At 45.8% G+C, this 72,089-nt stretch overlaps 1 protein-coding gene across 2 annotated transcripts; it reads right to left on the reverse strand.

The window, feature by feature from the left end:
• Nucleotides 1-2,141: 2,141 nt before the first annotated feature.
• Nucleotides 2,142-40,656, reverse strand: LPAR2 (lysophosphatidic acid receptor 2). Of its 2 annotated transcripts, none has more exons than XM_075272668.1 (3): nt 40,202-40,656; nt 20,000-20,752; nt 2,142-4,993 (listed from the first exon to the last, which is right to left on the reverse strand). In XM_075272668.1, exons 1-3 carry the CDS (start codon nt 40,206-40,208, stop codon nt 4,695-4,697), a joined length of 1,059 nt encoding a protein of 352 aa, XP_075128769.1. In that variant the 5' UTR covers nt 40,209-40,656; the 3' UTR covers nt 2,142-4,694. The 2 variants fall into 2 exon arrangements, with proteins under 2 accessions (XP_075128769.1, XP_075128768.1); XM_075272667.1 differs by lacking the exon at nt 40,202-40,656 and adding an exon at nt 24,187-24,267.
• Nucleotides 40,657-72,089: the final 31,433 nt, after the last annotated feature.

Consider the following 72,089-nt stretch of genomic DNA (forward strand, 5'->3'; position numbering starts at 1 on the left):
AGAGTTCTTCCGCTCTCTAACACAAGCTTTGTAGGACTGGCCATACTCCTTACATAGCTATCAGCATCGTTCATCTGACAACTATCTCTTTTGACCCCCCATGTGAAACAGCCATTGCCAGACACCTCTAGTGTCAGCTTATCCGCCCATGAACAAACAGATTGGGCATATGGAAATCCGACTGCCTTATCCTTATCCGTCAACATATGCCATTGGAGAGCGTTGTTCAATCCTGACGAAATGGGGTTCAGTCAACATTTATCATGTGTATGGCCAGATTTAGCTTGTTATGGTTTTCAAGATCTCCATTGTCCTGTCCTCCTGATCTCTGAGGGAGCCGTCTATCTGGCACTTATTCTCCTTCTTGTGGATAGGGGATTAGTGTCCATAATGGAACAACCTCATTAATGGACTACAATGACTACCGACCTGTAGCACTGACATCCCACCTGATGAAGGTCCTAGAGAGACTGGTCCTGACACACCTATGCCCTCTAGTGTGCCCCGCTCTGGACCCCCTCCAGTTTGCCTATCAGCCGGGCATTGGGGTAGATGACGCCATCATCCACCTTCTTCACAGAGCTCTCTCTAACCTGGAGAAACCAGGAAGTCCTCCGATGACTCTGCTATAGTCGGCCTTATCACTGATGGTGACGATAGGGAATACAGAAACTTAAACCGCGACTTTGTTGAATGGTGCCAGCAGAACCACCTCAGGATTAATGCTGGGAAGACCAAGGAGATGGTGGTGGACTTTAGTAAACAGAGAAGTGCTCCGACCCCGGTGGAGATCCAAGGGACATTCATTGAGATAGTCAGGACCTATAAGTACCTGGGTGTGCTCCTCAATAATAAACTATACTGGGCTGATCACCTGGAGGTGCTGCACAGAAAGGGCCACAGCAGGCTCTACCTGCTCAGGAGGCTGAGGGCCTTCGGAGTCCAGGGGACACTTCTTAGGGCCTTTTTCAACTCTGTCGTTGCTTCAGCCATCTTTTTCGGTGTGGCCTGCTGAGGGAGCAGTATATCAACCAGGGACAGAAATAGACTTGACAGGCTGTCCTGGGGCCAGCTCTGTCCTGGGGAGCCCCCTGGATCCAGTACAGGTGGTGGGTGACAGAAGGATACTGTCTGTGGTGATCTCCATGCGGGAGAACAAATCCCACCCCATGTATGAGACCTTGATGGGACTTGGCAGCACCGTAAGTGACCGTCTGCTTCACCCCAAGTGTGAGAAGGAGCGCTATCGCAAGTCCTTCCTTCCAACCGCGACCAGGCTGTATAATCTACATCAGACCAAGCGAAGATCACTCCGCACAGAGAACTAATGATTATGATTATGAAGTCTTCCTTCTTTCTTCTTCTGTTCCTTAGCTGCTATGCACTCTTAGTATATTTTTTCTTCTCAGCATATGTGTGTCTACGTCTGTAATATATTACTGTGTATTATCCTGTATCTGTATTACTATGCTGCTGTAACATGCTGAACATAGTTGTGGTTGCAGGACTTTTTATTCGTTACAAAGGTAAACAAGACGGAAGACAGCGTCTGCCATGTTGTTTACATTAGAGTCTAATGTAAACAACATGTAAAGGGTTTTTTTGGTTTTTTTTTACATTAGAGTCAATAGGAACGGGCAAAGACACAGAGGGCTCCATGGGTGTTCTGGTCTGCTAAAGTAGTGGAGATGAGCGAACACTGTTCGGATCAGCCGATCCGAACAGCACGCTCCCATAGAAATGAATGGAAGCACCTGGCACGTACGCCTTGCCGTCGGCCGGTCGCTTAACCCCCCGCGTGCCGCCCGCTTCCATTCATTTCTATGGGAGCGTGCTGTTTGGAACGGCTGTTCCGAACAGTGTTCGCTCATCTCTAATACAGAGCCAAATGGAGCCTATTGACTATAATTGGGTCCATTGGGTGTCAATTGTTTCTAACTAAAACATCAGACGAAAAAACTTAACTTTTTCGCTCGGCAGTTTTGGCGACACAAATGTAGCCTAAAAAGGAAACGATGATCATCTACTTCAAAGAAGAACAGTAATACACGACAAAATATAAAAAGGGTTTTATTAAAGCAAACATGGCGGCACTGAAAATACAAGCTAGGTATGGGCAACTGAACCATGAGCCTTGTGTATAAAAGACGGTGCTGCCCAATCAGATCACATCTTCAAACTTTCAAAAATAAAAGCTGGAATCTGATTGGATGATAAGAGAACCAGGGTTTCCAGGACTCCAAGACCTCTTACTGTCATGTGACGGTTGCGGTATAATGAATTATGTTGTGGATGCCTTATGGCGATTGCGAGAATTCTGCCCGTGATAGAGAACTGGAGGTCACACACAATGCTCGTGCTACTCGAAAATTGTACGATGACTGACACGAGAGCGAAAGTTGATCAAATTCTGTATTTTTTTACTGTTTGCATAAAAATTTATAAGGGACATTAAATAAGACGATAAAAGCCGAAGAAACAGTAACAAAATTGCATAAAGTCTATTGATAAAATATATGGTTCTATACGTATTCCATATGTCATTTTTACATATAATAAGGACCGGCTTGTGGTGCTGTCCTTCTGGTCATCCTTTATCCTAGTGAATAAAACACAAGGTGCTTAAAAGACTTCTCCAGTTAGTAAAAGTGTCGTCATCCACCCACATACTCACAACAATATATAGCGCCATCTTGTCCAGAGGCTCTGTCTGGTATTGCAATTGGCAGTGGATGGGCTGCAATACCAAACATAGCCAAAGGTGGCGCTGTTCTGTTTCCTAATCTCATAAATCCCTTTAAAACGGATAAGACGCTTATGTTCTCTAAACATACATTGTCCTCCTGACCACTTCCCTTTCATTTTACTGACTTCCCTTTTAATGTAACTTACAGCACATTCATCATACAAAGATTTAAAGGGGTTGTCCAGGACTATGATATTGATTTCTGTGGCCACAGCGCAGTACCATAAATTATATAGTGGTTGTGCTTGGTACTGCACCTCAACCCCATTCAACTCATATGACCAATGGATGTGATGGTGTTGGCCGTGAAGAGAAAGTGAAACGCAATATCAAAATGCAAAACCACTAGGCCCCTATCTCCCGATCACAAACACAGTGAGAACATACAAACCCCTTTCTGATGCTGTCCTTGGCAGGATTCAAACCCAGGACTCCCATGCTGCAATACTAACCACAAAGCCACCGTGCACCCTAAGTGAAACATTTTATTTCCGCAGCATTTGTCACAGAAAGTCCGCAGAGTTTCCTCTGTGGACTTTCATCCCTTATTATACCTATACGGAAAACGCCAGCGCTTTCGCAGGCATAATTGACAAGCGGCGATTGCGGATTTTTTTCTGTAATGTGTGGATAGGACTAGCCAGAATCCCATCCACTTTGCAGGTTACTGTAAAACACAGTGCTTTTTGCAGCGGCCATAATACTGCGTTTTCATAATATGGGGCCCCAGCCTTAAAGGGTCTCTCTGGGACTTAAAAAGGCCATCATTGTTTGATAGGATCTCTGAGACCCCTGTTAGTGTTCACTGGGGACTCCGGGGGCCTATCCTAAAACCTGGAGAACGCCTCTAAGTAGACAGTGTACCAGTCATAACTTCCAGCATGTGCTGCTATACATAAAACTAAGATCTAATAAAAAAATATAAAAAAACTAGTCATTTGTATAGCAACCGTTCACTTCCATGTGATTGGACGCCATAGTTGACAACATTTCGGTTGAGTTGTTTTGCACTACTATTACCATGAGTCCCTTTTTTCACGCCAGACATGGCTTGTTGGGTGGATGTTACATTGACCTATTATTTGTAGGTCTGGTGCACATGTCTAGTGGTCTTCCTAACTATATCTAACCTAAGGTGCTAGGACACTACAGACCATATTGGGCAATTGACCAAATATCATGGTGTATATTGTTCAATGTGACTGGACAACCAAACATAGTCTGATGTGACTATACAAGCGAGCACCAACACAGAAAGGAGACAGACCACCTCAGTTCCATGTATTTTGAGCCTTGCTACCATGACTTTTGCAATTAACCATCAAACTCCACCAAAATTTTGTCTTGCCCATTGATCTTAGTAAGTTCTGAGGCAGACTCTTGACAAGGTGATGAACTACCATGGATTATACCATCTACAAAAGTGTTGGGGAGGTTAAGAAACACACAAAACGGTCAAATTCTGCTAGTTATCATTCATACCATTCATTCTGAACACTGGCTTCTGATAGGTCACATTATATCACCAGAATCTTTTCCGTCCAGATTATTCCCCCAAAATGTGGTCCCTCAAACACTTCAATAGAAATCTTCTTCCTTTAGAATAACTTGTAAACGTAACCACGTCCTTAATTCTGTGTAGGCATCTCAGCATGTTCCTTGAAGGCATCTCAATATGTTCTTTGTAGGCATCTCAGCATGTTCCCTGAAGGCATCTCAATATGTTCTTTGTAGGCATCTCGGTACATTCTTCAGCTTCATAACATCCCAACTTCAGAAGACATCAGTCATTAAGATCTACTCATTTTAATATCACTTTCTCCAACATGGCGTACAAGCTCATTCACACTACTATTAATGGTGCCCGTTGTACCACAGTAGCACATTTCCCATGGGACGCAGTCTTGGTGCCCAAAAAGAGAATAATCCAAGCCTGAACCACAGTGGTTTATAAGGTGGAATCCCTAACCATATGTCCATTATCAGCCAATATTCTCCTCTCGGTGTTTGTTGACTTGACGGAAGCCGAGTACTTGGACCTTCGATTGCAACAGAAGCAAAGGATCTGCTTAAAGGTAGCTCTCATCTCATTGTCCCTGTACGAGTATACGATGGGATTGATGACGGAGTTGATCTCGGCAAGGAGCAGGAAATATTTCTCGACAGCCAGGACGTTGCAGCTTTTGCACCCTAAGCCATCCAGAAGGAGAACGACTTGGCCTGGAGTCCAACAGATAACAAAGGCACCTAGAAAAGAGTAAGACATGGGTGTAAGACTATGAGATAACAGCACTAAAAACATTCAGTAGCCAATGAGCACTCTCTCATCACGCCTGTCTACAGCAGGCCATACACCTCAAATGACCACTTTTTTGGCCGACTACTATCTTTTTCCCTATGCAAGTGCTGAGTGGTACTTATGTCCTGGTGGCGGAGAAAGACGTTGTCAGAACCATCTGACAGCAACTTATCTCCCTGAGAGCAAAAGGATCGGGCAGCTGAAATAAACCGGCCGAGGCTTCACTAGCTTAGAATTCGAGGATCTTTACCCCTTCTGACCAGTCACCAGTCTGAGTCGGAGTCAGACTGTGTAAAAATAGAGGAGTCGATGGTTTAGCTTATGGCCGATATAGAACATCAGATGGAGCTTGTTATGTTGTATTCACGCACAGAAGTTATCTTGGGTTGTTCATACAATTGTTCATTTCTCGCAACAATGATTGGGAATGAACGCTCATCCCAAAAAATTGTCTGGACAAATATTACAAATAAAAGGCCCTTAGTACCCAAGAGTTTGTATAATAGAACCAAGGTGCCAAAGTCGTAGAAAAATGGTGAACCTTGGGTTATGACTTCTATAGCACCTTAGGTCGGGATCTGATCTTCATCTTTTGTGGTCCCATTGATACAATCCAGATGTAAATGAAGACGACGTCTCCTGCATTCACACCTTAAAAGGTCCTTTCATGTCCTCGGACACACGCGGTTTTATATACCACTAGAGAACTGAGAGTGCGCTAAATTCTGTGCACTGTCGGCTTTCCCGTTATGTGCCCCAGGAGAAGAGATATTGGTGCAATTACCTACTGTATAGCTCTTCACTGTCGGAAGGGCGTTGCAGACAGTCTAGCTGGGTACGCCCCTCCTGACAGTCGGTCCGTAGCGCTATACTGTCGGGGGGGGGGAGGCGCGTTTATAACCGCCCAGCCATGACGCTGAGTGGTGAGGAGTGACCAGACCCCTCCTGACAGTACTCACCCATAAATTAGTAGGAGGGGGGCATTCCTTACCACTCAGCATCATAGATGGGTGGTAACAAACGCCCACTCTGACAGCACAGGGCTATGGATGAGTACTGTTAAGAGGGGCGTTCCCAGCCAGACTGTCTGGAATGTCCTTCTGGCAGCGAAGCGTTATTGGTAATTGCCCCGATATCTCTTTTCCAGGGACACATAATGGGAAAGCCGACAGTGCGCTCAATTCAGCGCACTGTCAGCTTTCTAGCAGTGTATAAAACCGCATGTGCCCAAGGACATGAAAGGTCTTCTTTAAGACGTCCGTATACTTTTTAACACTACTTAGCTAAATGCTCATTTAACTCATTTGTCAGCTAGTTGGATGTTTTTGTTCCTAATCCCCACCATCCCTGAGCAATCAATGCTGTTAGTTTTGGTGCCTGATATGCTAATTAGGCTCTGTACTATCAGATGAGTGGGGTTTGACAGGAGCAGGCAAGGGATGTGATTCTAGGCTCTCTGACACTCTCCAATCAGAGGCGAGCAATATCAGGATTCTGAATCACACCCCTCTACTTGCTGCTCCCTGACACCACAGACTTGACAGTATAGAGCCAAGTAGCATATTGGGTGCCCAAACTATCTGCACTGGTTACTCAGGAGTGGTGAGGGCTAGAGAATAAATCCCAACTCTACCAGTATCAGTGGAGCAGCACCTATCGAAGGATGCAAAGAACTGGAGGTGGAGAAGGTAGTAAACAGTAAAATCCCAATACTTCTATAACCCTGGTATAGTACCGAAATATCCTGATGCATCGTCTGTTCCCTTAAAAGCTCATGTATGACTGATCCAGAGGTTATCTTTATTGACAGCTGTGTTCCCATATGGGTCACGCCACAAGTGGGCATTGTTACACCATGTACCGAAAATGTTTTGTGCTAATTAATAATTCGCTATTTTTCCATTGCATAACTCATATGGAAAATATTACAATGGCGGTAAAACGTCTCGAAGACTGCGAGAACTGTCAGGTTGGTATAAATCAAGAGCACTGAGAATGAGCGTGTTTTTCTCCTCTCTGACCCTCGCCCTGCATCTAAACCTGTTTATTGGTTACACCCCAATGACTTAACCTCAGATATCCGACGAGAGCCAGTTCTGGGTGTGTGCCCGAGTCCAGCAAACCAGGAGTTAAAGGTAATTAATCCGCCCTCGGTGTATAAAACGGAAAATCGCCTCCTCCCCGGCACAGACGACGCAGTAATTATAATGTCCTTGATCCTGGGCTGAATGTCCTACATGTTGACTCCAGACTGCCGGCACCAAGAGGTCTATGGACATTGTGTAATGTCATTGTGTGCCCAACTAACTAACCGCCATCTACCTGACTAACTAACACAGTATATGGCTGGGAATCCTCATACTGGTCACTGTTCATTTATGTAGCTTTACCTGCACCATCCTGAACTTTCCAGGAATGAGGTCTCTAACCTGTAGCTCTCCAATTCTTAGAAAACTACGTCTGTCCAGGATAAAATTGACAAAAATGTGAATGTTCCAGGTAATAGTAACAATAGGAACCCCGGAGCTCCCAAAGCTGACCACAGTCCTGAGATGAATGGTGACAAAACCTGACAATTTCTATGGGACTGGCCAACCATGGGCTCACTACTTTCGCCCAGTGACAGATGCAAGGGTTAAATAGGGTCAGGCATCTTAAATTTTACAAACCCAATCATTTTGTTCTAAAGGCTGGGGCTCCACGTTGCGAAAACGCTGTATTTTACAGTACCTGCAAAGTGGATGGCTAATCCCATCTACACATTGCAGAAAAATATCCGCAGCATAAATGCTGTGATATCAAAAACGCGGGGGCAGAAAGGCCGCTGTCTTTTCCACAGCATTTTTTTTACTTTGGCTCGCTAAGTAGTGTCTTAGTCTAAGGGTAGGTTCACACGGGGCCGTATCCGCCTCAAAATCTTAACCAAAAAGACGGCTCCCATTAAAATCAATGGGAGCAGGTCAGTTCTTTTTTCCGGGAGCCGTTTGTTCCGTCTCCTGTAAAAAGAAGCGACATGCTCATTCTTTCAGGCGGAGTCGCCTCGCAACATCCGCCTGAAGACACTCCCTCCCGACTAGGCCCATTCCTTTGGGCCTAATCCGAAGCGGAGCACCGCACCGGCATCTAGTCGCAGCCGAGGCGGTTCCGGTCCAAAAAACCCAGTGTAAATTTACCCTAAGGGAGATATGCGATCACCAGAGGCAGAGCTAAGTATGCATGTGTGTATGGAGGGACTGGGGGGAATAGTCGGTGATCAACAGTTATTTAAAGGGGTTGTCCAGGCTTATTTTTTTGTATGGCCTATCCTCCTTTCCGGCCCCCCCCAGACCCATCCTCTTTACAGAACCACTTCTAGCTGAGCTGCAGTGAAGGTTTCGGGCCTTTAGGCAATGGACAGAGCTTTCTTTGTGATTCCGGATCTGTATTGTTTACTGGATAGGGGTGGGAAGTGACTTTGTACAGATGATCGGCCATAGGGGTGGGTGTTGTCGCCCTATCCATCAGATATTTATGGCCTAATCAGAAAGCCTGGACAACCCTTAAAGTTATGACCACCATGGTGAAGAGTGAATTTAGAGAAAATAGACCCCATAGAGCTCACAATGTACATTTTTCCCTATCAGTATGCCTTTGGAATATGGGATGGAAATCCATGCAAACACGGGGAGAACATACAAACTCCTTGCAGATGGTTTTTTGCCCTTGGTGGGATTTGAACACCAGGACTCCAGCGCTGCAAGGCTGCAGTGCTAACCACTGAGCCACCGTGTGGCCCCCGAAAATAGACCTTCTTGTGTAAGAGGGTATTGTACTATCTTCCATACTCAGAAGTAGACAACTATATCTTAGTTGTATCTTTTAGTGACGGCCTTCTTGTACTTGGTCACCGTAGCCCATCTGCAGGGTATCCACATTGTGATATGGGTTGTCCTTACAACGTATGACTGTATAGAGGTGACCATACATACTAGCTGGACTGACGTCCATAAAAGCTGAGGTAGTTCGACTCCATTCATTTTACCCCTAGATGTGGTGGTCAGTGGCCCCTTCAGCAGGCCGGGTGGGGGTTGCTTTACCCTTTGTTTTAGAAACAGGTGCCCGTCCCAGGGGTCAGATGTAAATATATCCATAATCTATGAGTATGCCATAAATCTCTAAGACAGAATACCACTTTAATACATAAAGCATGGCACCGCTCCATAATCCTAGTGGCTTCCTGCAGTCCTCACACGCAAGAGTACAGTACCAGCTATATAAATCCACATATGTGCCCGTCTTCCTTCATCTTGTCTCCTATGCCCATCAAAAGTATAGAAAGTAATAAAGATCTCCTCCTTTATAAAACAAAGTCTAGCTGTTCGTCCAGTGTCTGCAGCAGGAGCCTCTCCCCCCACCTCTGTCTGCTGCAGATTGGCCTAGATTACGATCACGTTTTTCTTGTTTGGCTTTAATATGTCTGTGTTTGAAATCCTTTAGCTACGCCCAATGTGTAGTGTGCTATAAGTGAGGTGCGGTATCGCTCCCCATGCACTGACCTTACAGCATCTTTATGGTAACACATATGAGCCATCTGCTTTATGATCCTTTTGTGCTGAATATTACATTGCTTTCAGTGGGTGTTAGTTTGTGCAGCGTTGCCCTTTGTTTTCCAGACGTTGACAGTCATGCGTGCCAGGGTTTGTCCCCATGTGTCACTACTAGGTGACGCTGACTCACTCTTATATAAAGGCCATGCTGAGAGGATCCGGTCTCCAGCTGTGCAAACATGTTGGTCATTTATTCCCCTTGATGCAGAACTGTTCCTAAAATCCAGATGTTTCAACTTATTCCATCTTTGCATGCCTGGCGTCCCCTTATAGCAAGCGGCCGCATCAACACAAACTGACTGATACAGCCTGAGCCTTCTTATATACAGCTCACTATACGGAGCAGACATTATTACATCCCTAGGATTTACCTTGTGTCTCTCTATGGCTCCTAGAGCAGCGGCATTCGTCCACCTCCCTATAGAGGCACATGCCTGGCCCAGCATGCATGTGTATAAAGGGGTTGGAAGGAATAGCCAGCGCATCCCCCTCTACTTTCGGCCATCTCCAATGATGGACCAGACGTCATGTGTAGCAGGCCTGCGTCATGACGCATAAGGACACCAGCCTGGCCCGCAGACTGCTGGAGCGCAGGAGAGGTAAGTAGCAGTGTTTTTTATGTTCCCTCACCTCCCCTGGGCCTCTGATCGTTCTACTCCTGGGTCTGAAAATCTGAAAAGTCCCCAGAGTATAATGATAGCAGTGTCTGAGGGGTTTGCGGGCCTGCGGCCTTACTTACCGATCCCTGTGCCTGTCCACAGGGGAAGCACCAGCGTCCGTGAGCCGGAGCGGGGATCAGCAAGTAAATAGGGCCCATTACCATCTGGGGTTAAAAAAAACAACAAAACATCAGGAACCTACCGGGCCCCCTAATGTCTTGGGCCCAGTGTCAGCGAATACTACTACTACTACCTGGTATTTACGCCACTGGGGGCAGTGTTTCTTTTCATTAGTTAAATTGTTGAACCTAGGTGACGGACGCAACACAGACGCAACACAGACGAAAGGGGCAAATGCAAGCAGGGACCTTGTCTAGTGGGGTCACTGTCACAATAAATGCTCTGAGCAGGGACGAGAGACATCTGGAGGAAACAGACGAGGGACAGGCATGAATAGAAGATGAAGGAAAACATCTGTAGAAATAAATAATTCACACAAGCCCAGCTGCCTCCTCACACCACAGTCTGTGACTTCCCGGCCTGTACAAGGAGGATCCTCCATAATCTCCTTTGATAAGGCAAGAATGTGGCTTCAGGGAAAAGTTCAAGCTTTGTCCATTCAGCATTATGTGAAGTTCTGGCTCCGATCTGATGTCTTCTGTGTGAAAGCCTAAGGCCTCGTACACACTGTGGCCAGGATTTATGTGATATGATAATGGCTGCCTATACTTATATACTATATATATTTCCACACGGCATGCTGTATAAGGACCTAAGGACATCTGAATTTCCGCATTATTATCCGACCCAGCCATGTATCACATCCCAGCCATGTATTACAGCATACCTGACAACTTTTATAAGCGAGATTTGAGTATGGAACCCCCCCCCCCCCCCCAAATAAACATCTCTCCTTATTACTGAACACAGCCCCATAGCAGTGAATGGAGCGCCGGTCACACTGGCACTCCATTCACAAGGAGGATTTAAGCTGCACTTCCTCTTCTTGGCCGGTTATAATGGTCATAGGGCCATCCTGCAGCTCAGTCCTATTCGCATGAATGGGGCTGAGCTGCAATACCAGGCACAACCTATGGACAGGTGTGGCGCTGTTTTTGGAAGAATGGCGCTGTTTTTGGCCTGTCCAAGATATTGATTGCTGCGTCCCCTTCATTACTTTCCAAGCATAGCGCTATATTGTATAGTGGTTGTGTTTGGTATTGCAGTTTAACGCCACACAGTCATGTTTTTCCAATTCTGGACAATGGTTTAGAAATAACTGCGGTATATTTCCATGGATGCCGTCTATGTGTTAACCCTTTATTCCCAGGATCCTTTGCGGCTCTGACCGTCAGGGATAACACACCCTCACAAAAAAAACCTTTAATAAATAAGACCCCTCCTCTCTTCACAATGTCCCATTGTACAGCAATTCTGGAGCATCTTTTCTTACAACTCTGTATTATACTGTTCTTCTGTTATTCCTCCTGGAAATTGACAGCTGGGTGTTACTAGTTGGAGGGATGGAGGGGGATATGTCCGTGTACAGTTACCAGCTTGTGCAGTCACACCGCCCTTTTGTAAGGAAAATGGTAGCACCCGGTCAATTTATTCATACACTTCCAAGAGTATTAACAGAGGAACGACTCAATGCAGAGTTCTAAGAAACAATGCTCTAGAATTGCGTTTTCATGGCGAATACAAACCCTGTTTGAAGGGTTTTGTTTTTTTTTGGAAACAGCGCCACTCTTGTTAATAGGCTATGAGTGGTATTGCAGTTCAGTCTCATTCCTGTGAAGAAGGGTGGCGCTGTTTACTAATCTGATACAATCCCTGTTGCTTGTAGTATAATAGGGGCGAGACTACTAAGGTGCGGCCACCTACAGCAAACAGTATTATGCCTTGTAAGCAGATGGTGAGCGGGAAGGAAGGGGAGGCGAGGAACTCACACTTGTGAACTCACACTTCTGTCCAGTATGTAGATGTTCCTGGATGTCCTCGCATTCATCATGGTGGGGGGGAGACACCTATTAATGAATAGTCACCCCCTCACCTGCTGCGGCTGATAACAGAGGACAATAGGTTGCATCTAAGCCATTGTAGAGAAGAAGAAATTCAGGCTTTGTGCTCCTTTAAGCTATTAAGTAAAATGCTGACTACAGAAATCCACCTGCAAACTTTTCATGTGGTGCCAGGAAAGGGAGGGGGTAAGACCTGGATTAGTCGTGCAAGTGCAAAAATAGTAACATCTTGTAATTCTTAGTCACTTCCCTCTTGTTTGCTTTGTGCAAAGAAAATAACAGCATCATGTGTATTCAGCCAGAGCTTGACAATGGACAGTGGCCCGTGCCTGGCAGGGCAGAGCGTGTCGCTCCCCATCCCGCAGTTACTTGATCACTTTCAGTTCTGTAATGCAGAGGTTGCAGCTGCAGATCACATTTCTGCATCAGATACTTAAAGGATAAGTAACCTGCTCTCCCCCTCTTATTACTGTCCATACACCTCTGGGTGCAGTCTATGGCACACTATATACAGGGCACTGAGCACCTTGTCACCTGCACACCCCACCGGTTGTCATAGTGTGCAGCGGTGCAGTAGGTTGAGATCAGATTCACATCTACATATGAGTCTACTTGGGGACGCCATGAACAGAAACCCAATCCACATACAAAAGTGGTTACTATAGGAAACCCGCAGACCCCATAGACTATAATGCGGAGAGAAAAGTGCTGCTTAAAGGACTGGGGAATGAAACGACCCAAACGCAGGCCTTAAGGTAAGTTCACACGGGATTTTTGGATCAGAACCTGAGGAAGAGGCCGCCTCAGGTTCCGATCGAAAAACCGGATAGCCGCGAATGAAAGCTGGTGCACTGCACAGGCATCCAGCCGCGCACTGTGCTCCGGATTAGGCCCAATGAATGGGACTAGTGCAGGGAAGGGAGTGTCTTCAGGCCAAATCGTGAGGCGACTCCACCTATAGAATGAGCATCTCGTTTCTTTTCTCCGGGAGCTGGAAGAAACGGCTCCCAGAAAAACTCCTGAGCGGCTAGCATTGATTTCAATGATAGCCATCTTTTTGGTCAGGGTTTTGAGGTGGACCCTGACCAAAAAACCCTGTGTGAACTTACCCTAAAACTCAGAACTTAGGGTGGGTTCACACTGGTGTTATTCAATGTCCATTTTAGTGTACTGAGAACCGAATTCACCGCTCTCTTCCCGGGATTTTTCTGGGTGGGCTTGGGGCAATCTTATACAGCTCTTAAGGAACAATATACTGTGTCGGGATTGATAAGGGGGCATTATACTGTGGGGAAGGGGGGAACTTTCCCTGCAATAGCCAATCCTGACGTAATCTCCAGAATTTCTACAAGGATGATTGTGTCAGGATCGTGCGGACTGGCAAAGACTGCAGAGAGGAATATCCCATGTCTACTTACATGATTCATTTCTAGGTTTTGTGTTCCTTTAACCCCTTGCCAACACCCAATGTACACCTAATGGCGGAAAAGAGTATGTAGACTCAGTAGCCAAGTCTGTGCAAGCACTGCAGTTACCAGAGGATTAACCCCTCGGATGCTGCAGTCAATACTGACTTCAGTATCTAGGTGGTTAGTCAGAGGGCGGGGCTTGCCTTGCCTCAGCTGAGGCCACATTGTATAAATTGGTTGCCATGGCAGCCTGAAGTTTCATGAAGACTCCTAGGCCGGCCATGGTAATGTTCCTATTAAGCTCTGCTTCAGAGCTTAATAGGGAGACACTGCAAACATAATACACCGCAACCCCACGGGACTGCGTAGAGCGGTAGAGTCTCCAACTTGGCCACAGAAGTAAGAAAGTATTAAAACTTCACAAAACCGACTAAATATAATTTATACCATGTCTAAAAATAAACTATTAAAATATAAAAGTATTCACAATGAAAGCCATAATGAAAAAAAAAATAAATCACATGGCATGACTTGCTGGCTCCAAAAATGTCACCCTCTCCCTCCCCCCAAAAATTGGTGCCAATGAAAACTACAGATCACTTTGCAAATATCAAGCCCTCATACAGCTGTGTCAAAATATGGCAACACAAAAGTTTTTTCTTCTAATGCCGTAAAGCGTAACAAAACCTGGCATCGATGTCATTGTTCTAACCCGCAGAATACTGATAACAGGTCGTTTATAGTGCGCGTCGAGCTCTGCAAAACACGAAACCCGTACAATTATGACAGAACTGTGTTTTCTTTTTTTACATTCCACCCCAAAATATTTTTTTTAGTTTCTTATTACAGTATATGGAATATTAAATGGTGTTAATTGAAAATACAACTTGCCCTGCAAAAAATAAGCCCTCATATGAATGGAAAACTTTAAGAGTTAAGGTAAGCTCATACGAGGTTTTTTGGTCTGGAACCTGAGGCGGAGGCCACCTCAGGTTCTGGACCAAAAACCGGGTAGCCACAACTGAAAGCCGATGCACTGCACTGGCGTCCAGTCGCGCGCTCCGCTCCGGATTAGGATCGAGGCAAACGGCCTGAAGAATAAGCATCTCGCTTCTTCTTTCGGAAAATAGACCTGAGCGGCTCCCATTGATTTCAATGGGAACCATCTCTTTGGTCAAAATTTTGAGGCGGATACGGCCTCTAAATACTCCACGTGAACTTACCCTAAGAGTTATGGGTTTTGAAAGGTGGGGAGTGGCAAGTGGCTGTCAGGAAGGGGTTAAAGAGTACTGTTACCCTATTCTAAGGTCTTATATAACGTCTACCCTGTCATGATGACGGTGAGCAGGGCATGCTAAGACTTATAGTTCCATAAAAGCGGGCGCGTTGCTAGAAGTGTGAGCTGCAATGAAGGAGATGACCTAGAGGATGACACAGGAATGTAGGAGGAATTACACCCCATAAATGCCTGGGCTCGTGTAAAAGCATTTTATGAGATGATTAACTTCCCCGTGTATTATTCTTCTGCAGTTTATATGCTCACCGCATTTAAAGGGAACCTGTCATGGGCCATTTCACCCCTTCCCGTTCTGCGCCATACTATTATGTCGTGCTGAGCATGTGCTTATTGTTCTACGCCATTATAGTATGGCGCTGTGATACGTATTGCACTGGGGATCAGCAGGTCCCACGTTCAACTTCCCTTTATAGGACAGGGAAAAAGTTGACAAAGTTAAAAATAAATTTTCAAAAATAAACAAAACATAAAAAGTTCATGTAAAAATAAAGTAAATAAACATGTTAGGTATCCCCATGTGTGAAGGAGTCTGCACTATCCAAAAATAGTGGATGGAGTTCCTGTACAGCAAACACCATAAAAGAAAAGGATATACAAATAAATAAAGGAAAAAAAATACCACAAAGCAGAGATTAATTTATTTTGGCCACCTCGTTAACCCCCAAAAATAGCAATAAAAGGTGATCAAAAAGTCGTACAAACCAAACATGGGGGCCAATAAAAACTACAACTTGCCCCGCAAGTAAAGAGCCCTGACATGTCTATCAGCAAAAGAGTAAAAAACTTATAGGTGACCCTTAGGGTTGAGTGATCAGGAAAGATTAGATCCCGATCGGCGATCGAGCAAATTTCACGATCGGGATCGGCTGGAAAATGATCGAAAATCGGATTTTAAAATCGATCCTGAAATCTCAAGATCGGCTCAACCCCTGTGACCCTGGGAAAATCGGTCATTTTTTAAAAATTAAGTTTTATTATAAAAAATGGTAAAATATGATAAAACTGATATAAATCTGGTATCGCCGTGATGGTAATGACCCGCCGGACTAAGCTGCCAGGTCATTTATAATGCAGAGTGAATGCCATAAAAACAAAAAGCAAAAAATTATTCTAGAATTGTGGAATTTTTCACACGGACAACCAAAAACAATAAAAGCTAATGTGACCCAAAATGGTGGCAAAGGAAAGTACAACTCGTCATGCAAAGAATAAGCCCTAGAATAAGCCATAGAAAAATGTTAGGAATTTTGGAAAGCAGAGAAGGAAAATACGAAAAAAGTCACCGACATGACTATACAAACTACCCTTAAAGGGATTGTCCTTAAAGGGATTTTTGAAAGCAGAAAGAAAAGCTGCCCCTCTAGGTCAAAGGTAATGTCTGGCACTGCAGCCAGGCCCTGCTCAACTGACCTTTGCACCCACTAAAGGGACCATAAACATTTGTGATGAAAATAATGTTCCACCGGGGGAACATAGCTATAGCTATAAAGGATTTGGTGGTAGCAGTCACCACCAGGTCCTGGACCCTGAGGAGGCCCCAAGTTTCCCTCTGCCACTTAAAATATACCACTATTGTGTGTATAAGAGAGAGACCCTGGTACAGATTTAGCACCGGGGCTCAGGACCTCCAAGTCACACATCTCCTAATGGTTACATATAATCCTCCCTGAAGTCTTCCAGGCTTTTGCACCGCCCCCAATTACTCAGACAACAAACATAATAAATCCACAAAATGTTTTTAAAAAATTCCATAATCTCCTCTTTTCCTTCGATCCTATTCAGCCTCATATTACAATTAAAACTGAGCAATATATAAAGAAACTTTCTCTGTGTGTCACTAGAGCACGGCCATTTCCCTTCTTAGTGTCCTGTGTCTGGCTGTAAGATAACTGGCTGCAGCAGGAGCCTCTCCCCTCTGTCCTATCTGCAGCAGCAGGCTGAGCCCCAAACTATATTTCATGTATCATGTCCTATTCCTCCTTACTATAGTACTGCTAATAATAACATAGCATTAAAGGGGATGTTTGGGACGGTGACATTGAGCTCCGCTTCTTCTCGGGCCAGTGGCATCACATATCTATCCCATTACAATGAATAGAGTCGAGTTGCAATGCCAAACGCGGCCACTATACAATGTACGGCGCTATGCTTGGTAAGTAGCGAAGAGTCACGGGAATCAATGTCATAGCCCAGGACAATCCCTTTAATGTAATTCCTTAATATCGGGGCTTCAGCATTAGTAGCCGCTGACAGTCCGGATCTTTCCTCCCTCTACATCTCGGCTCGATGACGAATGATTTGCCGCTACAGACTTTTGTGCAATCCGAAACCATAATTAAATAAGTAGATTATCATCTACTTCCCTCTCTCGGAGGATTCAGTTGCCCTGCGGGTACAAAAACAAGTCTTGCCATGCAGAAAAAATACATGTATTCCTCAGTTCCGGAATTTTCTAGGATTAATCTTTTTATTGTATGTTACAAAAGAAAAACATAACCTATATAGCGTCTGGCGAGATCCTGCTCACGCTCGAGCCTAGAGCTGCGTTCTCTACTACATAGAAGTATATAGATGGTTGGTCAGAGCTGAGGACGATGAGGACACGTGAAGACGTCCCGCTACAGACACTTATTGGCTGTCCTCCGTATAGGAAATAAATGTCTGATCACTGGGGGCCCGACCAATGAGAATGGACATGTTCGACTGTCGCTCCATGGAAGACACCGGAACCCTATTTCCTAGATCATGGGGGTCCAATCACCAATGTCCGGAACAGGTGTCTTTGTGGATGACTATGGTAAAAGTCGCACGTGTGTGTTGTGCCCCAATCCCTGTGGTCGGATACTCACCGATCCTGAGGACGGTGGATAAGTGTCTATAGGGGGACAACCCCTGTCTATTTCATTTTTTAGGGCACAGAGATGTAATGGGTGGTAGGGAACGCTCAGAAGGGACTGACGCACTGGCGTAAATATAGGGATACAGTTGTAACCAGACCCAGAAGCCTAGGAAACCCACAGATGGCCCTCACCACAGTAGGGTTGGGTACATGTCTTTGATCCCCTTAGTGATTTTCTTTGATGTCTATGTTTTGTAAATTTATTCCCCCTGCCCTCTGGTGCACTGGAGTGAGAAGATTTATGATACACAGCCTTCCACTGTCAGAAAGGAGAGGTAGGTCAGCAGCGTAAAGTCAAGGAGGGATTCTGTGCGGGAGACCTTGGTGCAGAAGGGGACATGATAACTATGTGGGGGGAACTGACAGGGGACGGGACTGCTGGGAATTTGGTGTACAAAGACATGTTGTGAACAAGTCTTTATAGTGGTCTGGGTCCAGATAGAGAAGGAAAGGGAAAGGGAAACGCTGCTAAGTTATACGGATGGGAAATGGTTGACAGTCATGAGGTAACGTTTTGCATGGGGTCCAAGGCCTGTGAGCCTTTAACTACACGTCTGCTCTGACCCAGCCATGATTTATATGGCCACCATTAAATACTACGGCGCATATAAACCCTTTAACAACACCGGTATCACTGACCATGCCATCATTGAACTGAGACCCCCACCATCTCTACAAAGAAGAGGCCCTCAGTGGTCTCCACCTCAGGGGATTACAGTATCTTGATGATCTTTAGAGCTCTGTCAATGGCCCCTTCACCCTAGGCCATCTTTTGTCATTGTCACATAATGCCATATTGTGTCCCAACACCTGGAATGTGACTCACGTTTATGGGACAATGACAAAAGCCAGAAACTACTGGAAAGAACATTCCTGCTTGACCTCATAAAAGGCGCAAACATTGATGATGTAAATGTGAAAAGAGGAAGTCTGCCGTGATCTAGAAGGTGCGTGTGAAGTGAAAATTTACATAAGGTGCTCTACCATGAGACTATGTGCTGAGCAATGCCCTATATACTACGGGATGATGAACGAACACACCCCAGTGACCTCAGATAATAACAACTCAAGAACCCGCCACACCTTCCATGACTGGAGATGAACATGACAGCTCCTACACACGACCATGTGATCTCATACATTACATCAGGCCCTGTAGATCTTCTTGCATCACCAAAAGACATGAAGCTGACTGTTTATCAAATGCTGTTGTCGGCCAAATTCTTGGTTGGTTCACGGTTATCTTCCCTAAATCCCCCATAAAATTGAATGGCATGGAAGTAGCACCACAACATTGTTTATCTCCATTGGTAAATCTGGCCATACATAGTAGATGAGGTTGTATGAAGACCCAGGTCCATCGAGCCCAACCTATAACCCTATAGTGTATATCCAGAGATAAAATCCTTCCCGTTACATTCTTGGGGTTTCCCGTCCTCTACAGCATGATCACAGGATAGGCCATTAGCATCTGATGGGTGGTAGTCTGCTACTGCTGTGGATGGGTTTGGAAGTAATAAAACAGGGACGGGTCTGCAGCTTTTCGTCTATTATTTGCTTCAGCCCCATCCACAACCAGATCAGGTGATCAATGCAGGACCCAGGTGTTGGACACCCACTAGGGTTGAGCGATCGGGAAAGATCGGATCCCAATCGGTGATCGAGCAAATTGATCGAAAGTCGGATTTTGAAATTTTAAGATCAGCTTAACCCCACTGTGTATATAATATACAATTAGGGTTGAGCGATCGGGATCCAATCTTTCCCGATCGCTCAACCCTAATTGTATGATCGATGGGTGATCGAGCAAATTTCACAATCGAAAAATGATCGGAAATCAGATTTTCAAATCGATCCTGAAATCTCAAGATCGGCTCAACCCTAACACCCACCGATCAGATACTGATAGTCTATCCCGTAGACAGGTTATCAATATAAAATCTCACTGTGGTTGGGATCCCACTGATCCTTTTTTTAAAATGGGGTTTCTAAAGTTGACAATCCCTTTAGAGTCAAATTATCTATACCCCAATAAAGTCCACAACGCATTTCTGAGGTCATGTAGATCTAGCATATTACTTACTCAGAATGATAAACACAGTCTTCATCAAGTTGATCATGGTCTCCCGATACTTGGGGTGGAAAGACGTATGCCTGGACATCCTGGCCATCTTCCTCTTGACATACACAAAAATATGCAGGTATACCACCATCATAATGATGAATGCCACCAAGTTGGATACTGCCCAGAAGATAAGATAACTCCGACTGTACAGAGGGGCCATCCGCGAACAGGTCTCGATACTACAAATACAATGCCACCCAAAAGACGGGATCAGACCCAGCAACAAAGCCGAGAGCCAGATGCAGGCAATGAGGATGCAAACGCGTTGGTTGGACATCTTACTGTGGAGCTGCATAGCGAAGACTGTCTGGTGCCGTTCTACGGCTATGGCCAATAGATTGGCCACTGACGCTGTGAGGCTGGTATCTAGTAAACTTTGTCGGAGAAGCCAGGTCTTCACCGTAAGACTAGCAGTTCGTGGACCAGTATGGAACATGAGATAAGTGTAGGCTACTCCGGCAAATAGATCCGCAGCCGCTAGGTTCCCCAAAAGATAGTAGATGGGATAGTGGAACCTCTTGTTTATTATGATGGCCGTAATAACCAGGATGTTGGTCAGAAGTACAAAGATGCACACAGTAAGTCCCAGACCGACCACCAGACTGTCCTTCGTTCTCCATTCCGTAGTTAGGTCTTTGCCGCTGTTGTTGTAGAAGAAGCCGATGCTTTGGTTAAAGTAACACTGCTTCATTTTAAGGGGGTCGGTGAACCCTGGAAAGAAAAAAATGAATTAGGGAAATTAGAACTGTACGAAAAATAGTAAAAGAGACTCAGAGACATCCAGAAAAAACTCGTAACACGCCATCACACATCACCAATGACACACTAAGAGCAAAATGACCATTACTAGAACCTGTTTTACCTTTACACAAGGACGAAAGTGAGATAATATCACCCAGGCCTCCCTCCCCACCATCTCTGCCCTCCACTACATCCACTCCACAAGAATCAAGTTTTGCAAGTTAATTCAACAAAACATGTCCGAAACAATGGCCAAAAACAGCAAAAAGATAAGAGAACAGACAGATATTAGACTGGACAGATAAACAGTATTAAATACAATACCTAACACCAAACTATCAGAGTCTACGAGCCGTATCTGATGGTAGAGGGTAAGGGTCACATATTAGGGACGTAGGAATGACTTCTTGTTCATGGTTGATCTATGAAGGACGTGTTTAAAGGGATCATATCATTGGATAGCCTTTTTTTCTCCTTAACACATAGGAATAATCTTAATAAAGGCTATTCTTCTCCCACCTTTAGATGTCTTCTACGTGCCACAATGTCTGCACACCAGCGTACTGTGTAAGAGGCCACAAGAAAATGGACGCTTACACCAGCTTACTGTGTAAGCGGCCATTTTCTTGTGGCCCAGGCATGCGCAGTCGGCTCTGCCTGAGGCCTAGAAGATTGAAACCCAGGACGAAAGAAGACACAGGGGGAGGGCGTTCCAGAAGAAGATGGAGGCGGCGCTGGAGATTTCTCTTCCAGCGTTGGGGACGCCCCCCAGTGCTGTTTGGACGATGGGGGCCGCCTCCAGTGCTGCGAGAGAAATCATTTGCATACCGAAGAAAACTGGGATTTCTACTGAACAGCGGTGCGGAGAAGACATCTGAAGGTAGGAGAAGAATAGCCTTTCTTAAGGCTATTCCTACGTGTTATTGAGAAAAAAAGCTTATCCAGTGATAGGATCCCTTTAATGGCAAGAAAAACAACAACCTGAAGAAATCCAGTTTCTGACATAGTGTAAGGCCCGGTTTTGGCTTCCAATGATGTGAAACAGGTTTGATGGACATACCTGACAGTGACCAAAAAACACATTGGATCTACACCGTGACACATATCTGCCATTTGTCAGAACCCATCACACTCATTGGTGTCAGCAATGGTATGTCCACCTCGACATGTAGCCAGTGTCGAACTGAGGTTCCTTGGGGTCACACTCCAACAACCACTTGGAAATAATCCATAGTACCCTTCAAATTTGGGTGTCTTCTGCTGGACCATTATTGTGTTAGAGCCTGGGCCTACTAGAGGATCCTCTGGTACCCTGGTGGCCACTCTGACACTGTATGTAGTCCGTGGTTGTCAGAACATGCTGGGTGTTGTCACTTCCCAATAGTTGGAGAGTCGCAGCTTCAAGACTACTTTTAGGTCCTCCGGAGCCAGTGATGTTCTTTCTAGTAGCTCTGAGCTCAGGCTGATATAATGGGATCCCAAATGAGGGATACCCGTTTTTAGCTGTAAAAAGACATTTAGTAAGGGGGTTACCTAAGATAAAGTACCACTGTACTAGACTGTATGAAGTCCTAAGACCCCCAACTACCAACAGTGAGGAACTTGCTTGATGGGTATCTATGATGATCGCCATCTTTGTACCTCTAGGCACCAGGAGGCCAAAACACTGTACTTATACAGAACCCTCTGCGGACTATTTCTGCCCTGGAGGCATCTGTCATTGTAAACCTACCCCCCCACTTTCGGATCATATTGTCTCCGGAGGACCTTATTTAAAGTTCTGAACCCCTTGCCTGGCCCTAGACGCCCAGCTACCGCCCACACTGTATATTTTCCTTATAATGAGCTTGACGCTTGCTATAAATTACTACAAAGGTGTATATAATCCTGCGAGGTAACATTGCGAGCTAATGAGAGGATGCTGAGCCCGGTGACATCACGGGGATGGGAAGTCAATAGACACAACAGTGGTTTGTACACAAGAGATAAGATTGTAGGTGCCTTATGTCTCCACTGCACATTTATCAGCTCCACATAATCTCCTTCAAGTCAATGAGTTCTTAAGCAAGCCCATACACCTCAGCCCGTACACCTATACATATTCTATAGCTGTCAGACGAACGCCACCTCTCCGAATCTCCCTATCAACATTCATCACAATAAAGGGCTCTGGTTGCAAGAGCTTACAATCTACAAGCTTGGCCAAGCGTGCATGTGTACTGAATAAAGAGAGTGAGTTCCTGAGATCAAAATAATTGGTCGGAGGTTCAAAGGACCCCATACACATTAGATTTTCGGCCAGCTCCACCAAAGTCATTAGGTTTTATCAACCTCAAGTTTGCAGGTGGCCATAAACCTTAAACACCTAGCCACCCTGACCTCGCCATATACACGCACACTTGGTTTGGCTCAGTGTGCATGTACTTACAATAGGGAAACATTTGCTGTGCATTTAAGTGCAAAATGTGCCTTAGTTCATGTAGTTGCTCAATGACTAGAGAAACAGAAACTAGTATGTGAGAACCGCTCTGGTACAATCCTAAGGGACCGAGGAAAGAATTAGGCAACCGGAGCTTCCCATCTGTACAAGCCCTTTCCATAACTTTATGAGGAGAGATGGGGTCAGCCAAGGACTTCTCTTATGAGCCAGAGAACACAGAATCTGGAGGACTCAATACAAGCATGTCTTACACCATCACCCGCAATACTACCTGACAGCCAAAGAATGGGGCGCTCAAATAGGAGCTCCATTGCAACCTAGGGGATGCTGCGACTGCGATTTCTGGGGGAAGGAGTCGATCGGCTCCATGATGTTCTTTGGTCATGCGTGTAGTCCTAGTCTAAATCCCAGACAAGCCCCATCATAAAAATTTCATTCAGACAAGTTCTCTGTTTCTAGAAAAGTTGGGTAACACCTTGGCTGCCTTTACAATTCCCACAGGGGTTTCTGTCCCCCACGGCTCTTACTTACCCGCCAGGTCCTGCAGATATGAGAGATTACAGACAGACTCGTATAACTGGGCAAATCTGACATTTATGAATCTTATTTCCTGGAAATTTAGCTAAAAAAAGAAACCTGCAGCTCTTCACACATTCTCGTATACAGACATGGCGATAGATTACACCTCCACCTCCATTACTGTTGTCTTCCTGTCTTACTACAAGACACCTCCAGAAGACCTCACACCCATCTTTTCTGTATCGTATATGTCTGACGACAGCCATGGTCACCCAAACAACTCAATGTAGACACTTCGAAGTTGGTTTCTCCTTAACCTTTTGTCTCAAAGCCGCTCCCAACCTACTCCTGTGTCATATGCTACATGGTGCAACTTTTCCCCCAGGCTCTGTCCTCTGCCCAGTCCATACCGTGGTCTTCCAAGAGCGTCCAGCCCTACTCTTACCACTGATCAATGTAGTAGTCATCTTGGAGTTGTGTTCAGCTCCTTCAGTCCTTCCATGAGGTCCTGACAAGCAGCATCTCCTCCCCCCTATGAGGCGCACAGCATAACTCCTGATATACAAGCCACTGCCTGCCGGTACAGACCTGACTATTTCCAAATACCAGCTACCTGTAAGGTGTGACGGGGGGAGGACCTTACCTTTCAAGAAGAGCACACCCCTCTGGTCTATGCTCAAGTTACAGTTAACACACTCCTGCCAGGAGAAGACAATATTATAACCTAAGAGACAGCACCATACATGGCCCCTCACCCTGCTTTATGACAAAATCCACCATGTCGTAAAGCAATGGGCTACAAGAATGGACTGTGCATGGTACTTTTTACCTTCTGGGCTATGAGACCACACCATGCAAAGCCCCTCACCCTTCTGCATGGAAAAATCTAACATTTAGCAAAGCAGTTAGCACATGGCAAAATCCACGCAGTAGGCTAAAAAAACTGCACCATTGATGGTCTTGGAACCACCACGCATAGCAAAATCCACCATGTAGAAAAGAAGTGGGCTACAACACTGCACCATGCATGGTCCTTAACACACCAGCATGGCAAATCCACCACATAGCAGTGGGCTATAACACTGCACCATAAAGGGTCCCTCGGCCCACTGCATGACAAATAAACCATGTAGTATAGTAGTGGGATATGAGACTGTTCCATGTATCATCCCATGTATGGCAAACACCACCATGTGCGAAGTGACTGCACCATGTATGGATCACGTTCTGCACCAGTAGATTATGAGAGGTCCCTCAAGCCAATGCATAGTAAGAATCCACAGTGGTGGACTATAAGATTGCGCCCCTCATGGTCCCTTGGCCCACTACATGGCAAAAACCAACATGTGGCACAGCAAGATAAAATCACACATCAAAATTCAGCTCCATTTCTATGCAAGTGGTGAACCAGAGAGCTGCACCTTGAACTCCAGACTCTTGAGATCTTAGTTCTTCTATAATATGGGCACAATCTGCGATTCTTCTTGCCCTGCAGAGAGAATTGTACATTTTCCCATCACCTTGTTCCGAGGCTCTTGCTCTGTGAGTCACATAAGGGTATTATGGTGAGGACGTCCCTTCTATCACTTCCTCTATTACTACATGAATGACTCTCGGTGACACAGTCTCTCCAACGCCGGGGACAATACACCAGGCCTGTGTTTCCTCCAAACGGTCACACAAAAAAATTTGTTGCAACGTGAAGACAATATTAACCCTGTAAAGGTCAAGCCAATGCCATTGATGTTCGATTTCAATATGGCGGATGTTCTCATTCGTTTCCCAAAAACCCTTAGCAGGCATCCCTAGTCCCTGTACACTGCGAGGTAGCCTTTGGGGTTTTACGGCCGGCCCAAAACTGAGTTTTCATACTGATGAGCTATCCACAGGACAGATCATGCCGATCTTAATACTTGAATATTACTTGGCACTCCACCTACTGTGCGTATGATCACATGCTGAAGACCTATCTTATGGATTTGGGTCCAGAAAACCCCTTTAATGAGACATAGTACATATTGTGACCCACTTCACTTCTCAACCAAGCCAAGAGTGCATGTGCACAGGAGGTTAGGGAGTCAGTCGATAGGTATCTCACGTGTATGGACTTTCTTTTGTCATTACTGCGGTCGTGGTGCTCAAAGAGGACTTTTCACCAACCCCAACTCTTTGCATCCCTTAAAGGGGTTGTCCCATCATGGACACTTGTCCTCCATCCACAGGATAGGAAAAAAGTGTCTGACCGCTGGGGCCCCATCACCACGTCTGAAAGTGAATGGAGCTCCAGTGTGCTTGTGCGTTCCATTAACTTCTATGGGGCTGGGACTGGGAAGTGAATGGAGCACCGGTCAGGAAAGAGCACTGTTGCTCTATTCATAAGGAGGCCTTAGGGGGATTTTCGGTCACCTGTCCCTTTGATTACTTGAGGGACCTGGCAATCGGACCCGTAGTGATCAGACACTTATTCCCTATGTCCATAATGAGACAACCCCTTCAATAGACACCCCTCCCCTCTATTTTACTCTAGCCCTCACCATTCTTGAGCAATGAGTACAGTTAGTTTCAGTGCCTGATATGCCAAAATAGACTTTCTACTGTGAAGTGGATGAAGGAGCGGGTATAGGTCCCAATTAGGGCAGACTGTGTCAGATCTCAGAATCACACTTTCTTGCCTGCTTCTCCTTGAGACCACCCACTTGACAGTTACAAAGCTTAACTTACACATCAGGCACCATAAGGAACTATATTAACTGCTCGGGAATGGTGGGGGATAGCGAAAAAATTCCACCTGTGCAGGAATAAGTGAAAAATCACCTATTAAACAATGCTCTTAAAGGTCCTCTTTAAAGGCTATCTATGGTCTCACCCCTGTGACCCCTGGTATCTCACCGATTCTGAAAAATGCAAGTCACTGAGACAATAGGTCACATGCACCTTGTTCCGCTTGTATTTTTAGTTCACTGCGAGCCATAATGTAATATATAATGGGAATGAGATATTATCAGACGAGTTCAGATCATCTATAATTTTATTTCCAGATTCACAAAGACCCTGTACAGACCTCACTGCCACGTGCAGAAGCCCCATGTACATACATTTATCTGAAATCAGGGCCATATGGAAGTACCAAATTTTACCATACTTATAAACTCACCTAACCCCCTGGTGTATGTGTACTCAAAGTGAGCCCCACTTGTATTGGACTCATCGTGAGACTACAGGGAGCATGCTTAGCCAATTTTCCAAGGTCCCTAACCCCATGGGCCTTGGCATCTGTTACCTTTCTATGAATCTGTACATTACATTTAATGTGTCGCATTGTTCCAGGTTCCAGCCTGTATGACACTCCAGAGCTGCGCTCACAATTCTGCAAGCTGCAGAGCTCAAATCTTTGGAGATGCTGGATGTCCCAAAGAAGTGAATGGAGCGATGGACACACTCCATTTGCAGGGGTCGATCCCTTGTGGACTACCATGGTCATACCTGGGGGCCTGAAACGGAGGTCACAGTGTGATAACCAATTTTATTAGTCTCAATGTCTCCAAAATGAAAAGTGAAGTAAACATGGAATAGGTCGGAATTAAAAATCTCTTGAAGTTCTGTTTCTACAGATTCTGTGCAGATCTTTATGTCTACAAGGTAACGGGCATAAAACCTACCCTGTGTTGTCCAATTCTGTCGCCATACTTGCTTCCCCTTCCCCAAAAACAGCACCCAACACGCCTCATAGACTGTAACAGGGTCTGTCGGATTTCCACCAGGACATAACAGAGCAACATGTCTGATTTTTATCGCAATCTACAATGGAAACTCAGATTCATTGAGACAATAAACGAAAAATTCTGCCAAGAGGACTCAGCCTTCAAAGGAGCTCGGCCAAGTTGTTAGGGGTGAGTCTGATAATAAGGTTACTCAATTTATTAAAGTTTCCAAACCAATCTTCTGGCGCAAAAGTGGCATGTTAGGAGCAAATCTGATTGTGACAAAAATGATGGCACTTTTTAAATTTTCTGACCAACCTGCTCTCCGGTTTTCGGAAACGTGGGCAGAAGGGGGCAGGGACACCTCAGCCTGACAGATTTACTATATCTTACACTGGAAATGTGTTCTGGAGATAATATTACTCCCTAAGGGGAAGAGAGATCACCTTCTCAGGCGTATGGAGTCTTACAAAAGCCTTTTTCGCTCCACTGGGGGGATTATGGGAAATATATGCAAATCTGTTTTCCAAGATGTAAATAGGATAACAGTGCCTCTGTTTGCTGCCCTCTAGGGGTAGCCCCCTTAAACATCATGCCCGACTTTTTCAACAAGCCTTTGTTGCTATGATGCGGGGATTGGCCAAATCAATATCCCAGCTGTGGATGGCACTGTTGTGTGAGTTATACCTGAAATCTGCGACCGTCCCTCATTGGTGTAGGATGGCGTCTGTCACTTGGGTTCTCAATATTAAAGGCATTGTCAATACAGAACTAGGGAAGGACCTTCCACCAGTTCAGGTGCTTAATATTTGTTAATAGGCTCCTTCTAGTCACAGTTGGAATTTTCTCTCCAGCCCCCACCGTTCTGAGCAACAAGCACAGGTAGTTTTGGTGCCTGATGTGCTATTTCAAGGGATTGTTCAATTCAATATTCCACAAGGAGGCTGGGGAAGATGAAAAATAAAAACACGTACTAACCTGTCCCTGGTGTCCTGCTGTCCTGTCCCACGGAACCGTGGTGCTTCTTCAGGCAGAAGTCCTCATATCACGTGACCGCTGAGGCCTAAGCAAAGGAACCTGGACGTCACTCACATACATCGCATATGACGTCCCGTGTCCTTTTCTTAGGCTGCTGATTGGGCTTAGTGGTCAAATGAGGCGAGGACTTCTTCCAGAACAAGACCCCAGGAGCAGCAGGACTGGACCGTGGTCGGAGGCACTGAAGCACTAGGGACAGGTGAGTATTCGTTTTTTCTTATTCACCTTCCTTGGTGAAACTGTATATCCTGAACAACCCCTTTAAGTTTTATAATGTTAGGAAGGCGGTGTCAGGCAAGGGGTGTGATTCAGAGCACCAATCAGAGGCATTCCGAATCACACCCCTTGTCTGCTCCTGCCTGACAGCACAGAGACTAAACAGTATATCAGGCACCAAAACTAACAACATTGATTGCTCAGTAATGGTGGGGGCTAGAAAAAAATACAACTGTGCCAATATCACTTGAGCAGAAGCTATCAATTATGTAAGGAACTGGACTTGCAAGGTCCTCCTTAAGGCCAGGGCACTATGTACATAATAATTTCCCCCTAATGTTTCCAAAGATAACCAGCAGAATTGTAAATGCAGCTCTGGAGTATACAGGCTGTAACTCAATACGAAACAGCTCCGAGATGCAGAAACAGAGGCCTAGGAAGCAAATGTTGGTAACTGAGTCTTTTAAGATTCCTCTGACTTTGCAAAATCCTCCGTAAAATAAGGATCGCATTACGGTAAGCCTGGACTGGACCTGCCCCTGGTGTTTATATAGCTGAGCACCCCTGATCTCCAAAATAACAAAGCCGGCCTAGGATAACAGTCTTATCTGATGCTTCTCACACTCATAAGGCCCTTCTTCAAACAGTCCTGACAAAAGGTTGCAGATAACTAGGGGGGTTCAGGCCGGATCCTTTGTATATACAGTGGTTATCGGGCACTGTCCTCTGGGTCAGGGTTACTTGTAAGTCTCCTCATCATGGCTGGAGGGTGCAGACACAATGCCATATACTTATTGCAGTGTCTACCGCCATTCCAGAGAGATAAAGATGAGCACTGACCATCCAGGACCATCATTATAGGAGTCAGCACCTAGAAATCCCGTAAAAAATAACATGATCCAATGATCGCCACCGATCAACAAAATGGCGATCTAGTTACGTCAATCGGCTATCAGGAGCGTGCAATCATAACTTTATCCCTGTGTGCACAGAGCGATGTGCTGCAGCGGTCACATGAGTGATGTATTTCGGGTCATTGATGCAGGACGGGACCGGGTCAGAAGCGCTGATGTGGTGGAGGTTATAATGGATGAATATAGGCTATTTCTTTTACCTTTAGACATGCCTATTCAATACAGAATACAATATAAAGTTATCCCTCTCATCCACAAGGCTCTCCATAATGCCGCACCTCCCTACATTTCCTTCCTCATCTCTGTCTACCGCCAAACCCGTGTTTTCCGTTCACTCAATGACCTAACACTTACATCCTCTATTACCAGAACCTCACATGCTCGTATACAAGACTTCTCCCGAGCTGCACCACTTCTCTGGAATGCTCTACCCCGGACAATCAGATTAACTCCCAATTTCTACAGCTTCAAGTGTAAACTGAAGACACATCTTATCAGACAGGTCGATCACAATTCCTAATGTAAACCCTTTCGCAGTTAGAACCTCTAAAATGAACCCTCCTCTGTTCACGTTCCTACATTACCCCACAGCAGTGATGGTGAACCATTTAGAGACCTAGTGCCCAAACTGCAGCCCAAAACCCACTAATTTATCGCAAAGTGCCAACACGGCAATTTAACCTTAAAGGGGTATTCCCACCTCACATACTCATCAGTCTTTACTGCTGTAAAATCTTCTTCCTGGTTTCTTGCATCATTTGGTGGGCGGGGTTTCACGTGCAACCTGCCATTTAGCTCCGCCCCCAAATTCCCGTGTAGCTCCGCCCACCCATATTGGACTATGAAGTACAGGCAGCAGCAACTCCATTCTGTGTTACATACAGAGACTGCCTGTCTCTGCCATAATGAACACAATTGAATTAGCTAGCCTGATAACTGGGAGAACAGAAGAAATGAAAGCAGCTCCTCTCCCCCATCTGAGAGCAGGAAGCTAGGTCACGTGGTGTAGACACAGGAATAGCTAGAAACACAGGCTCGCTCCCTGCACTTAGCCCCTCCTCCCTCCCCCTGAGAGCAGCAGATACATCACTTGACTCATGAACAGCTAAGTCAGGGCTGTGGACACAAAAAATTGAATAAAGTAAGATAGTGGACAAACAAAGCAGTTTTGCTGAAGCAGTGTATTTAGGAAAAGTCTTACATCCACATTAACCAGCAGTATAGATAGGATCCTTGTGATGGGACAACCCCTTTAATACTTTTCAGATCCACAATTACGGAGCCGCAAAATACAGTCATGTGAATACGGCTTAGGGCTCGTTCACATCTGCGTTGTGCTCTCCGTACTGCAGGTTTCCGTTTCCTGCATAAAACAGAGCAGGATACGGAAACCTGCAGGAGTCTTTCTTACCCATTCATTTGAATGGGTGAGAAAGCTGGCTGGCCGTGAGTGGCGGTGAGCGTTTTGCGCTCTCCGCCACGAAACCGGGACCGGGTTTTTTTAATCCGGACACAGAGTTGGACATGCAGTACTCTGTGTCCGGATTTAAAAATCCGGTTTCGCGGCGAAGAGCATAAAACGCTCACCGCCGCGCACGGCCGGACCCGGTCTGTGGTTTCCGTCTTCTGGCATGCAGAAGACGGAAAGCACAGAACGGAGAGTAGAACGCAGGTGTGAACCTAGCGTTATACAGAGCTTTCGATGATACAAAACAACTTTTTACCAAAAGGTAAAAGTTTGCATTTGGCATAATTTTGAACAAGTAATGTTCACTATTAACATCACACAGGATCTGTTTTATAGTCACCGTGCAATGTTATTACAGTCTGTACTAATATCACTTGTCTGCTATAAAACAGATACTGTGTGATATAAATAATGAGGGGTCCCCACACAGAGGGCCCCAAACAATACAATCTGCTCCAGAGTGGCACCCACACAGTACACTTTGCTCCACAGTGATCCCCACACAGTACACTTTGCTCCACAGTGATCCCCACACAGTACACTTTGCTCCACAGTGATCCCCACACAGTACACTTTGCTCCACAGTGGCCTCCACACAGTACACTTTGCTCCACAGTGGCCTCCACACAGTACACTTTGCTCCACAGTGATCCCCACACAGTACACTTTACTCCACAGTGATCCCCACACAGTACACTTTGCTCCACAGTGGCCTCCACACAGTACACTTTGCTCCACAGTAGCCTCCACACAGTACACTTTGCTCCACAGTGATCCCCACACAGTACACTTTACTCCACAGTGATCCCCACACAGTACACTTTGCTCCACAGTGATCCCCACAGTACACTTTGCTCCACAGTGATGCCCACACAGTACACTTTGCTCCACAGTGATCCCCACACAGTACACTTTGCTCCACAGTGATCCCCAAACAGTACACTTTGCTCCACAGTGATCTCCAAACAGTACACTTTGCTCCACAGTGATCCCCACACAGTACACTTTGCTCCACAGTGATCTCCAAACAGTACACTTTGCTCCACAGTGATCCCCACACAGTACACTTTGCTCCACAGTGATCTCCAAACAGTACACTTTGCTCCACAGTGATCTCCAAACAGTACACTTTGCTCCACAGTGATGCCCACACACTAGTCTGTTCCACAGTGACCCCCACAAATATAATCTGTTCCACAGGTGGGTGCCCACAGAGAGGCCTCTGAGTGCCATCTCTGGCCCTATATAAATAAAATTAATTATTATTATTATTATATTGATGTCCAGTATGTTATCGGGGGAGGTTATATGGATGAGTATAGGATATTTATTTTACTTTCAGTCATATTGATGACCAATATGTTATCGGTGGAGGTCTGACATCCGGGACCCCCAATGATTAGTTGTTTGAAGATGCTCACAGGTGTTACATTCATCGGTCACATGTTACAACGGTGGCTCAGTCTCATTCAAGTGAAAAGAGCTGAGCTACAATACCAAGCAGAGTCCCAACCATATATGAGGCGCTGCGCTTGTTATTCAGTAAGAAGGTCGCAGCGCTTACCCGAACGCTGTGCGCTCTTCAACCTGCTGATAGACACCCACCGATCACATATTGATGGCCTATCCTAAGGACAATGCTACACCCTCGGATTGCCTATGGTCTCCATACAGTGCTTATAATAAGAGTACTATGCCAAACAAAGTAAAGTTCTGGTTTGGGGTTCGACAGTGGTGACCCCATTGTGGGCATTTGGTAGCCATGTGACATTAGGAAGCCTGCTTCTTATATAAATGTAAAGTACTTTCCAGTTCACCCAGCAGGCGTGGTGTCCAAGGAGTCTTTGATCTGAAGACCCCTCACTGTTACTGAGGAGCCATGATAAGAAGTGGTTAACTAGTAAGAAGCCCCCAGGCGCTGAGCTGCGGAGGGTATGGGAATGCCTGCGTGTGTTGTATATCTACAAGGGCTGTACATTGAATCCCTGTTTACATTATTACATTGATCCCGAGCAGATGTTCCTGCAGACGACTATAGGGAGCGACACTATAATAAACTGCAAACATCATGGTGTCACCTAAACAACTGGGACCCGTAAATCTCTCCACTCCAACCTACAGCCGTTGCAAGACGACAACTCCCAGTATCAGTGACTGTCAGACCATGGTGGGAGTTATGGATATGGAGAGCCAGAGGATGGAGTCCATAACTTGCCATAGGCTACGTGCACAGTCCATGGTGGATTTTCTGCAGAATTTGCATTGCAATCCTCATGGCACACCAAATTCCGCACGGATTCCAAAGGATCCGTAAAAATTGCTTCCCCTGAAATACGCTATAGATTATACGCCTGCAAATCCATATGAGAAATTCTCAGTGTATCCGATTCGTTGGCACCAACCGATTACCTAATGTATAAGGCGTCGAGGATGTCGGGAAGAAGAAGGATTGGGCGGGTTGAATTTCATAACTTTTGTTCGTCCTGGGGGGGTTTCCAGGCTACCAAAGCAGAAATAAGGGCTTGTTCACAAGGTATCGTGCTGAATTTGTCAGGCAAAAATTTCAGCTTCAGGAGTTTGGAGCAGATTTTGATGCTGATTCTGAAAATCTACTCCAAAAACAACTCCAAAATCTGCCTCCTATTCGTTCCAATGAGAGTTTGATGCAGATATGGCTTAAAAAAGAGCAGGATTCCCATCAACTAGCAGAAAGTAATCTTCCTCCCATTGAAATGAATGGGATTTCTGCCTCAAAATCAGCTCCAAATTCCTCGGTGTGAATACACCCAGAGCACTGCGGCCTCTCCACAGAATACTAAGTACAGCGCCGTACATGGTGTAGAGGCTGGGTTTGGTATTACAGCTTCGCCGCATAGACTTGAGCTCTGAACATGTGCCTGTGAAGTGGAAGTGAGCCCTGCTACTTCATCAGACTGCTGATCAGTGGGTGTCCGGGTGTTGGACCCCCACTGACTTTCAATTCACGAGCTATCGTAAGGATAGGTCATCAATTGATAAAGCCTGGAATACCCCTTTAAGCAGGCCATACATATTAGATGTGTATTAGTCGACTCTCCCCCGTATCTACTATAAGTATCATGCGGTTGGATTTCATCATGCCGATCCTTTTTATTCCCTCTCCCAGTTTACTACACGTGCACTCCTTGGACTGAGTGTGCATGTGCATTTAGGAGTTGGGAGAGATAGCCCTAAAGTGAAGGGCCAGCTTCATTTCACTCTCCTTACTGAAAACACACACCTGATGAAACCGAGCATGCATGTATATAGGAGAGTTGGGAGGAATAGCTGGTTTACAAAAGAGTGCCTTAAAGGAGATCCCCTTAACAAGACTGTGCAGGGCGATTTCTTGCAGTACTTAAGGACACGGAGAAGGAATGTGAGCCTCTTATCAGCGGTGTGAGGATGTGGCTGCCTCTCGGGTGATATCATGAGCCCCCCTGAAAGTGCTGGGGGATTGTGGCGACAGAATATGTTCTTGGCTGCTCCTCGGCTGATGTCATTGGGTTTTGGTCAAGCACGAATACAGCCTGTTCTCTGGTTATTAAGCAATGTCATGAACTTTACAGCCAAGAGCTCGGGTTAGTAGAGTGAAACAAGACGCCTTCTGAGACCCCCAGATATAGGACCAAGATCCAACCGAGGAAGGAGCCGCTACTTCTCCAAGACGTGCAACCGCCAAACACAAGGCAAATTAACATCTGCAAACCTACCTACCTTTATACTGTGGCCCTACATACATATACAACCATACAGGCAATCCAAGTATAGAAATACAACAGAATAAACAACACAAATACATAAGACGTACATCCAGACAACACTGAGACTGCAACACCAAGGACAAACCGAGGGAGTAGCCGTTGTGGCTAATAATCTGCGAATAGTCATGTTTTAAGCGCCTCGCTCCAATCTGTGACATGTGGGAGGGGCATAAAAGCCAGATTTTTTTTAAGCACATGAAACCACAAAAACCGAGGTGATGTGGGAGGATTGTACAATGTCTCCTGTTTACTAGTTATCACCACATTGAGAGGGACAGAGGCCATGAGCCGGGAGATCCTGGTTTATCACTCCGGCAGATCACTACGAGCCTAGGCCGAGGTGTCGGCAATGTTCAATGCTATGTGTCCTGGTGATTGGGAGAACAACAACTAGGGTTGATAGATCGGATCCCAATCGGCGAGCGAGCAAATTTCACGATCGCGATCGGCTGGAAAATGACCGAAAATCGGATTTTAATAACGATCCTGAGATCTCATGATCGGCTTCACCCTAACAAAAACATATTGGAATGACAGTAAGAGATGCGTGGAGGTGAATCTCTGTACAGGGGGATCATCTGATGTGTAGGGATCCATTATGTACCACAGGTGAAATTGGATGTCTAATCCCGAGTCTACGGCAGCAGTGTCCATACAAATCATTGGAAGGAGTTTACATGACATTGGGCTACGAGCCTGACATCCAGTTGCAGGGGATCCACTGACCTCACGTCACCTAACTAACCGAACTAACCTCATAGTACTAGGCCAAGGCGGGTAAGAGCGGGGATTTTTGTAGATGGGGCTCATACTCAATACTGAATAAATCCAGATGCTTTGACTATTTAGCTTCCATTTGCAGATCATTATCATGTCCATCCATCCTGGGATTTACAGAATTGTAATAAGGGTGCATTCACATGGAGTAATGTGTCGCGTGACCTGGCACGTATACACCGTGTGAGATTTTGAGCGCTGTATACGCTCCCATTGATTTCAATGGGAGTTAGTCTCATATACGCCGCGTTATTTTGCGGCCATGATTTTGCGGTCGTAATTATACGATCCAGGCTCCCATTGAAATCAATGGGAGAGTATACGGCACTCAAAGTCTCACACGCCGAATACGTGCCACATCATGCGGCACGTTACTCCGTGTGAACGCACCCTAAGGGTGCATTCACACGATGTCTTTTGGCTCGTAATGTGGCATGTAGATGCTGCGGGAGCTTTTGCGGGCCGTATACGCTCCCATTGATTTCAATACGCGCAAAATCATGGCCGCAAAATAGCGCCGCGTATACGGTCCCGGCTCCCATTGGAATAATTGGAATCAATGGGAGCGTATACGGCTCACAAAAGCTCCCGCGGCGTCTACGTGCCACATTACGTGCCAAAAGACATTGTGTGAATGCACCCTTAGACTTCTCCCTCTCGATGATGTAATTTCAGTGTTCAGGTGTGTACATACATACATACATACATACATGTGTACACACAAACTTAGGTTACGTGCACACAGCGTTTTCTGCAAATATTTGGAAAAATCTTCAAAAATCAAGTATTTTGCCTGTGGAATCCGCAGCAGAAAAATTGAGGTGGTTTTGCCATAGTTTCTGTTGTGGGTCAATCTCATTCAATGGGGTTAGTCAGTGGGTAGACATGAGATTGGACTGCAGCAGAGATTTCAGCACTGACGCCACTGTTGCGCAAACACAGCTGAACCATGTTACAGAAAAAAAGCAGCAAAAACACTTGGGTTTCCACTGCAGTTTACCGTTTTACCATCATCGTTCCATATAAAGCCTTATTCACGTGTCCACATTTGCAGATGTGCGATGTCTGGGATTATCATGGCCGCCACTCCGCCCGGCTTATTTGTGGACGGTGTATAATCTGTGGTTGATCCGCTCATATCTGGTTTTCAATGGATTCATGGTCCACGGAAAAAATAATGCAAGTCTGAATGAGTACAATGAAATTAATAGATACGTAGGCCTACCATAAAAACGGCATATGGCGCACATATGTGAGCTGCGGATATGTGAATAAGGCCTAAATCTATGGGGAAAAATGCAGAGTTTGCCGTGCTTCTACAGTGTTTCTGCAATATTTGTCAACAACATGTGGCCTTAGCCTTAGATGGATATAAAATAGATGGATAAATAGATAGATAGATAGATAGATAGATAGATAGATAGGAGACAGATAGATAGATAGATAGATAGATAGATAGATAGGATACAGATAGCTAGATAGATAGATAGATAGATAGATAGATAGATAGATAGATAGACAGATAGGAGATAGATGATAGATAGATAGATAGATAGATAGATAGATAGATAGGAGATAGATAGATAGATAGATAGATAGATAGATAGATAGATAGGAGATAGATAGATGATAGATAGAGAGATAGACAGATAGCTAGATAGATAGATAGATATGAGATAGATGATAGATAGGAGATAGATAGATAGATAGATAGATAGATAGATAGATAGATAGATAGATAGATAGATAGATAGGAGATAGATGATAGATAGGAGATAGATAGGAGATAGATAGATCTTTGATATATAGATGGGAGATAGATAGATAGATAGATAGATAGATAGATAGGAGATAGATAGATAGATAGGAGATAGATAGATAGGAGATAGATAGATAGATAGATAGATAGATAGATAGATAGATAGATAGGAGATAGATAGATAGATAGATAGATAGATAGGAGATAGATAGATAGATAGATAGATAGATGATAGATAGATAGATAGATAGATAGATAGATAGATAGATAGGAGATAGATAGATAGATAGATAGATAGGAGATAGATAGATAGATAGATAGATAGGAGATAGATAGATAGATAGATAGATAGATAGATAGATAGATAGATAGATAGATAGATAGATAGATAGATCCCTAAAGTAGGGGCTCTTGAACCCCTGTTCTGTGGGGTCTCGGGCTCAGAGGTGAGGGTGGTAGGGTGCAAACTGTAACCACTGTCTTGGGCGCCAATGCCCCTTGCCATTCAGTTGGCACCTGTATTATGTATTAAGGGTTACCAGCGGCGTGCCCTGACCCCTGTGTCCTCACTCCTAACATGTGGGTGGTTCCGATGAAAGAAAAATCATCCAGGGCCAAAGACCACAAACTTCTCTTCCAAGATTATAAGGAGGAAAAGAAGAATTCCAGAGCACAGCACAAATCCAAGCAAGACACCTCGGGCGCCCAATGAATGAAAACACACCATGTTGTTCTTGGATGTTGTTGTGAGATGCAGGGAGTGCGGCTTCCTGCTACAGCGGGCGAGAGGTCACCAGAGAACCTCACCGTGACTCACACAAGTGCAAAAGAGGTCCAAAGATGGAGACCTGGTCCAATCACTGACAACCATCTCCGACCAACCATAGCCATGAGATGTATCAGATAACATGTAAGCACTGATCAATATCGGGTCTGGAAACTGCAGGCATGTCAGAATGATGTCACAGTGATGACCTGGTGATGTCATAGTGAAGTCTTAGTCTTAAGTCTTATTGAGGTCTTAGTGATATCATAGTCTTAAGTCTTACTGAGGTCTTAGTGATGTCCAATGATATCAAAGTGAAGTCTTAGTGATGACACAGTGATGTCATAATGATGATGTAATGATGCTACAGTGATGTCATACCGCTATAATAGTGACACATCAGAAGGTTTGATCAGGTGCTAACCACAACTCTATAAGGAAAGCTGATCAGCACTTCTGTCCCTTCCTTTCTGTGATCTAGGAATATTTCAGCACCCAGGTCCCACCTATCCAAAGTCCGGAGATGTCACTGTGATATTACACATATACTATAATATAATGTATATAACAATCACATATGGAGCAATACAAGTATCTAGTCATACTGATGGTAGATAGATGCATAGATATGGGATAGATAGATAGATAGATAGATAGATAGATAGATAGATAGACAGATATGGAGATGATAGATAGATAGAGAGAGAGAGAGAGAGAGAGAGAGAGAGATAGATAGATAGATAGATAGATAGATAGATAGATAGATAGATAGATAGATAGATATGGAGATAGATAGATAGATAGATAGAGAGAGAGAGAGAGAGAGAGAGAGAGAGATAGATAGATAGATAGATAGATAGATAGATAGATAGATAGATAGATAGATAGATAGATATGGAGATGATAGATAGATAAATATGAGATAGATGATAGATAGATAGATAGATAGATAGATAGATAGATAGATAGAAGATAGATATAGATAATAGATAGATATAGATAGATAATAAATAGATAGAGATAATAGATAGAGATGATAGATAGATAGATAGATAGATAGACAGATAGATAGATAGATAGATATGGAGATGATAGCTAGATAGATAGATAGATAGATAGGAGATAGATAGATAGATAGATAGATAGATAGATAGATATGGAGATGATAGATAGATAGATAGATAGATAGATAGATAGATAGATGATAGATAGATAGATAGATAGATAGATAGGAGATAGATAAATAGATAGATAGATAGATAGATAGATAGATAGATATGGAGATGATAGATAGATAGATAGATAGATAGATAGATAGATAGATATGGAGATGATAGATAGATAGATAGATAGATATGGAGATGATAGATAGATAGATAGATAGATAGATAGATAGATAGATAGATATGGAGATGATAGATAGATAGATAGATAGATAGATAGATAGATATGGAGATGATAGATAGATAGATAGATAGATAGATATGGAGATGATAGATAGATAGATAGATAGATAGATAGATAGATAGATAGATAGATATGGAGATGATAGATAGATAGATAGATAGATAGATAGGAGATAGATAGATAGATAGATAGATAGATAGGTAGATAGATAGGAGACAGATAGATAGATAAATAGATAGGAAATAGATGATAGATAGATAGATAGATAGATAGATAGATAGATAGATAGATAGATAGATGGATGGATGGATGGATGGATGGATAGATAGATAGATAGATAGATAGGAGATAGATAGATAGATAGATAGATAGATAGATAGATAGATAGATAAATAGATAGGAGATAGATAGATAGATAGATAGATAGATAGATAGATAGAAGATAGATAGATAGATAGATAGATAGATAGAAGATAGATAGATAGATAGATAGATAGATAGGTGATAGATAGATAGATAGATAGATAGATAGATAGATAGATAGGAGATAGATAGATATGGAGATGATAGATAGATAGATAGATAGATAGATAGATAGATAGATAACTCAGGTATAACTCTCTGGTACTCACCGAACATGATGAGCTCCTCCTCAGTGACAGATCCTCAGTACAGTCTATGATATACAGTCCGGGCTCCCGGGTGCAGGGCACTGATACACTGGATGTAGTCGGGGATATGTCGGGCTATAGTGTACAGTAGAGTTAGTATATAGTATATAGTACTTGTGTGTCCTATACCGGTCTATAGTATATAGTACTTGTGTGTCCTATACAGGTCTATAGTATATAGTATATAGTCCTTGCCCTGTGCCCTATGCCGGTGTATAGTATATAGTCCTTGCCCTGTGTCCTATGTCGGTCTATAGTATACAGCAGTGTATCCAGCAGTGTATGTAGTCTGTCCGGGGCTAGTTGTACTCTGCTATGCGGGACGTCAGTGTATTGTACATATACTCATCGCCTATAGAGTGCGGTAGGTGTAGTCGGCCATTCCCGGTATTACAGCCCGGTGTCCCCGTGCCCGGCCGCCGCCTCTCCTCACTCCTGACAGTCTATGCTGTGCCTGATGCTGATAGAGGGGAGGCGGGAGCGCAGGAGGGGGCCCCTGCCGGCACTCAGGTTACATTGGGGGCAGGCGGTGTACTCACTATACACTGCCCTCCCCCAGTCCTGCCCGCTCAGGCCGGTACCACAGGGGATGACATTCTTGGCGCACTGTCACCTCAGAGGCTCCGTGTACCAGGCTGAGGCTTGTTACCTATAGCAACCTATCAGCGTGCAGCTTTCATCTCCGGCACTGCTCCGGGAATATAAAAGCCGCGCTGTGATTGGTTCCTGTGACCACTTGTCTTTTCTATGGCAGTTTTTATACATTGTTCTCCAGTGTCCTTCAGATGTCTAATTAGACTGCTCAGTTAATGTTCTCTTAGCTCTCATCCAGCTTTCCTTGTTTCCTGAACGTCAAAAGTATCCAGTTATGCAAAGATACAACACTGCCGCCCCATCACAGGGTACAGTCCGACATAGTGGGGGACACATTTTACCAAGGGCTATGCCAAAAAGCAATGGGCGCCGTATTGATTTGATAGGTAAATGGTGGCACAATTTACCCTGATACCTATCTTCTTGCTTATGATGCCCACTAGGCCTTCTTCTTGCAGTTTACTCCTCGGCACCAGTGTCAGGCGGTTGTCTGCAGCGACGTCTAGGACTGAAAAAGAGACTGGTCTGGGGTCTGTATTAGTTAGTGGGCATCTGCTGGTCTGGGGTCTGTATTAGTTAGTGGGCATCTGCTGGTCTGGGGTCTGTATGAGTTAGTGGGCATCTTCTGGTCTGGGGTCTGTATTAGTTAGTGGGCATCTGCTGGTCTGGGGTCTGTATGAGTTAGTGGGCATCTGCTGGTCTGGGGTCTGTATTAGTTAGTGGGCATCTGCTGGTCTGGGGTCTGTATTAGTTAGTGGGCATCTGCTGGTCTGGGGTCTGTATGAGTTAGTGAGCATATGCTGGTCTGGAGTCTGTATTAGTTAGTGGGCATCTTCTGGTCTGGGGTCTGTATTAGTGGGCATCTGCTGGTCTGGGGTCTGTATTAGTGGGCATCTGCTGGTCTGGGGTCTGTATTAGTGGGCATCTTCTGGTCTGGGGTCTGTATTAGTTAGTGGGCATCTGCTGCTCTGGGGTCTGTATTAGTGGGCATCTTCTGGTCTGGGGTATGTATTAGTGGGCATCTTCTGGTCTGGGGTCTGTATTAGTGGGCATCTGCTGGTCTGGGGTCTGTATTAGTTAGCAGGCATCTGCTGGTCTGGGGTCTGTATTAGTTAGTGAGCATATGCTGGTCTGGGGTCTGTATTAGTTAGTGGGTATCTTCTGGTCTGGGGTCTGTATTAGTTAGTGGGCATCTGCTGGTCTGGGGTATGTATTAGTTAGCGGGCATCTGCTGGTCTGGGGTCTGTATTAGTTAGCAGGCATCTGCTGGTCTGCTGTCTGTATTAGTGGGCATCTGCTGGTCTGGGGTCTGTATTAGTGGGCATCTGCTGGTCTGGGGTCTGTATTAGTTAGTGGGCATCTGCTGGTCTGGGGTCTGTATTAGTTAGTGGGCATTTGCTGGTCTGGGGTCTGTATTAGTGGCCCTCTGCTGGTCTGGGATCTGTATTAGTTAGTGAGCATCTGCTGGTCTGGGGTCTGTATTAGTTAGTGGCCATCTACTGGTCTGGGGTTAGTATAAGTTAGTAGGCATCTGCTGGTCTGTGGTCTGTATTAGTGGGCATCTGCTGGTCTGGGGTCTGTATTAGTTAGTGGCCATCTGCTGGTCTGGGGTCAGTATAAGTTAGTGGGCATCTGCTGGTCTGGGGTCTGTATTAGGAGGGTCTAGTGTGGGATTTGTATTTGTTCAGGGGATTTGTTCGAGGGTCTGGGCTGTGGCCTGGATTAGTTGGGGGGAGTCTGATCTTGGGTTTGTATTAGTTAGGAGGTGGGTTTGGGAGTCTTGCCTAGGATTTGTGTTTCTTTAGTTACTCTGGTCTGGGGTCTTTTTTTAGTTAGGAGATCTGGTCCGGAGTCTATATTTGGTAGGGGTCCTGGGAGTGGCGTAACTACCGCCATAGCAGTAGAGGCAGCTGCCACAGGGCCCGGGACATTGGGGGCCCGGTGACAGCCGCTACCGCTGCTATCATTATACTCAGGGGTCTTTTCGGACCCCCGAGTATAATGATTGGCAGATCGGGAGAGGTAAGAAACATAAAAAACAGTGTTACTTACCTCTCCACGATCCTGCCAGGCCTCCTTCCTGCCGCCTGCGGTCCATAAATACACCGTTCACTCACTATGCAGCCTGAGGATATGTATGATGTCACATGACTGCAATGAATGATGAAGTTATGGGCGACATTTAGTCGGTTTTGGTCTGCCTTGTGTGCATGTATCCGATGTGGGGTCCTTACATCATCACTATTCTAAATAGTGACATTCTCTGTACAGCGCTGCAGAATAGGTTGGTGCTATATAACAAAAAAATTGTAATAAATATGTTGATATCAGAGTTCACGCTCATGACGTCATATTCCGAATTTTGCAATCCCCATGGAGATTCCGGCTATGTAAGTGACCGTAGATTTACGAGGTTAGAGACCCGCGTGTAGCTGACAGTCTGATGTACAGAAAATAGCTAAAACTTCTGGAAATTCCTGGGAAATCCCATTCGGTAAACAGACCCTCTACCCCTTGTTGGTTTCAAGTGATTTGTGTATACTTGTTTCTGCGCTGTATACCCATATTTTACATGGCTAGTATACAGTGATGACCGATTGTGTAAACAGCCGACGTTAGGCTCCAGAAATCTGGGGTCAGTGTCCAAGTCAGCGCTCCCTGCCCCCTATATACAGACATATGACATATATACTACATAGACTTGTAAGGTTGCACAGATAGGGCCTGAAAATGATCTTATCCTAGGTTGGGCCATAAATGTATCATCGGTGGGAACTTCTTGCAATCCCCGTATCAAAGAGGTCATAACCCTTATTGGGTACCATGCTTCTTTGGCTACCATTGGCCATGATAGACACCAGTGTGGGGCGACCTGGTGAGTCGTAAGCGTTGGACCCACTGATCAGAGGATGCAGTTACACTTGGGCCCAGTAGCCCATGTCGGGTTTTGCTGTCCGCTTGAAAAGTCGGACATCTTTGGGAACAGACACTTAAGGACAGACACGGACTGTAAAAGAACGCACCCGATCTCCATTTAAATCAATGCAAAATGTCACGGACACAGCTAGTGTCCTCTGCTAATGTCCGCACACGATATTTTCAACGGACATTAGCAGCGGACACTAGCTGTCGGACACACTGAATTTTCTGGGATCCGGTTCCTGATTTCTACTATTATTGGGCACCTATGGAGTACTTGTGTTTTATATACATATTTATATATTTGTTGGGACATATTGGTCACATAATATTTGATTGTTGGGCAAAAAAGCAGCTACCTGCAGAAACCCCCAGACTCCATAATGGTTTCCACCAGGGATCGGAATGGGGACGGATTCCCCGAATGGTCACCGAACGCTAGTGTAACCACAGGGTTATTTTACATTGTGAGATATGATTTAACATATGATGCCTTCTTTGTATTTATCATGCATGTGTATATAAAGTGTTAGACTACGTATACTGTGTGTCCATTCGGCCCACTTGCTGTATATATATGTATAATAAATATTGTGGGGGAGGTAGCTTGGTAGAAGCAATGGTGCAGACCCAACCAGTCAGAGACAGGGACACAATATCTGGTGCAAACAGGTTTATTTGGAAAATAGCACAATAAATAAATCTTCATGTCAGGTACAAAATAAGCAAAATAAAGTACAGCCTTAACTTTGGACAAAAAGTACAACAAAACCCTGCTCGTCCGAGCACTAACTAAACAGTATAACGCTAACTATACACTCACCGGCCACTTTATTAGGTACACCTGTCCAACTGCTCGTTAACACTTAATTTCTAATCAGCCAATCACATGGCGGCAACTCAGTGCATTTAGGCATGTAGACATGGTCAAGACAATCTCCTGCAGTTCAAACCGAGCATCAGTATGGGGAATAAAGGTGATTTGCGTGCCTTTGAACGTGGCATGGTTGTTGGTGCCAGAAGGGCTGGTCTGAGTATTTCAGAAACTGCTGATCTACTGGGATTTTCACGCACAACCATCTCTAGGGTTTACAGAGAATGGTCCGAAAAAGAAAAAACATCCAGTGAGCGGCAGTTCTGTGGGTGGAAATGCGTTGTTGATGCCAGAGGTCAGAGGAGAATGGCCAGACTGGTTCGAGCTGATAGAAAGGCAACAGTGACTCAAATAGCCACCTGTTACAACCAAGGTAGCCAGAAGAGCATCTCTGAACGCACAGTACGTCGAACTTTGAGGCAGATGGGCTACAGCAGCAGAAGACCACACCGGGTGCCACTCCTTTCAGCTAAGAACAGGAAACTGAGGCTACAATTTGCACAAGCTCATCGAAATTGGACAATTGAAGATTGGAAAAACGTTGCCTGGTCTGATGAGTCTCGATTTCTGCTGCGACATTCGGATGGTAGGGTCAGAATTTGGCGTCAACAACATGAAAGCATGGATCCATCCTGCCTTGTATCAACGGTTCAGGCTGGTAGTGGTGGTGTCATGGTGTGGGGAATATTTTCTTGGCACTCTTTGGGCCCCTTGGTACCAATTGAGCATCGTTGCAACGCCAAAGCCTACCTGAGTATTGTTGCTGACCATGTCCATCCCTTTATGACCACAATGTACCCAACATCTGATGGCTACTTTCAGCAGGATAATGCAATGCCATGTCATAAAGCTGGAATCATCTCAGACTGGTTTCTTGAACATGACAATGAGTTCACTGTACTCCAATGGCCTCCACAGTCACCAGATCTCAATCCAATAGAGCATCTTTGGGATGTGGTGGAACGGGAGATTCGCATCATGGATGTGCAGCCGACAAATCTGCGGCAACTGTGTGATGCCATCATGTCAATATGGACCAAAATCTCTGAGGAATGCTTCCAGCACCTTGTTGAATCTATGCCACGAAGAATTGAGGCAGTTCTGAAGGCAAAAGGGGGTCCAACCCGTTACTAGCATGGTGTACCTAATAAAGTGGCCGGTGAGTGTAAGTGTGGCTTACTAGCAACCACATGTATATTTCATATACTCCCAGATGAGTGCGAGTGTATATTGTACCTGTGGTGTTGTTTCCTGCATACGATTACCATATGGAGGTGTCTCACCTGCACTTCCTATCCAGGCGTTACAGTGACAAAACCACCACTGCTAACACTCCCACCTCTTACCATAGTAGAGGTGAGATCTGTGTCTGCAGCATCAGAATAGCAGGAATTATACTATATATACACATATATTTACCTATATACAGTCACTTTCAAATAGTCTGGCAGAACCATTGTGAACTGCAAAATAACATGGAAGCTGAAAACGAAGTAGTTGTTAGACCTGCGATTTTCAACAGTGGTGTATTTTTTGCGGGTCCCATAGCAAAACCTGTAGTGCAGCACCACTCTACCATGACCACCTTAGTCTGCGGTCGTACATGGTGGAAACTAGCGAATCCCATCTTCACTTAGTGGTAAAATTTGTGCAGTGGACACAAAGTAATTTCCAAAAGCGATGTGATTTTGGAAATCACAGTGTGCCAATTATACCTACGGAAAATCCTCTGCGAATTTTCTGTACAAAGCGCTGTGGAAGAAACGCAATGCATTGCCGCCAGCTTTTTTGCTGTGGGACACCATATAGGGACTTAGCCTTAAGCAGCAACAGAACTTGAAACATGTATGATTGTTTTGGTCTTCTATACGTGCAGGGATACCGATACAGTAACGATAATGTGCACAGTGATGTCACACTGCAGGAATAACGCTCACAGTGATGTCACAGTACAGGGATAATACACACAGTGATGTCACAGTACAGGATAATACACACAGTGATGTCACAGTACAGGGATAATACACACAGTGATGTCACAGTACAGGGATAATACACACAGTGATGTCACAGTACAGAGATAATACACACAGTGATGTCACAGTACAGGATAATACACACAGTGATGTCACAGTACAGGGATAATACACACAGTGATGTCACAGTACAGGATAATACACACAGTGATGTCACAGTACAGAGATAATACACACAGTGATGTCACAGTACAGAGATAATACACACAGTGATGTCACAGTACAGGGATAATACACACAGTGATGTCACAGTACAGGGATAATACACACAGTGATGTCACAGTACAGAGATAATACACACAGTGATGTCACAGTACAGGGATAATACACACAGTGATGTCACAGTACAGGATAATACACACAGTGATGTCACAGTACAGGGATAATACACACAGTGATGTCACAGTACAGGATAATACACACAGTGATGTCACAGTACAGAGATAATACACACAGTGATGTCACAGTACAGAGATAATACACACAATGATGTCACAGTACAGAGATAATACACACAATGATGTCACAGTACAGGGATAATACACACAGTGATGTCACAGTACAGGGATAATACACACAGTGATGTCACAGTACAGGGATAATACACACAGTTATGTCACAGTACAGGGATAATATACACAGTGATGTCACAGTACAGGATAATACACACAGTGATGTCACAGTACAGGGATAATACACACAGTGATGTCACAGTACAGAGCTAATACACACAGTGATGTCACAGTACAGGATAATACACACAGTGATGTCACAGTACAGGGATAATACACACAGTGATGTCACAGTACAGGATAATACACACAGTGATGTCACAGTACAGGGATAATACACACAGTGATGTCACAGTACAGGGATAATACACACAGTGATGTCACAGTACAGGGATAATACACACAGCTATGTCACAGTATAGGGATAATACACACAGTGATGTCACAGTACAGGGATAGTATACACAGGGTCAGATATTATTTTGCTATTGTGTACGGTCATGTATATTGTTCTCATTTCAATAAATTATATTTATTCTAACATTATTCTCTTTAACTGACCATTGTAAATGATACATTGGAGGTATATATATACAGTCCTATGAAAAAGTTTGGGCACCCCTATTAATCTTAATCATTTTTACTTCTAAATATTTTGGTGTTTGCAGCAGCCATTTCAGTTTGATATATCTAATAACTGATGGACACAGTAATATTTCAGGATTGAAATGAGGTTTATTGTACTAACAGAAAATGCGCAATATGCATTAAACCAAAATTTAACCGGTGCAAAAGTATGGGCACCTCAACAGAAAAGTGACATTAATATTTAGTACATCCTCCTTTTGCAAAGATAACGGCCTCTAGTCGCTTCCTGTAGCTTTTAATCAGTTCCTGGATCCTGGATAAAGGTATTTTGGACCATTTCTTTCTACAAAACAATTCATGTTCAGTTAAGTTTGATGGTGGCCGAGCATGGACAGCCCGCTCTCAAATGATCTGAAAACAAAGATTGTTCAACATAGTTGTTCAGGGGAAGGATACAAAACATTGTCTCAGAGATTTAACCTGTCAGTTTCCACTGTGAGGAACATAGTAAGGAAATGGAAGACCACAGGGACAGTTCTTGTTAAGCCCAGAAGTGGCAGGCCAAGAAAAATATCAGAAAGGCAGAGAAGAAGAATGGTGAGAACAGTCAAGGACAATCCACAGACCACCTCCAAAGAGCTGCAGCATCATCTTGCTGCAGATGGTGTCACTGTGCATCGGTCAACTATACAGCGCACTTTGCACAAATAGAAGCTGTATGGGAGAGTGATGAGAAAGAAGCCGTTTCTGCACGTACGCCACAAATAGAGTTGCCTGAGGTATGAAAAAGCACATTTGGACAAGGCAGCTTCATTTTGGAAACAAAGATTGAGTTGTTTGGTTATAAAAAAAGGCGTTATGCATGGCGTCCAAAAAGAAACAGCATTCCAAGAAAAACACTTGCTACCCACTGTAAAATTTGGTGGAGGTTCCATCATGCTTTGGGGCTGTGTGGCCAATGCCGGCATCGGGAATCTTGTTAAAGTTGAGGGTCGCATGGATTCCACTCAGTATCAGCAGATTCTTGAGAATAATGTTCAAGAATCAGTGACGAAGTTGAAGTTACGCCGGGGATGGATATTTCAGCAAGACAATGATCCAAAACACCGCTCCAAATCCTCAGGCATTCATGCAGAGGAACAATTACAATGTTCTGGAATGGCCATCCCAGTCCCCAGACCTGAATATCATTGAACATCTGTGGGATGATTTGAAGCGGGCTGTCCATGCTCGGCGACCATCTAACTTAACTGAACTTGAATTGTTTGTCCAAAATACCTTTATCCAGGATCCAGGAACTGATTAAAAGCTACAGGAAGCGACTAGAGGCTGTTATCTTTGCAAAAGGAGGATGTACTAAATATTAATGTCACTTTTCTGTTGAGGTGCCCATACTTTTGCACCGGTCAAATTTTGGTTTAATGCATATTGCACATTTTCTGTTAGTACAATAAACCTCATTTCAATCCTGAAATATTACTGTGTCCATCAGTTATTAGATATATCAAACTGAAATGGCTGTTGCAAATACCAAAATATTTAGAACTAAAAATGATTAAGATTAATAGGGGTGCCCAAACTTTTTCATAGGACTGTATATATATATATATATATATATATATATATATATATATATATATATATACTCTCACCATAACTACTGCTACAATAGGTATACAGCATCTGCAGCGGAGACTTATTTCCATGTAATTTACACATCTGATGTTTCTCTGGGGATGTTGTACAGGTGCAGCGATGTTCCCTTGTCTCCATTACTGAACCTCATTACCTAATGAACTATATATTGTAGCATATACACGACCTTGCGCTATTCTCAGTATGCCGCTACCATATCTGTTTACAGTCATAGTTATACCAGATTCATACATGAAAATATTGCAGCAAAAATGTGCTTGTCCCTTGGTAGGGATTACTCGGCAATATAATACCTGAATACAACAAGTGTGCTGTATGCAAAAAAATATGCAGAAATAAACACAAAGCCAGTATGGATGAATATCTAGGAGTACAACTGAGCATCTATTTTATATATAGATGAATGCTGACATGTTCCATGTACCTCCTTGACTATATGTTGCCGATCCTCTGTTACTTTTTCCATGATAAGGTTAAGTATCTCCTTTCTGACAGTGGAAGGCTGTGTATCATAAATCTTCTCCCTCCAGTGCACCAGAGGGCAGGGGGAATACATTTACAAAGCAGCCCGTAAAGGAAATTAGGAAGGAGATCAATTTTAGGAGGTTATTCAGTCCTAGGGTATTGAGGATGACCCATGGGCCCCCCGTGGCTTCTAGATTTAGTCGTAGTTGCGATCACTGTGACCCCTGTAGTTATACCAGTGAAACACCATATGGACCTGTGAGCAGGCATGGCGCAGGGGACCTAATATAAGTCAGTGATGCCTGAATTCATGTAAGTGGGCCCGAGTCAGTGTCATAGTATATGGATACTATAGGGTGGCATTATAGGGCTGTATATAGCAGTATTATTTTGATTGTTGCTCGTTCTTTATAAAGCCAACTCTATGGGTCAGGACAAATGATGGCAGATAGTTTCTTTTCATCACGTCCTGGTACTGGGCGGTGTAATGTGTTTGCATTAAGATGCTATGTCGATATACATATTCCCATGTACATGTTAACAATTAACATCTGTCCGCCGTCTCTGTAGTCATCCAATGTGCCATCAAAGGGAAAAGAACGGGCGGAAACTTCCAGGATTCCTATGTATAATTGTAGTTAAACAGATGGAGTGCACACTCTGCAACCTTACCGCAGGCACACAACCTGACTCTTCCTAAGGAGCAGACAACACGGCAGGCTGTTATTATCTTAAGTGACCAGGGCGTTGTCTTAAAGGGGTACTCCAGCTGTAACAAACAACAGCGTACGACTAGGGTATGGTGGTCAATGGTAGTCTTTCAATAGAGACCCACAAAAATCTTGAGAACGTCATGTTCGAGGCTCTGGTCCAGGCACCATGTTGAGAAATGTAGGTGAATGGGGCTAGGTTGGGGAACATAAAGAAGGCAGGGTGCCATAGACTTTTCATTCTTGTACTTAGAGGAGTTGGACTGAGGTTCCTTCCTTCCAGACATAATAATACTCAGTCGCCCCCACCCTCCATCAAGCCTTAGGAAATAGACACTAAGGCTAGACCATTATTGAGTTAGAGCCTGAGCCCACTGAAGGTAGGTCAGTCTGACACTGTTGTACAGACCCCCATTTGTCAACTCCTTTCTGACAGTGGAAGGCTGTGTATCATAAATCTTCTCCCTCCAGTGCACCAGAGGGCAGCGGCATAAGTGAGTAATATACTGTCACTATGGATTGTATACTACTATAAGCCAACTAAGGCCCCATGCACATGGCAGAAAATCCTTATTTCCCAGCCCAAACCCCGTCAGGACATGGTTGCATCATGAGTCCCTACCTCCTCGTAGCCAAACTATCCCCTCCCGGATGGTGGAGCTACAGGGTGGGAGGGACTTACATAGATCACTAAAATGTGGGGACTCTTGGTACCCAAGTCAACTTCTGTCTGGGATATGTAGACAATATACAGTTAGGTTGCATTTGCTTGTGTGCAGCCATAGCTGATAGGAAGACCTTATGCCCCTTTGGCCTTCCAAATTTTTGATATTGAGGGAGGTCATCAATATCAGTTTGGTGGGGGTTTAATATCCGGCCCACCCACCGATCTGGTAAAATCTTCAGCTATGGAGCTTGAAGCAGATAGCTCTGTACACTGTGTAGTGTATTCAAGTAAATTGGAGCTGAGCTGCAGTAACCTGGCTCGGCCACTACACAATATGTGGCGCTGTCTAAGCTGTCATACTTAGTTCTTCCAAATACAAGCTCAGATCTCTGCCATAAACTCTACGTTGGGAGAATAAAGTTTAACAGGCCAACCATGCAACGTCCATAGCCTGGTGAGTGGATTGGCAAGGAGCATTCCTACTACCTCCATGTTCTAGTGATCTGCAGGGATCACGGTAGTCGTACCTCCACCGATCAGACATTCATTGTATAGCCTAGCCTTGATTTTCTATAGTCAGTGAAGAAAGACATCTTCATCCAGCAATGTCCTTGGTGATATCTCTACCATAGACCCCAATTCACATGGACAATGTGATGTGTCATGTCTATGGATTCAAGAATGGTTGAGTACCCCTGGGAGAAGAAGAGAACATAATCGGAAAGATAAGGACATGGGAAAGCGTAATATCCTTAGAAAACCTTCAAATATAAGATAAGGAGGATTTGGGGGTCATAAATCTCAATGCAAAGAGCGAAAAGTAGACAAAATGATAATTTCCTGCCAATGTTTTCTAGAAATCGGTTCTTATGTAACTGCGGGAAAGGAGACTTTGTGATTGGAAACAGACCTGGCATCTTCCAGAGAGACACATAATCTGCTTTGGTATAGGTCACGCCATCCCGCTCCCCCCTTCGCCGTCCCGGCAGGCTTGTCGCAGGCCTCCATCGCTGACACACATCTGCCTAAGCTAATTTTCACTCCTATAAATATTTGCCTTGCAAGTGGCCTCATTGTTATGAGTCAGCGGCAGGCGAGGGTCTGCACGCAGGCGGCGTCCAAGTCACGAAGGGCCTGTGTCGTAGCCAACGGAGTGGACCTTCCTCCATGACTTCTGTGACCGCACCAGAGAGGAGCCTAATATCATCCATGTGCTTTGTTTCCTATCACCCTGTATTATGGGTACAAGGCACAAGTGAAGTATAAAGGGGGACTATGGAAGGATATTAGCATGCTATACTGTACGTTACTAATATACTTATATTATGATAGAATATTGAACTGCTAAGGATATCAGCGGTGAGTAGATGTCCTGGAGTTGTCATGGTAGGTATCTTATAGCCCAATTCTCTCTTACAGGACTTGTTCCATTATGGACAGGTGATAAGTAGCCAATCTCTGGGGACCCGAATGATCACAAACAAAGGGACCAAAAATCTCCCTAAGGCTGGGGCCCCACTTTGCGGAAATGCAGCTCTTTCTGTTGCAGATTTTGTTGCGTTTTTTTGAGCCAAAGCCAAGAATATCTATAAAAGGAATGGGAAATATAAAGGAAGTTCTTATACTTCTCCCATCTGCTCAATCCATTCCTAGCTTTGGCTCAAAAAAACGAAACAAAAGCTGCAACAAAAAAAAGCTGTGTTTCCGTAATGTGGGGCTTCAGCCTAAGGCCTACTTGAGAATGGAGCATCAGTGCGTGTGTGTGACCGGAGCTCCGTTCTCTTCTATGGGGCTGCTGGGACTGTAAGTGCACTGACGCTGTATTCACAAGGGGGCTTTAGTGGGACTTTTGGTCTGGGGGAAACAAAAGGATACTTGCTTCTTGCTCAAGTCATCTTTACTGAAAAACTTACCACGCTCCAAGCTCATCTACAAGATGTACCAGCAGAATAGTGAGCGCAGCTCTGGAGTCAGTGGCGGATCCAGGGTTTGCGGGGCCCTGGGCAATTGGCAATTGACAGCAAATTAGGCCCCGCCCACTTTTATGTTGACTCCGCCCATTCTCATTCATTTTTCATGTGATTCCACACAGTATAATCCTCCTACAGTCACCCGTAAATTATATGTCCCCCCTCCATCTCTCCCCATTTTCATATACACCCTTCATCTACCCCTAGTTTCATGTCCCCCCCCTCTATCTCTGTCCCCAGTTTCATGCCATTCTCCCCGTTTATCTGCCCACAGTTTCATGTCCCCCCCCGTCTCTGCCCCAGTGTCATGCCGTTCTCCCCCCTTCATCTGCCCCAATGTCATGCCATTCTCCCCCCTTCATCTGCCCCAATGTCATGCCATTCTTCCCCCCTTCATCTGCCCCAATGTCATGCCATTCTCCCCCCCTTCATCTGCCCCAGTGTCATGCCATCCCCCCTTCATCTGCCCCAGTATCATGCCATTCTCCCCCTTCATCTGCCTCAGTGTCATGCCGTTCTCCCCCCCTTCATTTGCCCCAGTGTCATGCCGTTCTCTCCCCCTTCATTTGCCCCAGTGTCATGCCGTTCTCTCCCCCTTCATTTGCCCCAGTGTCATGCCGTTCTCGCCCCTTCATCTGCCCCAGTGTCATGCTGTTCTCCCCCCTCCATCCACCCCAGTGTCATGCTATTCTCCCCCCTTCATCTGCCTCAGTGTCATGCCGTTCTCCCCCCCCCCCCTTCATTTGCCACAGTGTCATGATGTTCTCTCCCCCTTCATCTGCCCCAGTATCATGCCGTTATCTCCCCCTTCATCTGCCCCAGTGTCATGCTGTTCTCCCCCTCCATCTGCCCCAGTGTCATGCTGTTCTCCCCCTCCATCTGCCCCAGTGTCATGCTGTTCTCCCCCCCTCCATCTGCCCCAGTATCATGCCGTTCTCCCCCCTCCATCTGCCCCAGTGTCATGCCGTTCTCCCCCCTCCATCTGCCCCAGTGTCATGCTGTTCCCCCCTCCCCTTCATTTGCCCCCCAGTTTCTTTGGGCCCCTCCATCTCTGTCTCCAGTTTCATGCCGTTCTCTCCCCACCCCCTTCATCTTCCACAGTGTCATGCCGTTCCCCCCTCCCCTTCATTTGCCCCCCAGTTTCATGGGCCCCCTTCATTATGTTCCACCTTAATATTTAATACAAAACAAACACTTACACTCACCTTCTATCACTCACCTTCCATCGTTCCCCCGACGCTCCTCTCTCCAGTCACATACGTGATGCAGTAGCTGTGACCTCAGCTCCTGCTTAGCTGCGGCCCGGCTTGCGTGTGTAAGCGTGATGTGATGACGTCATCGCGCCTACACACGCAAGCCGGGCCGGAGCTTTAAAGCAGGAGCTGATCTCACAGCTACTGCATCACGTATGTATTCAGCTCATCGGCGGACGGACGCCGATGAGCTGAAATCGTGACAGGCAAGTGCCGGGGGGCCCCCAGAGGCTCTGTGGGCCCCGGCACTTGCCCGACTATGTCGAGGCTGACCGGGACCATTTTGTTAGGGCTGGGCCGCGGGGCCCCGCTGAGCGCGGGGCCCCAGGCGGTTGCCCGGCTCGCCCGGCCCTGGATCCACCCCTGTCTGGAATATAATACAGATTCAACTCAGAATCAGTACAGGATAAGTGTGAGCGCAGCTCTGGAGTATAATACAGGATCAGTAATGTAATGTATATACACAGTGACTGTACCAGCAGAATAGTGAGCGCAGCTCTGGAGTATAATACAGGATAAGTAATGTATGTACACAGTGACTGTACCAGCAGAATAGTGAGCGCAGCTCTGGAGTATAATACAGGATGTAACTCAGGATCAGTACAGGATAAGTAATGTAATGTATGTACACAGTGACTGCACCAGCAGAATAGTGAGCGCAGCTCTGGAGTATAATACAGGATAAGTAATGTAATGTATGCACACAGTGACTGTACCAGCAGAATAGTGAGTGCAGCTCTGGAGTATAATACAGGATATAACTCAGGATCAGTACAGGATAAGTAATGTATGTACACAGTGACTGTACCAGCAGAATAGTGAGCGCAGCTCTGGAGTATAATACAGGATAAGTAATGTATGTACACAGTGACCATACCAGCAGAATAGTGAGCGCAGCTCTGGAGTATAATACAGGATAAGTAATGTATGTACACAGTGACTGTACCAGCAGAATAGTGAGCGCAGCTCTGGAGTATAATACAGGATAAGTGATGTAATGTATGTACACGGGGACTGTACCAGGAGAATAGTGAGCGCAGCTCTGGAGTATAATACAGGATAAGTAATGTAATGTATGTACACAGTGACTGCACCAGCAGAATAGTGAGCGCAGCTCTGGAGTATAATACAGGATAAGTGATGTAATGTATGTACACAGGGACTGTACCAGCAGAATAGTGAGCGCAGCTCTGGAGTATAATACAGGATAAGTGATGTAATGTATGTACACAGGGACTGTACCAGCAGAATAGTGAGCGCAGCTCTGGAGTATAATACAGGATATAACTTTTACACAGGTAACACTTACATATAACGGATCCTGACCATATCAATAAGGATGTGACTATTTGCTGGTGTGGTGGGGTGTGATATCACTGTATATTCATCTTTTCCGTCTCTGATACTCGTCTTCTCTATAGAGGTAATAAGAGTGTAGAAACAAAGAGCAGAACATGTGGTAATATTTAGGAGGTTTATTACATGATACTGTGGTCCTGTATCCTGTCGTGAAATGTAGGAGTCTGCTGTGAATTACCACCTCTTCCCCCATGTACAGGCTGGAGGGGGAGGCATGGCCTTCAAACACTCGGCCTGTTTATTTGTGCTCTTCACCTCCCACAACGGGCTCTCATTTCACCCATCGGGCTTATTTGTTCTAATAATACGGTAAATGCCATAGCGCATGCTGACTTTCCTCTACGCCATTTACATTTTACTACAGAACATATATAAGGTGGCCATTCTGTATGCTATATAACAGGATTCAATCTGGACCAGTATCCTTCTACTGCCGAGCTGTCACACAGCTTTCCTAGAGTCCTGGCAAATCTGCCATCATCTGCTGCATTAAAGGGGTGGTCCACAAGAGATCACATTAAAGGGGTGGTCCCACAATAACAATAGGTGATCAATGTCTGATTACCGGGACCCCTAACAATAAAATGGCGTCACAGTGCGTATTCTCAGTTATTACATTCAGACTGGGGACTCAACCTGAGTGGTGAGGGTCCCAGACAGTGGCGCCCCCAGCAGTCAGACGCTTATCACCTATCAGCCTAATGTGCCACTATTGGGTGAAGTGTATTAGGTAGGGGGCAATAAAGACAATTAACGGGTGTAGTATACTGTTTGGGGACCAGTGAAGGGGGCAATATAGTGTGTAGGGGCCAATAAAGAGGTCATTATACTGTGGAAGGGGTCAGTAAAGGTGTAATATACTTTGTGGGGGTCAGTAAAAGAGGAGTTATACCAAGTGGGAGCTAGTAAAGGGGGCATTACACTGTGTGTGAGCCAGTTAAGGCGCCATTATACTGTGTGTGGGCCAGTAAAGGCGTCATTATAATATGTGTGGGCCAGTAAAGGGGGCATTATACTGTGTGTGGACCAGTAAAGGGGGCATTATACTGTGTGTGAACCAGTAATGGGGGCATTATACTGTGTGTGGGCCAGTAATGGGGGCATTATACTGTGTGTGGGCCAGTAAAGGGGGCATTATACTGTGTGTGGGTCAGTAAAGGGAGCATTATACTGTGTGTGGGTCAGTAATGGGGGCATTATACTGTGTGTGGGCCAGTAAAGGGGCATTATACTGTGTGTGGGTCAGTAAAGGGAGCATTATACTGTGTGTGGGCCAGTAAAGGGGCATTATACTGTATGTGGGTCAGTAAAGGGGCATTATACTCTATGTGGCTCAGTAAAGGGGGCATTATACTGTGTGTGGGCCAGTAAAGGGACATTATACTGTGTGTGGGCCAGTAAAAGGGGCATTATACTGTGTGTGGGCCAGTAAAAGGGGCATTATATTGTGTGTGGGCCAGTAAAAGGGTCATTATACTGTGTGTGGGTCAGTAAAGGGGAATTATAGTATGTGAGCCAGTAAAGGGGGCATTATACTGTGTATGGGCTAGTAAAGGGGCATTATACTGTATGTGGGCCAGTAAAGGGGCATTATACTGTATGTGGGCCAGTAAAGTGGCATTATACTGTGTGTGGGCCAATAAAGGGGCATTATACTGTGTGTGGGCCAGTAAAGGGGCATTATACTGTGTGTGGGCCAGTAAAGGGGCATTATACTGTGTGGGCCAGTAAAGGCGGGAATTATACTGTGTGTGGGCCAGTAAAGGGGGCATTATACTGTGTGGGCCAGTAAAGGGGGCATTATACTGTGTGTGGGCCAGTAAAGGGGGAATTATACTGTGTGTGTGCCAGTAAAGGGTGCATTATACTGTGTGTGGGCCAGTAAAGTGGGCATTATACTGTGTGTGGGCCAGTAAAGTGGGTATTATACTGTGTGTGGACCAGTAAAGGGGGCATTATACTGTGTGTGGGCCAGTAAAGGAAACATGATACTGTGTGGGGGCAAGTAAAAGAGGCATTATACCATGTGGAAACCAGTAAAGGGGGCGTTTTACTGTATAGGGCACAATAAAAGGAGCAATATACAATGTGGGGGCCAGTAAAGGGGATGACAGGGAATTATAATGGGTGGTGGCCACTTAAGCCCCCTTGTTGAGCCCAGTCAAACATTTGCTATGGGGCTCGTCTTTACTAGTTACACCCATGAACTTCAGGGAGACCCAACATGCAAAGTGTGCTGCGGAAATCTGTACATGGCCATACCTTTGGCTACAGCCCAACCCTCTTTAGGGACTTGATCCACTCTTTTTTTTTTAGCGTGTCTTGCTCCTTTTTGTGATGCGGTGAAATAATCTGCCTGCCATTTTTTTTCACATATCTGCCGCATAAACTCCCCATGTCATATATATCAGCCACTCACCCATCACCCCAGGAGGTTATCTCAATTTTTGTGAAAACCTCTCATACATTAGCAAGTATGTGTTATACGGTCTCTCAGATACACAGCTCCAAATCTCCTGCACTGACATGGCTTTAACCCCTAAGTGAATCCTGACGTAATAGTACATCATTGGCCTCAGGCAGGTAATGCACCTTGACATACCATGACACCAAAGTTACGGCCTGGGCACCGCTGCGGTGTTTGCGCAATCCTTGGCGGTAAGCTCGTTATAATACGCAGCCACACTACCTGAATCAGTTAACCCATTCAGTACTGCAATTAAACCTCATTCCTAAGGGATCTCTTATACAAACCTATTAGGATAGCAGTGTGCCCTAAAAGGTGCCTGTGCACGCTAGTATATTGTAAAATAAAGCAAAAAACATACAAGTATGAGATATCCTATTAAGTAAACAAGTCATTTGTGGTCATACTACAATCGTGGCCTTAAAGGTCAGATATTTAAGTGGTTATTATAACATCTTGTCACCACTAGAGGGAGCTAACTACATGCTGCATTATTATTGAGGTCAATGCACAGTCTGCAGAAATCCCCTAAGCTCCCTCTAGTGGTGACTGCAGGCTGCAGGATGTTATGACCTTTTGATTTAGGTCTACTTCTCTGCAGAAGGTTTGGAACTTTGTATCCTATAATTGCTGCTCCGACTGTTATGAAATGATCATTTTTTATGTAATAGTAGACAGTCCCTTTTAGGCTGGGGCCCCACTGGGCGTAAACGCCGCGATTTGCCCGCAGCAGAGACGCTGCTGGAAAAATCGTGGCGTTATACAGTGCAGGCAAAGTGGATGGGATGCGAATCCCATCCCCACTTTGCGGAAAAGATCGCAGCGTGGAAACTCTGCGAACTTTCTCTTAAAAGCGCTGTGGAAAGAACCGCAATGTGTTCACGCAGCGGTTCTTTCCGCTGCGCTTTAGTGCTGCGGATACGCCCAGTGGAGCCTTACTGAGTATCACGCAGCCATACATATCATAAAGGCAGTACTTAGTACAGCTCAGACCCATTCACTTGAATGGGACTGATATGCCATTATACCACATGACCAATGAATGTGACTTCTCAGCCGTGAGAGGGTCCCAAATGTCAGAACCCACCAATCACATATTGATGACCTATCCTAAGTGTTGGTTCTCAATATAAAGGTCCCAGGAAACCCCTTGAAAGCTAGGACTACATACAAGGAAGCATGGGATGTCGAAACATTGTACCAGTATGTGCAATGGCTATAACCTTGTACATACATGAAAATGGGGGTGATCTGTGGCCAAGGATGGCTGTTTCCGTTTGCAAGCCCACATAGCCAGAGCGGCCTCACCATGGTCTGCGGGTGATGCATTCACCATTGTCACGCAGACATCTATATGCGAGACACAAGTGGGAAAGATTAAGAGAGCAGATAACTTGTATCCTGACATGAAGAGCAGGAAGCAGATATCACATCATTAACTAAAATCGCTGCCAAATGTTTCCCCGAATGAAGGCACCAGGCCAGACATGAGGGCAAACTATCTTCTCCCTGGAGAAGTTACAATTTCTTGAAGACTCCATGATGATGAAACCGGTCACATGTAATCGTAGATACGCTGATTCACAGGAGATACCCTGACTCACCCGGAGATACCCCGACTCAGCAGCAACATGTCCTTGTAATGACTTAAGAATGCAGCATGCTAAACCTGACTTGTGTCATAAAGACTCAGGAAGATCAATAACATGTAGGCACCACTAGAGGGAGCTAAAGAAGTTATTGCATACAATGAAATCTCCCCAAATGACCACCTCCTTTAAGGTCCCATGCATATGCAGGAATTCGAACCCTGAAAATCTGGGCCCTACATGGGCTGGATTTCCCCAAACTCGAAAAAAACAGTATCACTGTGATTTCTGATTCTAGGAGTCCCTGCCTCACCACTAGGACTGTCCTATGTCCTATATACAGTACATGCGATAAGATAAGATAATCCTTTAATAGTCCCACAGTGGGGAAATTTCAGCGTGTTACAGCAGCCTAGTAATACAGGTACAGGATAATACACAGTAATATATTACAGACGTAGACACACATATGCTGAGAAGAGAAGATATACTAGGAGTCCATAGCAGCTAAGGAACACAAGAAGAAAGAAGGAAGACTTCAGGGTCATTTAGTTTTCTGTGCGGAGTGATCTTCGCTTGGTCTGATGTAGATTATACAGCCTGGTCGCAGTTGGAAGGAAGGACTTCCGATAGCTCCTTCTCACACTTGGAGTGAAGCAGACGGTCACTTACTGTGCTGCCAAGTCCCATCAGGGTCCCATACATGGGGTGGGATTTGTTCTCCTGCATGGAGGTCACCACGGACAGTATCCTTCTGTCACCCACCACCTGTACTGGGTCCAGGGGGCTCCCCAGGACAGAGCTGGCCCTCCTGATCAGCCTGTCAAGTCTATTTCTGTCCCTGGCTGATATACTGCTTCCCCAGCAGGCCACACCGAAAAAGATGGCTGAAGCAACCACAGAGTTGAAAAAGGCCCTAAGAAGTGGCCCCTGGACTCCAAAGGCCCTCAGCCTCCTGAGCAGGTAGAGTCTGCTGTGTCCCTTTCTGTGCAGCGCCTCCAGGTGATCGGCCCAGTCTAGTTTATTATTGAGGATCACGCCCAGGTACTTATAGGTCCTGACTATCTCAATACATGTTCCTTGGATCTCCACCGGGGTCGGGTCACTTCTCTGTTTACTAAAGTCCACCACCATCTCCTTGGTCTTCCCAGCATTAATCCTGAGGTGGTTCTGCTGGCACCATTCAACAAAATCCCGGATGCAGGGACTCAGAGATCACTATGTTGCTTGGAGCTCAGGTGTCCAGTCTGAGTTTGAGCCAGGAAACCCAGCCAGTGTATGGACTGAAATATCTGGCTCAGATTCCTCTGTGTGCATGGGGCTTAACCATTATCTGCGAACATGTTCCATCATATATTATGTATATGCATACCTCCCAACCGTCCCGATTTCCGCGTCGGCATGTCCCGATTTCCTACGGACGCCGATGAGCTGAATACATAGGAGGCGTTTAAAGCAGGAGCTGTCACAGCTCAGCTCCTGCTTTAATGCTGCGCTTCGGCATTTGTAGCCACGATGTGATGATGTCACATCGCGCCTGCAACTATGTGTATGAGTGAGAGAGCGGAGAGAGCGGCAGGGGAGCAATGGAAGGTGAGTGTGTTTGTTTCTGTTAAACATTAAGGTGGAACATAATGAAGGGGGCCTATGAAACTGGGGGCAGATGAAGGAGGAGGGGGAGAATGGCATGACACTGAAGCAGATGAAGGGGGGGAGAATGGCATGACACTGGGGCAGATGAAGGGGGGGGGAACGGCATGACACTGGAGCAGATGAAGGGGGGGAGAACGGCATGACACTGGAGCAGATGAAGGGGGGAAGAACAGGATGACACTGGGGCAGATGATGGGGGGAGAACAGCATGACACTGGGGCAGATGAAGGGGGGAGAACGGCATGACACTGGGGCAGAGACGGGGGGACAGGAAACTGGGGAGATATGAAACTGGGGACAGAGATTGAGGGGGGGACATGAAACTAGGGGCAGATGAAGGGTGTACAGCGCCGCACCTCCCATGAGGCGACCTGAAGCGACTGCTTCAGGCGGCGCTATGTCAGGGCCCCAGGGAGGGTGGCATTTTGGCTTACCTTAGCACTGAGCGGTGGATTGGGGAGGCCACTGAAGCAGCGCTGCTCCAGCGGCCGCCCCTCACACTCAGGCAGAGAGCAGGTCCTTTCCCTGCCTGCGAACGCTGCTAAGCCCCGCCCTTGCTTCACCCCACCCCTTGCCTCGCCCCGCCCCCTTCGCGCTCCACCACACCTCTTCCTCCGCCCCCTCCTCCCGGGGGAAGGGGGGACGGGGGGGCAGCTTTCTGTCGTTCGCCTCGGGCGGCGAAAGGGGTAGGTTCACCTCTGGGTGTATATGAAGCTGGGGGTGAGATGGAGGGGGGTGGCATATAATTTACGAGTGACTGTAAGAGGATTATACTGTGTGGGAGCACATGAAAAATGAATGAGAATGGGCGGAGTCAACACAAAAGTGGGTGGAGCCAAATTTGCCACTGCGCGCGCCGCACATTTTGTCCCTCTTTCGACTTTTCAAAAGTTGGGAGGTATGTATATGTGCCACCTGCCTACAGTTCCATTTTGGGTGCTTGTTCCCGAAAGGTGCCATACTTTAAAGCCCAGCAGATATAGGAGCAGTCTAGATGTTCCTACACTGGCCCACTCTTCTAGGCCACTGGGAGGTTGCTCTTTTTTTGCAGGAGACTCCCAAATGTTTCCGAAAAGTAGGCAAATATGCATTGAAGCCACTGATACATTAGCATGTAGTAAGCTCCCTCTATTGGCAGGTGGAGGTAACTGCCATGGAGTGTTTTAAATCCAAGCCTAAGTAGTGGGTTTCAGGCTCTGTATCAGAAAAATGGAGCTCCAATTGCTAAAAAGATACATAGAGAAATTAAACAGTACAGAAAATAAGATCTAAAACCACCAGGATCTTAAGAATGATACATTTACTTTAAGAGGTTGGGGGCGGCTCTGTGCTGAACTACTGGAGAGCTTGGGTCTCATATGCTGTTCTTGTAGGGTCCACTGAATCAATGGGTCTCAGCATTTTGGGTGTTGCATTGATGAAGTAGAAGCTATCTATGCCTTTAGTATATGTAAACCTAACCCAATTGGATTGACCTGGTACAGCCTTTTACTAATAGCGCCACCTACTGGATCCACAACATACTAGGCAGCACCTAACTACCCAACTCATCTGCCGAACCCCTATGCACTTTCTATCATAAAGATACTAGAGAACTCCTTCCAAAAACACCCTATTCCTGTCTGTTTAGAAGTTTGCGCTCACGGACCTCAATGAATGGAGACACGGACGACACACAGATCTCATCTCATATCATATCATGGTCTGGCCACATGCACATGGTCGTATGCATGTCACCTTAGGGCATACCTCCCAACTTTTGAAGAACCGAAAGAGGGACAAAATTTAGCTCCGCCCACGTTTGTGTTTTCTCCGCCCACTCGTTAATTTTTCATGTGCCCGCACACAGTATAATCCTCCTACAGTCACCCGTAAATGATATGTCCCCCCCTCTATCTCTCCCCCAGTTTCATATACACCCTTCATCTAACCCCAGTTTCATGTCCCCCTTCCATCTCTGCCCCCAGATTCATGTCCCCACATCTCTGCCCCCAGTTTCATGTCCCCTCCATCTCTGCCCCCAGATTCATGTCCCCCTTCCATCTCTGCCCCCAGATTCATGTCCCCACATCTCTGCCCCCAGTTTCATGTCCTCTCCATCTCTGCCCCCAGATTCATGTCCCCCATCTCTGCCCCCAGATTCATGTCCCCTCCATCTCTGCCCCCAGATTCATGTCCCCACATCTCTGCCCCCAGTTTCATGTCCCCCCCATCTCTGCCCCCAGTTTCATGTCCCCCCCATCTCTGCCCTCAGATTCATGTCCCCTCCATCTCTGCCCCCAGATTCATGTCCTCTCCATCTCTGCCCCCAGATTCATGTCCCCCATCTCTGCCCCAGATTCATGTCTCTCCATCTCTGCCCCCAGATTCATGTCCCCCATCTCTGCCCCCAGATTCATGTCCCACATCTCTGCCCCCAGTTTCATGTCCCCCCCATCTCTGCCCTCAGATTCATGTCCCCTCCATCTCTGCCCCCAGATTCATGTCCCCTCCACCTCTGCCCCCAGATTCATGTCCCTCCATCTCTGCCCCAGATTCATGTCTCTCCATCTCTGCCCCCAGTGTCATGCCGTCCTCTCCTTCATCTGCCCCCAGTTTCACGTCCCACCTCCACATTACACTTACCTTCTCCTCCGCTCCCTCGCTGCTCTCTGCGCGCCTCTCTCGCTGACATATATGCGGCTGAAGCGAGGAGCTGACCTGTGTCAGCTCCTCGCTTCAGCTGCATATGTGTTCAACTCAGATCTGCGTCCTCTGGACACAGATCTGAGTTGAAATCGGGTCATATCTCCCTCCAACCGGGACCGCGGGACATGTCACCCAAATCGTGAATGTCCCGCGGAAATCGAGACGGTTGGGAGGTATGCCTTAGGGTGTCTCGTGCATACTATGTGTCCCGTGTACTATGGCGGCCTGGTTTACTATTACAATGATCTGCCAGTGCCCATAGTACAACTTTTGAAAATGGGAGAGGAAGACAGAAAAAAATCAACTCGAATGCTGGGACTTGCTTCGGTTCACCCAGAGTCGGAAGGAGCCCAGAAGCTCTAAGTTTGGCCAAACACCTTAAAACAACTCCTTAAAGGGAGTCTTTCATCAGAACCCAAACACTGCACCTGGATTTGGTTCACCCATTGCATACAAGTACGTGGTCATGTGATGCGATAATTTCGGAGTACGAGGCATAGAACGACCGCAATAAAGTATGTTTTATGGACAATTCTACATTAATTTCATTCTAATAACCTCCGGGTTCACCGTTGAAGGTCGTTTGATGGAAAACAGAAGATCTGTAAACTCGGTTGCCAAATTCTGAACAACCATCTCGTCTAATTGTCTTTGGCGCCCTTACGCTATAAAAGAATAACCCTTACATCACCATGTCAGAATGTGCTCGCTGTGAATTATCCCCCATAATTGGATCCTTGATTAATGATCTGGAACGTTGCAGCGGGAGTCCTCCATCTTGGGCAGACTTCATTTCAGGATTAAGAGGTCGGTCGCACTTCTTCTTCTCCGAGAGTGAGATAAATAGTAAGACAAAAACTCAAATTCTTAAAAGTATTGACAGTCTTATGTGTCGTTCTTAAAGGCAATGTTCATTTTCATGTAGGGATCACAATGTTTTCTGTTTGCCTATCAGTATGTCTTCGTAGAATGGGAGGAAATCCACACAAACACGGGGAGAATATACATACTTGCAGATGTTGTTCCTGGCGGGATTCAAACCCAGAACTCTAGCACTGCAAGGCTACTGTGCTAACCACTGAGCCACTGTGTTGCCCCGTCTTCTATCACCACTGTAAAAATATAAAAATTTGGGTAAAAATTCTCTATGGTTTAGTTCTGGCTGCTATACAGAAATATGCACCGTCATGGTATCTGACATGTCGTCGTAGTCGGATCCTTCAGTTATACATTTAGAAGATTAGCAAGAAGTAGAGGAGAAATAAAAGGGAATATAAGATAAGATAAGATAATCCTTTAATAGTCCCACAATGGGGAAATTTCAGACTTCAGGATCAGACTATGTGAGGACCAGCGGGTTACGTACCTGTTGTGCCAACAAACTGGTTTGGTTTTAGGCCAAAGTGTGTTTTCTAAGGGTCCATGCGCACGACTCAATGTGCATCCAAGTTGGGGACCAAGATTATCTCTTGGTGTGACATCCCAGGGTATTCCATGATAGATTCCTAGATAAGTCATCTCCCGGATATTTACTCTTTAACCTCCCTATAGCATAGCTCCCAACCGTCCCGATTTCCGTGGGACATTCACGATTTCGGTGACGTGTCCCGCGGTCCTGGTTGGAGGGAGGTATGTCCCGATTTCAACTCAGATCTGCGTCCAGAGGACGCAGATCTGAGTTGAACACATACGCAGCTAAAGCAAGGAGCTGTCACAGTTCAGCTCCTTGCTTCGCTGCTGCACGCCGCCTACTGACTGAGTAGACGCGATGTGATGACGTCACATCGCGTCTACAACTGTGTGCGAGTGAGAGAGAGAGGTGCGCAGAGAGCAGCGGGGGAACGAGGAGAAGGTAAGTGTAATGTGTAATGTGTGTGAGTATTGCCATGAGTAAGGGACGGATGTCCCGAAACGCGTAGGCTTGTCTGTCTTCAACCATACATGCATACTTGGAATTGACCATGTAAGTTTTTCTACATCTTTTTTCCTATGTCTGGTACCTATTTTTTATATTTTTCCAATCAAAGTCAAGTTTTACTATAGACCTCTTGTGCTGAAGGAATATTTTTCTACTAAGTGTAATGTGTACACTGAGGTGGAACATGAAACTGGGGGCAGATGAAGGAGAGGACGGCATGACACTGGGGGCAGAGATGGGGGGACAAGAATCTGGGGGCAGAGATGGGGGAGACATGAATCTGGGGGCAGAGATGGGGGAGACATGAATCTGGGGGCAGAGATGGAGAGGACATGAATCTGGGGGCAGAGATGGGGGGACATGAATCTGGGGGCAGAGATGGAGGGGACATGAATCTGGGGGCAGAGATGGAGAGGACATGACACTGGGGGCAGAGATGGAGGGACATGAATCTGGGGGCAGAGATGGAGGGGACATGAATCTGGGGGCAGAGATGGAGAGGACATGAATCTGGGGGCAGAGATGGAGGGGGACATGAAACTGGGGGCAGATGAAGGGTGTATATGAAACTGGGGGAGAGATAGAGGGGGGGACATATAATTTACGGGTGACTGTAGGAGGATTATACTGTGTGGGGGCACATGAAAAATTAATGAGAATGGGCGGAGTCAACACAAAAGCGGGCGGGGCTAAATTTGCTGCGGCACACTGCACATTTTGTCCCTCTTTCGGTTCTTCAAAAGTTGGGAGGTATGCTATAGGGATCTGGACTTGACTGCAGGTCGCTACCTCTTGAGTGGTCCTGGTAGTGGTGACTGCACACAGAAGAAGGAACTGTACAGAATAGTATACGCCATGCTGCCATGTTACTATGGCTTCCATGAGATGTAACTTTGGCCCAGGCCACCGACCCCAGTAACTATCATACAAAGCCGACGCCATCAAGGCAATGCAATCCCCGGGTGCCAATGGGTTGCCATGGCAGCCAGAGGCCTAACAAAGATCCCATAATCTAATCTTCTAATAATCCTTCTGTGAGATCCCGTTCCTCTCCAGCTGGGACTTATCATTCATCCCGGATATCTCTGTACCCCTCTGGAATGTATAGCGTATCCTATACAGACTTCCTGCTGTTTCAGTCTTTGGCATGCTTAATGGGCTAATCCCCATCTCTTCCCAATTACTAGAGGCCTAGGTACAGGCTGACTATCACTGACCATATTAGACAGCTGACGTATCTGTAGTATGCTATACTAGAGGGATTCGGTACCCAGTAGTTAAGGCTACCCTAGGGTCACATACGGACCAAAATGTGCGCATGCGCTGGGTCCGTGGTACAGCGGTAAGGACGCCACATGGATGATATCTGTGCCACCTTTGTCCACAGACCCATCAATTTGTGCAGTGATACCAGGCCGCAGTTGGGGCAGGTATAGGACCTGTCCTGAGTTTTGCCCCGGGCCCTATATACCGGTTTGTTGTGTATATGGGGTCCTAGATAATAACGGGTCAGTATACTAGCATAGATAGCGGACTAGCAAAGTCCACTGGGGCACATATATGAAGACTGGCGTCAGTCGTCATAACCCCATAGTTAGCAGTGGATGCACCTCATTTATGACAAGGCGCATGCGCACCCTCCATTGGGTCCTTCACCTGCTGGGTAAATGTATGACATCTCATAGCTCACCTACATTTCCCACATTGTGTACCCCAGATTTCTGGAGTAAGTGATGATAAATGCAATGCTGCTTATGGCCCTAACCCCCTCTTTTCGAGAAAGTTGTGAGGATGGCACAGAAACTAAAAAGTCACAATTTTTAGCACAAAAACCCCTATTTGCGCAAAAAATTGTGACTTTTAATCCTTTATATGCTAGTTGTCTGCAACAGTCAAAAACACTGCATTTCCAAAATGTGGGGCCTTAACCTCAAGGAACTTTTCTGGTCTTATTAATTGATGACCTATCTCTAGGATAGGTCGTCAATTGAAGATCAGCAGGGGTCTGACATCTATGACCCCCACAGATCAGAGCTGTTTGAAGTCCTGGCTGCCACTTCTGTGAGTGTTAAAAGTCTGGAAAACACATTATAAAAGGGTTTAATGAGATTAGGGGAAAAAAAAGATCCTTTATTTATTTATTTGAAACAGCGCCACCTTTGCTTTTGACTGTATCTGGTATTGCAGCTTGGCCCCCTCATGCAAGTTAATGTCCCCTTTCATTTGACCCCACAGTATAATGTCCCCCTCCAGCAGCCCCCACAGTTTAATATTCCATCCTCTGCTATCACAGTTTAATGTCCCAATCCAACTGCCCAACAATTAAATTGACCCCACCATATTATGTCCCTCCCCTGGTGACAAACAAACATAACAAATACCAATACTCACCTCGTCTGCTGTTCTTCTCTGCTGTCTCTAGTTGCGGTGACTTCAGGGAGCTACAAGCGTGATGTAAGTAACGTCAACCAGGACTGCACCTCTAATGAGGCGAGGTGAGGCAGCCGCCTCAGGCGGCACTTTCAGGGGGCGGCGGCCACACAGGACTTTTTTTTAACCTTTACCTAAACTAGTCCAGCACAGGGCCGCTCTGAAAACAAACCGAGTGGCTCTATCCTGCGCTAGTTTGGACCTCTGCGTCTGAGCACAGGAGGCATCATCACGCTCAGAGGCAGACATCTTTTGCCGGGTGAAGAGGAGGCAGCAGGAGCAGCGGCGGCAAGTGATCACAAGGTAGATAAGTAAATACTTTTGTTTTTTTAATTTAATAGGCTGCTACCTGCTGGAGTATCCCCCAGCAGGTTGCAGCCTATTCACCTACCTCCCCGTGCCTGCTCACTGCCACCCCCTACTTCCACTTCCCCTAACTTTACCATTATATGCAAATCATCTGCGAGGATACAGATAAGTTGAAACTGCTACAAGCCTTCTGTCAACCAGGACAGTGAGTGAGACAGCACCTGGGATCCAGGACTGTCCTGCTGAATCCGGGACAGTTGTGATGGCATGTCTCTGGTGCTCCCGGTACCTGCAAAGTTCTTCAGTCAAGTCAAAGATGCACACTCCGGCTTCACTGCGCAAGTCCCTGAGGTACAGCACATGTCCTAGTCCATAAGAGCCTGTGGATGGTTTAGTGTCCCAAATCACCCTGACAGATAAAGCGTAACTAAACTTTCTGACAACTTTTGATCTGTAAAGTGCGAAGCAGGAACAGCGCTCAATACAGAAGCCAGGGAGAGTGAGAAAATGCCAGATGAATAAAGTATATTACAAAATGTATTCATGACAAATACTGCCAGAAAAGCAAAAGTTGTGCAAAAGTTTACTTACACTTTATATGATAAAACTCACGCTGACCGCTGAGATCATGGAGCAATCTCCACCTAGTGGCAACCATCAGAATTGCATGAGGGTGATCTGTTCTATTTCCGACCACCAGGCAACAGAGTTGATCATTTAGCTGAAGGTTCCCAGATAAGAAGATGGGGATATATATTTTTTTTTTCACTATATATTCTTTAATTTATCATACAGAGCACACAATGATAGAGTACAATGCATTAATCCTCGCCCCGTGACCTGGAAGGGAAGCCCTATCATAGTAATACATTATTCCTACCTTCTCTAAGGGAGGTGCAGCTGTTGTAACAACCCACTCCCTGCACGATTACAGAGTGGACTGTATGTCCAATGGCTCCAAACTCCTATCTGTGAGTGTTTTTTTTATTTTTTTTTAACAACTACAGTATGAACAGAGACAGAATGTCTCATCATATAACACAGCAGTTGTAGTTGTTGAAAATCCGTGAAGAAAATCCAGCTCCACTCCAAGGTCTTTTCAAATAAAACTTAACATTTATTGTACACTGTGTAAAATCCAATCAAAATTGAAGAAACATGAACACCATTACGGTGTTTCCATATCCATTGTTACAAAAGACGCCACTGACGCGTTTCGAGGATTCGAGGGTTGTAGTTGTTGCCTTTCATATAAAGAAATATGCATTATTCCAACACCACCCTTAAAGGGGTTGTCCCATCACAAGGATCCTATCTATACTGCTTGTTAATGTGGATGTAAGACTTTTCCTAAATACATTGCTTCAGCAGAACTGCTTTGTTTGTCCACTATCTTACTTTATTCAATTCATTGTGGCCACAGCCCTGACTTAGCTGCTCAAAAGTCAAGTGATGTATCTGCTGCTCTCAGGGGGAGGGAGGAGGGGCTAAGTGCAGGGAGCGAGCCTGTGTATCTAGCTATTCCTGTGTCTACACCACGTGACCTAGCTTCCTGCTCTCAGATAGGGGAGAGGAGCTGCTTTCATTTCTTCTGTTCTCCCAGTTATCAGGCTAGCTAATTCAATTGTGTTCATTATGGCAGAGACAGGCAGTCTCTGTATGTAACACAGAATGGAGTTGCTGCTGCCTGTACTTCATAGTCCAATATGGGTGGGTGGAGCTACACATTAATTTGGGGGTGGAGCTAAACAGCAGGTTGCATGTGAAACCCCGCCCACCAAATGATGCAAGAAACCAGGAAGAAAGAAGATTTTACAGCAGCGAAGACTGATGAATGCGACGTGGGAATACCCATTTAAGGTCTGTGCACTGGGCCCACCAAATTGATCAGGTGTCATTGTTTGGTATAGAAATTTGTGCCAAAATGTTGTTACCATTCTGGTGGACATAAGTCCTGCCCCCCCCCCCCCCATCTGACAACAAGACTGAATCCTATCCTATCCCACTAATATTATAAACTAGCTATAACCCGCGACTTTGTTGGCGGCCCCCTGATGCCTGCGCAAACCACCTGCAGCGCGGGCCGTGGGCCCCAACGCCCCTCTACTTGTGGCCAGAGCGGACCTGCCCCCAGTATCTTGTCCCCCCCCATCTCTGCCCCCAGTATCTTGTCCCCCCCATCTTGGCCCCCAGTATGTTGTCCCCCCTATCTCTGCCCCCAGTATCTTCCCCCCCATCTCTGCCCCCAGCTTCATGTCCCCCCCATCTCTGTCCCCAGTTTCTTCCCCCCATCTCTGCCCCCAGCTTCATGTCCCCCCATCTCTGCCCCCAGATTCATGTCCCCCCCATCTGTTCCCCCAGATTCATGTCCCACCCATCTCTTCCCCCAGGATCTTGTCCCCCCATCTCTGCCCCCAGTATCTTGTCCCCCCATCTCTGCCCCCAGTATCTTGTCCCCCCATCTCTGCCCCCAGTATCTTGTCCCCCCCATCTCTGCCCCCAGGATCTTGTCCCCCCATCTCTGCCCCCAGTATCTTGTCCCCCCATCTCTGCCCCCAGTATCTTGTCCCCCCATCTCTGCCCCCAGTATCTTGTCCCCCCCCATCTCTGCCCCCAGGATCTTGTCCCCCCATCTCTGCCCCCAGTATCTTGTCCCCCCATCTCTGCCCCCAGTATCTTGTCCCCCCATCTCTGCCCCCAGTATCTTGTCCCCCCATCTCTGCCCCCAGTATCTTGTCCCCCATCTCTGCCCCCAGTATCTTGTCCCCCTCATCTCTGCCCCCAGTATCTTGTCCCCCCATCTCTGCCCCCAGTATCTTGTCCCCCCCATCTCTGCCCCCAGGATCTTGTCCCCCCATCTCTGCCCCCAGTATCTTGTCCCCCCATCTCTGCCCCCAGTATCTTGTCCCCCCATCTCTGCCCCCAGTATCTTGTCCCCCCATCTCTGCCCCCAGTATCTTGTCCCCCCATCTCTGCCCCCAGTATCTTGTCCCCCCATCTCTGCCCCCAGTATCTTGTCCCCCATCTCTGCCCCCAGTATCTTGTCCCCCCATCTCTGCCCCCAGTATCTTGTCCCCCTCATCTCTGCCCCCAGTATCTTGTCCCCACCATGTCTGCTCCCAGTTTCTTTACCCCCATCTCTGCTCCCAGCTTCATGTCCCCCCTTCTCTGCTCCCAGTTCACTTCATGTGC

Source organism: Leptodactylus fuscus, chromosome 5, assembly GCF_031893055.1.
Source record: "Leptodactylus fuscus isolate aLepFus1 chromosome 5, aLepFus1.hap2, whole genome shotgun sequence".
Classification (NCBI taxonomy): Eukaryota; Metazoa; Chordata; class Amphibia; order Anura; family Leptodactylidae; genus Leptodactylus; species Leptodactylus fuscus.

Excerpts from the sequence above, each read along its gene's own strand:
- LPAR2 (XM_075272667.1), bottom strand. The coding sequence starts at position 24,208 with ATGACTACTACATTGATCAGTG. Across the intron at positions 20,753-24,186 it reads GACTACTACATTGATCAGTG|GGTTCACCGACCCCCTTAAA; the intron begins GTAAGAGTAGGG and ends TTTTCTTTCCAG. Across the intron at positions 4,994-19,999 it reads GACTGTGTTTATCATTCTGA|GTGCCTTTGTTATCTGTTGG; the intron begins GTAAGTAATATG and ends ACTCTTTTCTAG.